This window comes from Chiroxiphia lanceolata, chromosome 5, assembly GCF_009829145.1.
Source record: "Chiroxiphia lanceolata isolate bChiLan1 chromosome 5, bChiLan1.pri, whole genome shotgun sequence".
Taxonomy (NCBI): Eukaryota; Metazoa; Chordata; class Aves; order Passeriformes; family Pipridae; genus Chiroxiphia; species Chiroxiphia lanceolata.
In genome coordinates, this window is record NC_045641.1 from 68,460,734 (window position 1) to 68,512,592 (window position 51,859).

Here is a 51,859-nt window from a genome sequence, read left to right on the forward strand (position 1 = left end):
GTAAGTTTTTCATACAGGAGCCTACTAAGTCTGAAACCATGGCCTTAGTTTCAGCACAATTACAAGCTGTATTTGAGTCACTTGCTTGACCTCATGGTCTTCCATGAGACCACTGTGACTGAAACCACATTATTTGCATAAATTAGTATCTCCTTGCTTAAATTATTTACAAAATTCATCTTGGCCAAAATATCTTTGTGATGGCATTTTTCCTTCTCCTGTTTTCCTACCCTTCTCTTCTAGAAAAGCTCATTTCTATTGGAAGGCTTGTTTATTTTGATATAAAATTTAGTTTCTTTCATATTGACATGAGTAACATTTGCTGATGGATTATTTTTATCTTTATTTTTACCAATTCCTACAGATTTATAACCAGGCTTTCCAAGAACAGCAAAACATGGATCAAGGCCATCTGACTTTTCATTAATCTCTTCAGGTACTATTGCAATGACAAGCTTAGAGAGTCTGTCAGCATAAAAGGAAACTTCTAACTCTCACTTGCCTTCACTTAGTGGCCTCATCATTTGTGTCCTTTGGATCCTTTGGATCTGGACTGTTTTTTGGCTTCAAGTGAAAATCTGGTGGCATCCACACTAATATGCTCACCACAGACACTGAATCCTCCTGATGATACATGGCACTGTTGGAAACTCTGCCCCTCAGCAGATGGTTGTCTTGAATTTCCATCACCCATATGCTTTTCAGTGCTGAATGAACACCTCTCAGGGTGTTTTTGAAACCAGCTCAGGCTTTGAAATGGATCATATTCCCGAATCAGTCTCAGGAATAAAACAAAATGGAAATGCATAATTATTCTTTACACACATTTTTGTCCCTTGGCACAAAGTCTCTTTCCACGTCCAGAAATTCTGTGTGAGTACCAGGTGAAATTCTGCTTGGTCCTGGTGATCAGTGTGATACTGATCTCAGCAGTTTGCTGTCAGTGATAACAACCAGCCCCAGCAGTGGCATAAATTATGGGAATACTAATATGGATAAAGATTAGGTTGTTTTGCCATCATACCACCAAAGCTTGTCTTATTTTTTTCTGTTTAGGGCTACTGTTGCCTCATAAGTGATGGTTAGTGGTACCTGACAGCCTCTATTTCAGCCTCATTTCTGTGGACAGTTCTAATTTCAGCATAGTTAAAACCATGAATCACTCCTCCCCTGGGTTTGTGTTTCTTACAGTCAGTGTACAGTCACCCATCTACTCCAGCAGCACACAATGCTCTACAGCCAGCTCCACCTTTCCACACAATGGAGGCGACACACATTTCCAAAGGAAAGAGTGCAGGAGAAGCCTAGAGCAGCTAGGGGATTTATGATCAGGCATCTTGGAATATTTTTCAGCTTCTGAACCTGTATGGAGATTTGAAACATCTAGTCCTTTTGCCTAGAACTGCACCCTGAGTCAGCATCTGCAGCAAGATGGAATGAAAAAATTCTGTACATGTCACCATAAACAGCACAGAGAATACTGGGAAAAATGTGAGGACACAACATGTCATCTGTCCTCTCCTTCTTCCACTTCAGCAGACAGCACTAATCCTGGTGTCAGAACTCCTGGGGCTCATCTCCTCTGAATATCTAAAAATGGCATTAGCATAAGAAGGGTTTGGATCTGGAGAATATCTTTTACCCTTAGTACTGACATAAGCATAGGTTTGTGGTGGACTTCCAAACTGCAGACATAGCTGCAGGTGTGCTCCTCAAGACAGGCATGAGCTTATTGATGTCTTTGTAGCTCAGTCAGCTAACAGCAGAACAGCAGGGACTGGGTTTAGCCTCCTAGGATTGGGAATAAGCCATTTTACCAGTGGCACGCTCATCCCCTGAATAGAGTGACCTCTTTTCCTCTACCTCCCTCAGAATAACTCCACCACCTTTTCTGTCATTTGTGAAAGCTATATATATATATATATTTAAAATCAGAATACCAGGGATTATCATAAAAGTTCAGCAGAAAAAACATTATTTATTCATGGTCTCTTATTCTTCTACCTCTTCTTCCTCGCACCTGTACTTTCTTCTTCAATTGCTACTTAGCAATGGGGTTTTCCAGTTATCCTGTATATAGTTTCTCTCTAAAGCCATTACAAGCAATCCCCAACAGAGATTTTTGCCAATTTTTCCTGGTCAATCTTTGTATCAGTATTTGGAAATAAAACAAAACCCAAACATTTGGTTAAACTCAGGGTATGTGGCTGCATGAATTTGAAGAGAGAGAAAATTAGTAGACTGTCAAAGAATAATCAGTCAAAATTTTGGACATGTGACTGCTACACAGAGAATGCAGCCTGAACTATACAAGCTTCTAGAAATAGTCCCCCTTGACATCTTTATTCTCATATACAGGAAATGCACCTTTTTAGGTCCTCTAAGAAACCTGAGCAGCCTGAAAGTGCTAGTCTAGTCTTACCCAGGTCTAGCTTTAACTCAGAAGTACTTGGTTTGGATTTACACACTAAATCTTAGCTCAAATGCTTCTGGCATGTGGCAAGGGTAACGTTACTAAGCACCAAGGAACATGGGCTGAGAAATGATGTGATGGTTTACTTCAGCTGATAAGAAAACATGTATCTATCAGATGAGGAATTCTAAGTCTCGGTTCTCTGCCTATGCTTGCCTAATTTACAGCACAAGAAACTAAGGAATTTTGCTTTCCCTTATTTAGACAACAAAGTCCTTACTGCAAAGCTGCAGTAACCACTGTAAAATAAAAGCGACAATCCTACACTGAAGAGGTGGCAGTTCTAAAATTAGGCAGGGAGAGGAAACAAAAGTTGTGTTGCACATGTACAAACATTTGGTATTTGGTAGCAGAGGGTGTTTTGTTTCTTAGCAAATAACGAGATAAAAGTGTAACTTGCTTAAAAATGTGTAACCGCTCAATTCTCTTTCTTGGGTGTTTTTTCTCAGACTCTTTTCAGTACTAGCCATGTAGTTCAAGACTCAGCAATTCAATACATTACACAACAACTGCCAAAGAATGAATTGGATATTACTCCTACTTTGGGAGAAACTCTTAAGGCCATTCAGCAGGTGAAAACTGGCAAGGCAGCTGGGGTTGATAGAATTCCACCTGAAATCTGGAAGCGTGGGGGCCAAGCACTCCTTGATAAATTTCACGAGTTCGTGGTGCGCTGTCGGGAACAAGGTGTACTACCATTGGACCTTCATGACGCAGTCATCATCACCTTGTATAAGAAGAAAGGAGATAAATCAGACTGTTCAAATTACTGAGGTATTACTCTGCTCTCCATTGCTGGCAAAATCCTGGCAAGAATACTTTTGAACAGACTAATACCTGCTATAGCAGAAGGAATTCTACCTGAAAGCCAATGTGGTTTCAGAGCCAACAGGAGCACCACAGACATGGTATTTGTTCTCAGACAACTGCAAGAGAACTGTAGGGAACAGAACCAAGGACTCTATGTAACCTTTGTTGATCTCACCAAGGCTTTCGATACTGTGAGCAGAAAAGGCCTGTGGCAGCTTTTGGAGCATTTAGGATGTCCCCTCAAGTTCCTTAAAATGATCATCTCACTCCATGAGGGTCAGCGCGGCCAAGTCAGATATGGCGATGCACTTTCTGAGCCCTTTCTAATAACCAATGGTGTGAAACAAGGCTGTGTTCTTGCACCAACCCTATTCACAATCTTTTTCAGCACGATGCTCCAAAGGGTCACTGCAGACCTCGAGTATCAGGACGATATCTACATTTGATATCGTACTGATGGAAGTCTGTTCAACCTAAGGCAACTGAAGGCCCACACCAAGACCTTAAACCATCTTGTCCGGGAGCTGCTTTATGCTGATGACGCCGCCCTCGTCGCCCACACAGAAGCAGCCCTGCAGCGTTTAACATCCTGCTTTGCTGAGGCTGCTGAGCTCTTTGGGCTGGAAGTCACCTTAAAGAAGACAGAAGTCTTCTATCAACCTGCACCTCAGGAAGTCTTCCATCATCCCCATATCACCATTGGCCAATCAGAGCTCAAATCAGTCCAGCAGTTTAATTACATGGGAAGCATCATCTCCTCGGATGGTAAGATTGACAGAGATAGACAACAGGTTAGCAAAGGCATATAGTGCTTTTGGAAAACTCCATAAAAGAGTTTGGCAAAATAAACACCTGAAGAAAAGTACAAAGATCAGTGTTTACAGAGCTATTGTGCTGCCCACTCTTTTATATGGATCTGAATCATGGGTCATCTACCGCCACCACCTGCGTCTCCTAGAACGCTTCCATCAACGCTGCCCCCGTACAATCCTAAACATCCACTGGTCACATTATGTGACCAATACATCTGTTCTAGAACAGGCAGCAGTCACAAGCATTGAGGCCATGTTGCTGAGAACACAGCTGCGATGGGCAGGGCACGTCTCCAGGATGAAGGACCAACCACTGGCTCCCTAAGATCTTGCTTTATGGTGAACTTGCCAGCGGCTGTCGCAAGAGAGGAGCCCCAAAGAGGAGATACAAGGACTCCCTGAAACAACATCTCAGCCTTGGCCACATTGATCTTCATCACTGGTCTACTCTGGCCTCCAATCGGGAGGTCTGGAGACACACCATCTATAACGCTGCTGCTTCCTTTGAGAACGCACGCAGGGTCACTCTGGAGGAGAAAAGACAACGCAGAAAGAACCGTGTCTTGCCAATACCATCCAAGGAGTCTTTCTGCTGTGCCTTTTGCAACCAGACCTGTCTATGTTGCACTGGCCTCTTTAGCCACCAGTGCGCTTGTAGCAAATGTGGGTAGAGCCCTTCCCAAATCTTTGTTTGCGAAGCCCAGACACGATGATGATGATACACACACAATTAAGAGAAACACATTTCCAGCCACCCTATTCTGTTCTGTCTTACCTCCAAGAAGGTAAGGATCTGCTTCACAGAGCTCTCTGGCTCTGCAGCCAGTCAATAGTATCATATATCAATGAGTAAAAAAAAAATCAAAAATCCAAGGAAGACATGGATATGAAAAGAAGTACATAAAACTGGTATTAAACGTTAACCTCTCCAAGTGTGAAATACCTAAGAGCACCTAATCAGAGAGTATTGGATGCTGACCCTGGGTCAGATGAGCTAAGTAGGATCCAGGGCAGTGCAAGTATCGACTGCCCCTTAGTTTACATCCAAGATTACTGGAAGGACAAATGATGTAGGTGCTCACTCTTTTCCCTGGGGCCAAAAATTAGCCACAAATTCCCACTGGTGTTGTAACAGTGCTGTTGGCACCCCCTGTTCCCTCTGCTCCTTGCTCTGAGGTCCAACAGATGTGGTTGTTTTGAGCCCTCACCTTCCTCTTCCTGTGACACTTCTGCCCCAGAGGTCCCACAGGTGGGTGTAACATCAATTTCAGCTGAGGATGAATTTAACCCACTACAGCTTTTAGTTTATCAAAGAAAAACCTTTAATTGTCAGCACTAAAATATTTTGTTTATGCAGGTCTTAATGTGAGATAGTCAACTCTGTTTTTCTCAAAGTTATTTTACGTTGGTATACTAAGAGTAAGACAATTTGGGGGAAGGCTGGGATAACTTAGGATGCCACTCTTACAAGGGTAAAGAAAACAATAACTGTATTGCACTACTAAGAAACAGTTAATAAGCTCAGGTATTATAGAAGTTATAATATTTTGTAATCAGATGAAGCTGAATGATTGAGATATTGACCTAAAAATAGGCTACCTGTAAGAAATACAGTTAACCAATAACAATAATATCAATACTTTAATATAGTGCTTTTCATTAGCATCTCTCTAAGTGTTTCACAAAGTAGGTATCATTATTCCACTTAAAATGTGACATAACTTCTACATGTCATGGAGCAGAGCAGCAGCAAAATTGGTTTCCTGAGTGCTAATCCTGAAGCTTGGTCCAGTTGCAGTGCTGTGATCCCCTTCTGCCATCTACAGCATAGAGCTCTCATCTAAGCCAAATTCACAAGTAGAATCCCAGGAAACAACCCACTGCACAAAGGTCTCTGCAGCATGTGCCTGTCCTTGTACTCAGAAATGGTTTTTACTCTGATTCAAAGTGTGCTTTGATGGTGGCATGAGGAGGGAACACCTCGGGGAAATTCCGTAACATCTGACAAATCCAACCCTGCTCACAGAGCTTGCATGAAATGGATGTGCGATAACATGAAGCAGATGCAGCACAGCATGTACAGAGCAGAGGTTCTTCCTGCCTTCCTCCCTGAGCCCCTCCTGACTGCTGGGCTAAGCCACCCAAACACCTGGGCAGAGAAGCTCAGAAGAAAAGGGAAGAAGGGGTTTTCAGGGCAAAGAGAGCATCTGCTGTCTGTTCTTCACACACCTCCCAAAAAAGACACACCTGGGACAAGGGAGAAGTCTCAGAAGTGAAACAGAGGTTTCTGAAACCACTGAGACATACCAAAGTATTAAAAAAATGGTGAAATCAGAAAGCAAATGGGGTCTCCAGGCATTAACTCATATCCTTATTTATCTCTGACATGCACTGGATAATCTGAAGAATCAACTGGACTCTGCACTGCTGGGCCCAGGGAGCTTTCAAAGGATGGTTTTCTAAGTAGGCAGACCCTTTGGTCTCCTGATTATCTTGCTCCAGCCAGAAAGCAGAGTGACATCAGTATTTCCACAAGGAGCCCAAGGGTGCAGAGTTGTGTGGAAGCTGAGGGATGCCATTCATAGCTGCCAGCCCTTAAAGCCAGCATTTGCTGTTCCCAGTGTGGGAGAGCTGAGAGATGCCAGAAACACCCAGCATGGGACTCTAATAAATCCTCACACATTTCAGGTGATCAGTAGCCCTGAGGCTGCTTTTAGATGTTGGGGTCTAAGTTCCCTGGGATTCAAACACAGTGAGATAGTCCTTAATCAGCATTATGATGTTCCAAATTGTTGTAAAAATCAAATTCAGCTCCCTCTAAATTGCACATTTAACCTAGTTAACTTGTAATTGGAGCTGTAACAAGTTGGATATTTCCATTATCTTACCACTTTTTTAATGATTACATCACCATGAGACATAAGTACATCTGGTCAACCAGCACTGTCGAAACAGGAAAATATTCTTTTACAAATGGAAAGTGGACACCACAAAGCTCTGCTTTATCTCTCCTAAAATCAGGAGTGGCAAGCCAGGAACAGAAGACACATCTTCTGATTTATAGTCCTTTGCCTTAGCATTAATTCATCTTTTTTCCTTTAGTCCAAGCTTAAAATTTGTTATTAAGTCACTTCCCATGGACATTTATGTTACGGCACAGAACAACTAAGGGTTAAGTCTCCACAGCAAAAGGCTCTGACTTTGATCAAGAACAAGATATTTGTGTGAGATGCAGAAAGTGGACAGACATTTCCATGTAGCTGTGTTACACACCTGACATGAGCCTAGGGACCAAGTTCTGATTGGCAAATTCCCACTGCTTCCCATGAGGACCCAGTACATTTGCAGTTGTGAGCATCAGCTGTTTTTGTACCATATCTAAGGATATCTGGCTTTCCTGAAGGTGTTGAGGCAGGCTGGGCTGCTCAGAAAAGCTGTAGTGAGACTGTCAGGCACAATGAAGGTTGACAGAGCAGTGGTGGGTAGGAAGTTTGGGGATAGGAGATGGAGGGTGCTTGCTACTGTGGTTCCTGGCTACCACTAAAACGAGATGAACATGGTTAATTCTTTGTGCACCTGGACTACCAGTCAAAGAAAAAAGTGTGAAGGAAATTGGGGTTGTTCAGCCTGGAGAAGAGAAGGCTTCGGGGTGACCTAATGGTGGCCTTCCAGGACCTGAAGGGAGCCCATAAGCAAGATGAGAAGAGGCTATTTCCAAGGGCCTGGAGTGACAGGACAAGGGGCAATGGCTTCAAACTGACAGAGAGGAGGTTTAGATTGGATATTAGGAAGAAATTCTTCTTGTGAGGCTGGTGAGGCCCTGGAACAGGTTGCCCAGAGAAGCTTTGGCTGCCCCATCCCTGGAAGTGTTGAAGGCCAGATTGGATGGGGCTCTGAGCAACCTGGAATAGTGGAAGGTGTTCCTGCCCATGGCAGGGGCTTAGAATGAGATGATCATTAAGGTCCTACCCAACCCAAATCATTCTATGATTCTACAGACAGAGTTCACAGAGCATCCAAAGTTTTGCCCCAGACCCCAAATCACCTCTCTGTGCCACAGTTCTGGCAGGGCTGCTATTTGGATTTGCATCAGAACAGTAGTTGAAGTAAAACTGAGTATTTTGGAATCTGTCGAAATTGTCAGAAATATTCCCTGTCTCTTCTGCATTTTCCTGTGATGTTCTAAAAACTTTTTCATGAGCACCAGCTACAGTGGTGTAAGCCAGGTTGCAAAAGAACGGCCGTTTTTATTCCATGCAGACCAAAAAGCAGTGGGAAGTCAGGAAAAAAACAAGGTTACAATAGTGCCAGTGGCAGATTCAGAGTGCCCAATATGGTCATGACGTGACATTCACAGCAGCATTTGCTTAGGGCAAAGAGCCTCAGTGAAATGTCGAAGACTGAAGGTGATAGAGGGAAACAGGAATTTTAGTGGTTGCATGTCTGTAATCAGAAGATTTTTAAGGATCATTTAAGGCTAATCTGATGAGGCCAGGTAATTCAAGGCATAAGTAATGAGTTGGTAAAAATGTTTTTAATTGGTCCAGTTCAGCAGTGGCCAAAGTTTCAATTGTTGGACTTGTCTCATTTCCCACAAGACAGGTATGAGGTGCAAGGACCTGCAAAACAGCACATCCCATAAGAGAGATTAATCTATATTTCAGCTTAATATAGGCGAAGGGATGTTCCTGTGGGTGGACAGTGACAATATGACACCTCAACATGAGGCCAGGTGTGCCCAGGTGGGCAAGAAGGCCAGTGCCATCCTTGCTTAGATCAGTAATAGTGTGGTAGCAGGACCAGGGAAGTGATTATCCCTTTGTACTTGGCACGGGTGAGGCCACACCTTGAATACTGTGTCCAGTTCTGGGCCCCTCAGTTAAGGAAGGTCATTGAGATGTGATATATAAATAATTGTGATTCGTGAAACAAATGGGTGATTACATCAAAATAAAACAAACGGATTGTAAAACTTAATTACACCCCATAAAGAAAACAGACCCTTACAAGGTCAAGAGGCCCTAAACCTCCCTACTACCCCAAAAATAAAATATGTTTTTTTAGGCGCCTGTTCGTCCAATTATGACTGGTTGTAGAGATAACCCTTTTAGCTTTAGCTGTAAGAAAACCCATATATTAAATACTTAGGAAAAACCTGTAGAATGTATATGTATATGATATAATTAATATGCATGAAGTAGCTAAGATAAATACTAAATGTACCCTGTAGTAGGGGTGTGCAGATTTGGGAAACTGGTCCCATTTCTGTCACCCAGCAGGCTGCTTGCTTTTACCATATAACAAACTATTATTCAAAAACTTATAGAAACTCAAGACTTCATTTATCACAAGGAGACCTCATTAATGTGTATAAATATCTGCAGGGAGGGGACAGAGGATGGACCAGGCTCTGCTCAGGGGTGCCCAGCAATGGCACAAGAGGCCACGGGCAGGAACTGATGCCCAGGAAGTTCCACCTGGACACGAGGAAGAACTTCTTTGCTGTGCAGTGACCAAGCACTGAAAGGATTGCCCAGAGAGGGTGTGGAGTCTCCCTCACTGGGGATATTCCAGAAGCATCTGGATGCAATCCTGTGTCATGTGCTCTGGGATGACCCTGCTGGAGCAGGGAGGTGGAACCAGCTGACCCACTGTGGTCCCTTCCAACTTGAGCCATTCTGTGATTTTGTGAGGAACTGGAGCGTGTCCAGAGAAGGGCAACAGAGCTGGGGAAGAGTCTGGAGAGTCAGTCCTAAGAGGAGCAGCTGAGGGAGCTGGGGGGGGGGGGGGGGGGGGGGGGGCTCCTGGAGAAAAGGAGGGTCGGGGGGACCTTATTGCTCTCTACAACTATCTGAAAGGAGGGTGTAGCCAGGTGGGGGTCGGGCTCTGCTCCTAGGCAACAAGTGATAGGACAAGGGCACATAGTCCCTTAAGCTGTGCTAGAGGAGGTTCAGGTTGGACATCAGGGGCAATTTCTTCCCAGAAAGGGAGGTCAGGCATTGGAAGGGGCTGCCCACGGAGGCGGTGGAGTCACCGTCCCTGGAGGTGTTCAGGGAACACCTGGACGCGGCACTCAGTGCCATGGTCCGGTTGTCACGGCGCTGTTCGCTCGCAGGTTGCTCTCGGTGACGCCACAGCTCTGTCCCAGCCCAATTAATTCCGTAATTCACGGTCCCCCCTGTCCCGGGTCCCCCCTCTCCCCGGTCCCCGCCCAGCGCAGCCGCGGTGAGGCCGCGGCCCCGCGCATGCGCCGCCTGGCCCGGGGAAGGCACAAGATGGCGGCCGCGACTCGCTGCGCCCGCGGGCTGTGGCTGCCAAGGGCAGGTGAGTGTCAGCGCCGGGCACTGCTCCCGCCGGGAAACGGGCTGTCCTGGGGCCTCCGGCCGAGCCAGGGGGGTGCCCACGATGTCCTTCTAGGCGTCGGGGAGTGCTCAGCCTGCGGAGAAGCGCTGGGTGAGGGAGCTCGCAGGGCAGCGGCTGGAGAGCCAGCTGGCCAAAATGACATTTTCTAGGGCAGAAGTGATCGGGTTTCTGCCTCCCTTCTGCTCAGGGAAGTGGGATTTGGAGCCCGAAGGGCTGCCAGGAGTGGGCTCAGGCTGTAGCCGTGGTTGTCGCGCTGGGACTGTCACTGCTCTTTTTTTTTTTTGCATTCCTTTTGCCGTTTCTTAGGTGACTTTGACCTTTTTGGCGTCATTCATAGTAACGTTCGACTAGCAATATTATATTTAAAGCTTGTGTTTGGGCCTTTACGGCCAGAAGAGAGAGTCGGTTTTTGTTTAGGGTGATTCCGCGCACGCTCCTGTGTTGGGTGAGGTGGGAGGTGACTGACAGGTTTTGCTTGGTTGGTAAAAGTAAGGAAGGAATTTAAGAAACTTTTAATGGGAGCCGTGGTTTTTTACTGTGTGTTTATACTTAAGTGGCTGTCAAACTGCCTTTCAGGACAAAATCGGAGATGTAGGATCTTCTTCTGGTTTGTAAGGTATGGAGAGGATAGGGATAGACAAACTTTTGGGTGGAGAAAAGGATGATTCGAGTTTACTGTGGATATTTGAGGTTTAATTCACAGAATCACAGCATGGTTTGGGTTGGAAGGGACCTTAAAGATCATCTTGTTCCAACCCCCTGCCCATGGGCAGGACACCTTTCACTATCCCAGGTTGCTCAGAGCCCCATCCAACCTGGCCTTGAACACTTCCAGGGATGGGGCAGCCACAGCTTCTCTGGGCAACAGAATTTGTAGTGAATATAGTAGTGGTTGGGCATATAGCCATAGATGGTGATAATTTCTGGCACATCTTGCAGGCAGATTTATGGAACAAGAAAAGATGTTCATCACTAAATTCCTTATAGTGCAAGGCAAGCAACAATAGGTGTATACACAAAGGTGGGAGAACACAAAACAGTAATTATTTCTTAATATACCAGTGATAGCATTATGAAGAGCCTGTCACTCAATAATTTTGCAGAAATAGCAGCAAAAAAAGCCAACAAAGTAGTTGAAAGACACGCATTTGTATTTATTTTTAACCTTTCACATCATTCTTACGGGTTGATCTGTTTAATAATACTGTTTTTTCAACAGGTGCTCACAGGAGACTGAAATCTTGTTACATTTGGGTTTTGTGTTGTAAGACCTGAAATGTTTTCCTGTCTAAAAGTAACAGAAGTAGTTTTAATATTATGAGTATCAGTATTGTGTGGTTTTTTTAGTAAACTTTTAGAAAGAAAAGTGCATACAAAGAAAGCATTGGGGAGTGTGACTTGTCAAGCTTTCTCTTCACCACTTCAGCGTATCACCTAGCTTTTTTTTTTTTTTTTTTAAATACTTGAAGGAATCCTGCTGATTATAAAGAAACCAGGCATTTTTCTGTGAGTGTGCATTTCCTAAAAAATAAATTAAATTACAAGCCCCTTGTTACTGGAACACCACAAGGTAACAAGATCCCTCAGTGGGATCCTTTATACTTGTACCAAGCTTGGGTAAGGACACTGGGAGTGTCTTCCTTTTTTTTCCAAGTCTCAAGGTCTCTGTTTCAGTAGTGGAAAGGCCCTCTATATCTGCTCCTTAAAGACAGAATCCGTGCCCAGTTTATGCTTGGGCCTATTTTGTAGTAAAGGTGCTTTTTAGGAAGTCATATATCTACTTTAAGTAGGTGTAAGACAAAATATCTTATTTTGTCCTGTTTCTGTCAACCAGTTATGAAGCATAGTTTCTAGGCATAGTATACCAATTTGAAAAGTACAAGTGTATGTGTTATTGGTTTATTTACTGTCAAACTGTCTTTCAGGACAAAGTTGGAGATGTATGTTTTTCCAGTTTGTGGGGTATGAAGAGAATAGAGATAGACAAACTTTTGGGTAGAGAAAAAAACCTCCTTCAGGCACTGAGATCTTGCTGGATTTTCTGATTTGAATTCTGTCAGCTGATGGAACAATATAATTTATATCTAAACATTCCCTATTCTTTTGATCTTCTTAACATCAGGGCTACAATGTCAGTGCCACTGTGTAACTGGTAATACCCGGTCGCATATAACCTAATTCAGTGTACAAGTAGCATTTGTGTTGTTTTTCCCTAATGCATCTGTTGTTCTGATATCAAATACTCATTTTCATTATGATTTTTGCTACTTAGATTTACACAGGGAACATTAAACTTGCTTATTCTTGTCCAGAAAACGCTTATGTCCATGACTTGATAAAGGTTGGGAAGTGATTTACTGGGTTTCTGTTGTATCCCCAAGGTGGTTTTCCAGTGGCAGCTCTTACAGTCAGATGTCTGCCTTGTGTTTGTGCAGCTTGTATTTCATCTGTCCCTTTCTTTTTATGAGCATGGACATGCAGTAGCACTAAACACTTCAAATTTCAAAAATCTTCTTTGTTTTGGCAAATTTGGTTGGAGGGGACATTCCTTCCTTCCAAACTCTCTACTTGTCAGTTTATCATCAAACCATAGACTGGTTTGGGTTGGCAGGGACCTTAAAGATCGTCTAATTCCAACCCCTTCATGGATCTGTAATGAGAAAAATAGCATAAGCTATAAGTTAGCAGTGTCAGATGCCAGTTAATGTCCCACACTCCTGTTCTGTGTTGCAGGGCCTGGAATTTCTGTCCTGGCTGGAGCCCCCTCCGTGCTGCAGCAGCACCGCCAAGTCCATCACGCCGTGATCCCTCATGGAAGGAGCGGACGATCCTCTGTCAGTGGCATCGTGGCCACTGTCTTTGGGGCCACAGGTTTCCTGGGAAGATATGTTGTCAACCGTTTAGGTGATGTACTGGGAGTGCTAATTAAAAAAAAAAATACATAAAAGCTGTTTAAGGAAACTGATTTTTTCCTTCAGGTTGCAGGGTGATCTAGAAACCTCTGGCATTTCGGGTCTTACAGGTTGTAGTGTTTGGTCTCCTAAAATGCCAGGACGTGGCAATTAGTAAAACTTGTTTTATGGTTTTAATTGATTAAATAGTTTTAATCCAGGAAATTTCGGAGCTTTTAAAGATTAGGGTCATTAAAATAAGTCATACTCCTTCAAGTATTGCTTTTCAGCCTGTAGACTGAAAATCTGAGGATACAGCACATATTTGATTCTTCTGGTTTTAGCCTTATTAGGATATTTCACTAAAATATTTGCAGGAATTTGGTTAGAATTCTTTAAAATTGCCCTTTTGTATTTTAAGTTTCAGAAGATAGCCTTTGCTTTTTTTTTTTTTTTCCCTCCCTTCTCCCTTTCATGCAACTTAAAAAAATGTAAATATCCTTATGCGTGATACACTTTTGGGTATTTTACTATGTTTATGGGACACACCGTTGTTTTTTGTTGTTGTTTTTTTAGCAAGCTTCTGTATTTTGTCTTAGAAGCCTAAATACTCAAAAAATCAAAAAATCTTGTTTAAGAATTCCAAATATCCAGGTTCAAAGACTCGCTTCTATTCTACTTTTAGCTTTGCAACAAGTATCCAAGATACCTGTATCTGATGTTGTTCTTTAATGCCGGGGGGAAAAAAAAGGAGCTTTGTTTATTTAGAAGTTCATCTACTCAAAGTGATGTGTTTGCTTGAGATAAATGAAACTTTTGGGGTTTTTTTGGGCTCTTAGGTCGCATTGGCTCTCAGGTGATCATCCCCTATCGCTGCGATCAGTATGACCTCATGTACCTGCGGCCCATGGGGGACCTGGGGCAGCTCCTCTTCTTTGTAAGTCCCTTGCTCTGGCTTTGGATCTGTCTTTAGATCAAACACAACTCGTTGCCATACAAAGCAATCTGTTAAATCATTCTCACAGACACAGCTCCAAATGGGAATGGTGTGGAAGAGCTTTCTCTGACGGTGCCTGTTTACACATTATCTCACCTTTCTCCCTGTTTGATGCTCTGCTTACAGGAGTGGGACTGTAGGGACAAAGACTCCATCCGAAGGGCTGTGGAACACAGCAATGTGGTCATTAATCTTGTTGGAAAGGAGTGGGAAACAAGGTAATTTGCCTTTTTTTTTTTTCCTATATTGATAGGTTTGCACCAGGTGTTGGATGTTGTAGGCACGTTTTTACGTGGCTAGCATGTGTGTGCAGTGATGCTTTCACTGTTCTTGGCTTCTACAAAAAGACAAAGCCAAAACTGTGCTTATAAAATTTCTTCTGTTTCTTTAAATGATTACCTAGAGCCCTGGTTATGATGCACTCTGGAAAAGGGCATTCTTTCTATCATTTTCCAGCTTCTGTCAGGAAGATCAATGTGCTGCTTTCCCACACCTGACAGATATTCCCTGAGTGCCTTCCTACAAATGACACAGGCTCACCAGTTTCTTATATTTACAGTATATTTATATGACATTTATATTTATATTTGCATTATATTGATATTTACATTATTACAGAAGTGAGATTTTGTCCTTTCACTTGGGCGTAGTGATGAGTTGTAGCCTACTAGACTAAGCTCTGATCAAGCTTTTCCTACTCTCTGGAAATGTTAATATACAGGAATAGCTAATGGAGACTCCCTAGGATTATGATTATTGACATCATTCCTTGATAGAATTTTGGCACAGACAATATTAGCTACAGAAGCATTTTTTTAATGATAATTTCTAAGAATAGTTCCTTTTTGAAATCCATTAAAAAATTCCCATTTTTTTTTAAGTTAAGAATACTTGTAATAGCCTCATTTTTTTTGTATGCATGCAATTTTGTCCACTTTATTTAAAGCCTTGTGCAGAACTGCCAGACAAAAACCTAATTGTGTGATTTGCCTTTATGAGGTACGTGATTTTGCTGTCCTGGTAAACAAATGCAGATATCAGTTTCATCTGGGTTTACAAACCTAATGCCTCTGTTGCTCTTTTTTTTTATCAACAGCCATTTGATGTTCAAATTGTAAAATCAGTAGGTAAATTGTATTAATAGATCAGAAGTAGTAGTCTCAAATGGTATAATTATTTTTCCTGGAATAGAGATCAAATACTTATTCCTGTCAAAACAGAAGAAATTTCTTTAATGTGGGAGTGAGGGGGGAAAAAAACAAAGTCTGTACAGTTTGTACAAGGACAGTGTAATCTCTGTTTGTCTCTGATATGTATTTCATGGCTACTTCCCCACTCAAAATTTTGGGATTTGTGTAAAAAGTATGATTTGCGTAAAGGAGGGTTTCTTTTTTACTGAAGGGAAGTGTGAGGACAACATCACAAAGTTTTATTCTAGTTGGAAACCCCTCAAACCTCAGGCTGTCCTCTGGACAGTTTCAACATATTCAAACAGACAAGTCTTGGTACAAGTTAAAGACTTTTGGACATTACACATCTTACCACTGCTTTGCACAAATATTTTTATCACATATTTTATTCCTGTTGGTGTCAGTGGTGGTGCTGAAACCGTGAGATAAAATTCTGTGGTCTGTTAAACACAAGGTCAGACTAACCATTGTAGTCATCCCAAAGTCTCTGAAAAACTTGGGCAGGAAGGAAAAAAAAAAGATTAGATTTAGAGATCAGTCAAAATAAGGAAAGCCTGCCATGGAATACTTTCCTCCCTGCCTTGTATTCATGTACAGACTCATCTGTGTGTGCCATGTTGTTTGAAACTCCATAGTTACAGGAGGGATGTTGTTTGTTCTTGTGTGTTTCTAAATCTATTTTTGTGAGTAGAACAGAAGTGATGGTTCCCAGGATCAGATTAGTTATTGAAGGGTCAAAAATAACTTCTTATTTTGAAGAGTTTCTTTGGAGTCCAGTGGGATCTGAAGAGCTGTGGGAGTAGATAAGGACAGAGAGAGAGAGTTAGGATAAGATGTTCGTTACCCAAAGCAAATGGACGAGATTGAAGGGTGCTTACAAGGATAATATAAAGACGTGAGAGACCAGTTCTCTTTCTGGAAGTCTTGGGATAGTTGCAAAGAATTGCCAGCCTATAGTGTCAGTTCTGCTTGGAGACAGAGCTTCTGTGTTGTTCTTGATCAGATGCCCAACTAGTTTACAGTTTAACCCCCTTATATAGGCCCCTTGTTAGGGCTCCTCTGAAATGGCTCTAAATGCTCTGACAATTTGATTTTTTTTTTTCCATTTGCATGAGCACCTCTGCAATTTTTGGTTTGTTTCTGTCCACTTCCCCAATGCCAGGCATCTGCCCTGACTTGCACTGCTCAGAATTCTTGAGCTCCTTTGTAAGGTAAATAAGTTCATCAAATCAAGTCAAATTTTGAACAGGTTTTGTAAATACACAGCTTTGCTCAGAGCTCAAGATGCAGCAGGGCTTCTCTTAATAAAAATAACCTGTTTTCCCTTGGGCAGAGTTTTCTATTTGTTGCTGACAAGTGAGCAAGAGGATTTTTCTTGCTGATTTAACATGTGAAAAACAGAGAATCTGTAATTCACTTGCCTCTGATTTTTATTATATGAAGAGTCCCTCATGAAAGGAAACTTAATCTGTAAGAAAGAGCATCAAGACAGGTTTTTGAAATACATTCAAGTAATACTTAGTGATTGCTTTTCTCCCTGGTTGGCAGGCAGCCAGGGTTGGTTGCTCTTAAAGTAAAATTTGGGTTTTGCCTTGTTTTAGAAACTTCAAATTTGAAGATGAATTTGTAAATATTCCTCAAACTATCGCACAGATAAGTAGGGAAGCTGGTGTGGAAACGCTCATTCACATTTCTCACCTGAATGCCAACCTGAAGAGTCCTTCCAAGTACCTCAGGAGCAAAGTAAGTCTGGAATCCTTTTGAATATATTTTCTGAGAGCCTACTTTTTTAAAAATTATTTATTTTATTTTGTTTGTTTCCCCAACTGGGTCTGTTTGAAGGAAATCAGAGTGTGAATTTACTGTGGAATGTTTTCTGCAGCTGAGACATTTTTGAGGTACTTTACTTACTGGAGCTTGAAATCTTCCTTAGTACTCCATGTGCTCTGAAGGGAAATAGATGTTGTATTCCTGAAAACTCTTGCCTTTCTTTTACCCTTGAATATCTTTGCACCTAAAGTCACTGTCATTAAGAAAGAAGAACTGAGTCAACAGTTTGAGATCTAATATCAGCCCTAAGATCTAAGGCTGGAATGACCTAGTAAGTAGTTGATGCCAAAATGAATGTTGCAAAAACAGATGAGTATCTGGTATGAGTCCTTGGAATGGGATTGTTACCTGCTCTTGTACAAAAAAAAAAAAATCTGGATTTGGTATCCTATAGTTTTTTTCCTTATTAGGAGCTATAATTTTGTATTACTGATTTTTTTTTTTTCTTTTTTAATACAGCTATTCTCAATTTTTCAGCTATTTTTGTTTTGTTTGGTCTCACTGTAGTTTGCATTATCTTTAGTATGAACCTATTTATTTATTTAGGCTTCTTTTTGAACTTGTCCCTTTAAATTTGTGTCACTTCACTAGTGAGACTGCATTTTATCTCAAGCAGAAGAAATGATCTGTGGGATTTTTTTGGGGCTTTTGGAGTGTAACATCTCAAAGATCAAATGGCTTAGATACAGATAGTTTTTGTCCTTCTGATGGTGTCATTTCTTTCAGTTCTATGGTCAGACATCCACTTCTGGTTTGTTCAGAGTGGATCTAATGAATGTGTTCACTTTAATTGAATGCCAGGCTGTTGGAGAGAAGGTAGTGAGGGAAGAATTTCCAGATGCCATCATTTTGAAGCCCTCAGAGATGTTTGGGAGAGAAGACCGATTTCTCAATCATTATGCAAGTATGTGCTCTTGAAGTAATAAACCCATGTGTGATCTGTATAACTGTCTGTAGAGAACAGAGGAAAAGGGGAATTGCTTCTGAAAAGCAGGTGTGTTTTTATCAGAAATATACTTTGTTACTGAATGTGAATAGTGGGAAAAACAGAAACATCGTGAATTATCTCTTGGCTGAATTCTTTCTGAGTCTAGTTCGACTTTGCTCTTTGATTTTATTTTTTTTTAATTATTTTATTTTGAGGGAAGGTGTGTACTGTTGTTTGGTTTTGGTTTGGGGTTTTTTTTTTTTAAATTTAGATTATTCTCAGCTCATCTGAACCCTCAAAGTAGTTTATACCCTGAAAGGAGTTTGTCAAGTTGGTAATGCTCAAATATGAAAATCAACCTGAGTCGTTCTGGGCTCAGAAGCAACAATAATATCTGATGTATGAGCAACAAATTGCTGCACAGGATAAAGTGAAACCTGTTTTTCTGTCTTTCGAAGTTGAAATATCTCTGAACCACTCTGAACAGTAAATACAGCCTTCCCCTCCTTGTTTATAAGAAAACTGTGTGTGGAAAACAATGCTACTGGAATTGGATGGGAATTCTTTCCAATTCTGGTTGTTTTTTTTTTTTAAAGTTAAGTCAGTTTTCAGAAGAGTTCCACACTCAGTATGTTGTAAAGTGTCTTGGTTGTTTGCTTCCTGAAAGGATTCACAGATTTTCTCCCTCTTTCTGGCAGACATGCGCTGGTTTGGTGGGGTGCCTCTCATTGCTCTGGGCAAAAAAACAGTGAAACAACCAGTATACGTAAGTTTTCAATAAAACAAACAATCCCAAATCCTCTCTGGGTGGATTGGGTACATGTAAATAATTTTTGAAACACTAGTATGTGCATATATTCTTGTTTTCTGTTGGTAACGGTGTGAATTTGTTCCTCACAGGTGGTTGATGTAGCAAAGGCAATTATTAATGCAATTAAGAATCCTGATGCAAAAGGAAAAACATATGCCTTGGCTGGGTAGGTCACTTTTCTGATTCTAATTAACTGAAGTACTTCTTTTTGGTGTCATTTTTTGGCATGCTGCACAGTACATTTAATTTCTCCATCCATGCACACAGTTTGAGCTGCAATAAATTCCACCTCCTTTTTGGGAGGAAAAATGACTCGAGCTGTTCCTGTGAGTACTCTGAAAATCCCAGTTTGGGCCCCATTGCATTTCATGTTCTGTGTGTGCACACAGAGGAATAGGCATCTTGGGAAGCATGCTGGACAACATAGATTTGGAGAAATTTCTGGTAAAGCTGTGTGGAAAACACCTGGAATTGGAATAGTTAGAGGCAGTGGTTCTCCTGTTAAAGGCAGGGGGTTTACAGGTTGCCCAGAGAAGCTGTGGATGCCCCTTCCTTGGAAGTGTCCAGGGCCAGGTTGGATGAGGCTCTGAGCAACCTGGGCTGGTGGAAGGTGTCCCTGCCCATGGCAGGGGGTTGAAACGAGATGATCTTTAAGGTCCCTTCTAACCCAAACCATTCTGTGAGTCTATGATCTCTTGGAATATTTTGTGTACAGAAGCTCCAAGTCATTGGAGTCATGGGTCATTGGGAATAAACTGTGGCAAATGGAAGGTAATGGGTCCATGTTTGATCCTATAACACAGCACTGGAACTGGTCTCATTCCAACATGTGGTAAAAGGAACATCAGATTCATTGATAAAGAAAACAGTTGCTAATTAAGATACAAATGATGCTGAACAGCTTTCTTTTTTTTTGTATTGCATGCACATCTCTGTCTCCCCCTCCTACCTACCAAAAATGTGCATCATATCTGGATTTTGCAAAGATACTAGGATTTTATCTGAGGTTAGATTGGGTTTTCCGTGCTCATTTTGTGAGACTTGCGGTGATGAATCTTTATTCCCACGATCCAGAGATTATTGTCAGTTTGGCTCTTACTCATGTCGTGCCAGTTTGTTCTGTGCTTTAACTGAGCTGCTGAGGAAGTTGTTATCCTGGCAGGTGCCCTGGAACAGGCAGCAAGTGGGTCTTCAACTCCCTTTGGAGTATGGTGAGGGTCTTCTGCTCAAAAACTAGTGAAGTGAGAGAAAGAAGCTAACAGTAGCCTGAAAGAACTAACAACAGCAATAATAATCAAGTAACTTGAGGTTGCTTTAGAAGCACAGGGGTGATGGGAGGTGTCACACTGAAAAGCCAGTGCAAACAAATGCTGGACAGCCATTCAGACCCCCTTTTTATAGATGTGTAGCTGTCAGATGGACACAACTAATGCAAACCCACAACATGTGATGAAATTAACCCTTTGAGGGACTGTTTTACCCCCTTGAACATATGTCAATACAAATCCAAAGCCACCTGCTGCAAAAGGAAGGACAGACATCTGGTTTTAGGTTCAGCTCTGCCTCAGCAGAAGCAACTGTTCCAGCTGTGGGAGAAACTGAGAGTTGTGCACTACATAAAACACTGTTTGCATCCAGATGGAAGGGGCTGAAATTTAAATGTGTTCTTGCAGTTTCATGGTCTAACTTTTTGGCAGTTTATAGAAGACCAGGAGTTCAGTGCCCAGGTTTCAGAGGCAGGAATCCAAGGAAGGATGCCAGGCTGTGGTTTCAGGAACATAACAATGCCTGAAAAGACTTTGAATGAGTGCTGGTCTAAACTGACATTCCAAATTAGTGTTGGAAAACCAAAGGAACTGTGCAGCATAACCCTTGACTAAAGGTGCATGATGCACCTCTTTACATTTTTGGAGAGGAATTACCAGTTTGTGTTTCAAATACTAATTTTGGAAAAGAGCAGAGTATTTCTGTGGGTGTGTGGGATTTTTTTGGTATTATATGGTGGAATGGAGTTTTAACTGTGACAGCTCATGGTGTCTTTGCTGTTTCTGAATGACTGAAGGTTTTTATGGTTTACCTGTTCCTCTCTTTCCTCCATGGAATTAATTTTACTTCATTCACTTTTTAAAGGTGTCTTGAATACTGATACTCTCTAGAGCTTTGCTCTCTGCTAAAATAGGGGTTCATGTGCTGACAACTCAATGGGAGACTATTCCTGGGGAAGTTGTATTGTTAATGTTTGATAATTTGTCAAGAAAAAATCCTTTAGTGTAACTTCATAAGTGCAGATATCTCTCAGGTTCTGTAATCCAGCAATCTGGATGAAATTCATAAGGAAAATTGAGTGTAGAATTCTTTGAATTCTCCCGGATATGCTGCCCTACCTTGAAGTATATCCATTAGAATATTTAATTTCCTTTTGCAAGCTAAAGTAGTAGTAATTTGGGATTCTTTTTCCCAATTTATCAACAGATTTTGATTGTGGTTATTTTTCTGAAGAACGTGTCAATTGAAGGCTGAGTTTTCCTGCAACCTCAGGCCTTGATATCTTGTGTGATCTTGGGCCTGTCAGAGTGGAATACCAGCAAATTGCCTTGAAAGCCAAGGGATACCTGATGGCTCAGTTCGGAGGCATCTATAAAAATCGAGTATAAAATGCCAAGTCAAAGTCTGAACAAGAAAGGAATGGGAATTCCCAGTGGTATATGTTTCTCTCAAACTACTGCAGGTGTGCAGGAGACTGGCTGCTTCCTTCTCTCCATACTGAGAGAGAGAGAGAATGAGGTTTTTTTGGGAAAATTTATCTTGGCTTCTTCCTCGTGCTTTTGGAGAGAACAGTATATTCTTAGTCGTGCAAAGGCAAGTGAATCAATCTCCCTGCAGCCATTTGCTACCAAAGATGGGATGTGTTGTTAATAAACCATCCTTAATTTTCTGTTTGCCTTCTGGCTTCCTTCTATTACAGACTGCAAAATTATCCCAGCACTGGAAGTCCTGCGTTCAGAATTTGAGTCAGCACGGAGGGAGCACGTTAAAGGTGTGCTTTCAAAGCACCCAGAATCTGCTTTATCCAGTATGATTGGGGTGGACTGGCCTTGGCTAGCAGCCAGATTCCCCACAGTGCCTTTCTGCTGCTTCCTCATCTCTCTACTTTTCCCCAGCTCCTTCCACAGGCTGGAGTCCTCCAGGAGAAACCTGCTCCACCGTGGGCTCCCCGCGAGCCACAGGGTGGACAAATCATTTGGATTGAAAAAAACAGGCCCTTGGGGCTGGAAGGCTTTAAAATGTTTTTGTCGCCTGGTGCCAATATTTAAGTATATTGAGGTACACCTGACTTACTTGTAATGTTTGTTGCTTCTTCCCTCAGCCCTCACCGGTACCTCCTGTACGACATGGTCGAGTACATCTACGCAACTTCCTATCGAGCCTTCATTCCCTACCCGCTCCCACGTCCTCTCTACCAGTAAGTGGGACCCTAATAAGGCTGAGGGAGCTGGGGCTGTTCAGCCTCCAGAGGAGACACTGAGAGGGGACCTCATCCATGTGTGTCAGTGTCTGCAGGGAGGGGGCACAGGATGGACCAGGCTCTGCTCGGGGGTGCCCAGCAATGGGACAAGAGGCCACGGGCAGGAACTGATGCCCAGGAAGTTCCAGCTGGACATGAGGAAGAACTTCTTTGCTGTGCAGTGACCGAGCACTGAACAGATTGCCCAGAGAGGGTGTGGAGTCTCCCTCACTGGGGATATTCCAGAAACATCTGGATGCAATCCTGTGTCATGTGCTCTGGGATGACCCTGTTTGAGCTGGTGACCCACTGTGGCCCCTTCCAACCTTACACATCCTGTCATTCTATGATTCAGTAAGAAACTGGGGCTCTGGGAGGCAACACAGAAGCATAAATACCTGTTGCATTGGTTATTTACTCTGGCCAGTTGTTATTTAACATGGATGACAGAAACTGGCTTTTGTATTGATTTGGGCCAGTGTTAGAGGTAGGTTCATACTGAGATCTTGGCCTGGCAATTTGAGCAGTGTGGTTGTGAGCAAGCATTTCTTTGTCTATGATATGAGGACAGTAACATCTTTAAAAGATGGTAATAAATTGGGAGATAAAAAGGGAAAGGTGTAGCATCACTTCAGCTGACTACAGTGGGCTGTTTGCATGCCCTGAGCTGTTTCTGCAGCTGTATGTGCACTGAGTATATTACTGGTGCATGGAAAAGTGCAGTGTAAATCTGAGCCTGGGCCTGATCCTTAAGGAATAATCACATCCTTTCGAAGAGCACCTCAATAATAAATGCCATTTCAGAAGCAGTGCTCAGCATGGTTGAGATGTGTTCATGTTTGGGGTGGTTGTCCTCCTTACTCTAAGTACAATGCCAATTAATAAGCTAAAGCAGTCACCAGTGTTGGAGCCCTCCTGCCAATCTGCCAGTAGGACTCACCACTGGGTCCATGGAACTGCTGGTGGACAATAGAACATCTTAAACTGTGGTGACTGTTTCTGTGTTGCATGTAAGAGGCATCAGGTTAACATGGCTCAGCTGACACAGAGCAGCTTGTTAAAAAGGTGCTTATTAGTTTATTCACATCTGCTGCAGTCCATATTGCACTTCTTTATTTATGGGCTAAACTAAGTGGTATTTCATATTTTTGAGAAAAGACTGAGTCTAAAAGGCAGATAAGCCTGGTTCTGTTTATGTGCAATAACTTAGTAAATCCTAGTCTGCCAGGTGGGCACTTCAGTAAGAAGTTGGTCTTGAGACACTGAGCAAGAGCTGTAGCCTTATTTTCTTTGCCAGATTTTCTTTGTTTCAAGGGAAACTTCATATCTGAAAAGTGCAAATCCTCATCCTTTTTATAGATTGCTCCGGATTCCATCATCTTGTTTCTAGGGCTGATAACTCATTTAGTTGTCAGCAAGTGTGTTTTTTCATGGAGGCATTGAAGGAAACTTGGTGACTAATTGGATTACTGCCCACACCACTGGGGAGCAGAGTTTGGATGAAAGGCCAGGGGCAGGACTTGAATGCCTCTGATGTGTGGGGAATTGGATGTGGGGGTTTACTTTCCCCACCCACTAACACTCATTTTTACTTCTAGATATTTACTTCTCCATTCCCTTTCACAGTAAAATAATAGAATACTCGCTAATTCAGTAGCAAACAGTTAAAGTTACCAGAAACACAACTAAGAACTTGGTGGCTGGTGCTTTGATGAATTCACAGCTTGCAAGAACAGCTACAGAACAAGCTCTTGCTCACTGTTATGTGTGAAATATTTTTACCAGTTCATTTTCTTCTGTGCATGTGAATAATGACTGTACTTCTGCAATACTCTTTCTGTTTACAGTTTTGTTGCAAGATTCTTTGAGATGAATCCATTTGAACCGTGGACAACACGGGACAAAGTGGACAGGGTAAGTGTGTGGGGCAACCCCCAGATCCTTCTTGGGAAATGTTTCATTGTGTATTTGTGACTTGCACTTGTAGGTTTGAATTCAAGGAGTGCTGAAATGTTTGTACATCAGGTGGTGTAGCATTTCAGTCAGTTCAGTGGCCAGAATTTGGGTATAAAGAATTGCTCTCAGACTGTGTGGATGGTACAAAAATGGATATTTAAAAAAATGTCTTAAGTGTAAAAAGTGCTCAAGGCTGCCTGTTTCACTGTGTCCCTGCCCCCTTCCCCAAAAACACATGCTATTGAAAATAGCAAAGCCAAAGGAGAGATACTCCCCACTCTCTTAGGTCCATTTATGTACCTCTAGATGCATTAAAGTCATTTATATAATCCAGATAATGGTGCTTTTAACAACTGAAGTTGAACTGACAACTCTGGATACAGCCCAAATTCTCACTTAACATTAGAGTGTATTTCTCATGAAAATGTTGCAGCTTCATGTTTATTCCTGTCTTCTCAGTTTGTTTCACTGGGGGTGGAGAAGTAACTTGGAGAAAAACAACTGCAAGCAGGGAAAAAGTAGGATTTAGCAAGTATTAATGTCAAAACTTGGCGTATGTGTAGGCTAGCAAAGATAATCATGTACAGTCCCTAAGCTTGCTGCTCTCTGAGGGGGGAGGGACTCTCCCAGCTATTTTTCAGAGTTGGAGTTTCAAGGCCTTTTGTTGTAACACAGTATCAATAGCCTATTTTGAACAGATTATCCCCAAATTAATTTGAGACAGGATACTACTATGAATCTGGGAGAACTGAGTCCTGTACTTAGAGCTGCTCACTGAACAGCTCTAAGCAATTAATTTCTGTGTTCACATTTCTCCATCTGTAAAATAAACTGGTTTCCTGTTCTGGTTGAAAATCATTGTGAAAAACTGTAGAATAAAGGAAGGGAGGATTTGTCCCATGCTGAAGAGAATTGGTGTTGTAATGCTATTGGCTTTATTGGCCCAGGGTATAGATGTTAAGAGGGGAGTTTCTCCATGTCACTTCTGTGTCTGATTGTTCCTCTTTCCCAACTTTTCATCCTTAAATAGTCTATACAATATTACACAGGGTTGACCTGAAGACCTTTCAAGGCACAACAGCATAAGAGGAATCTACATGTGCTAAGATTTAGGTGTTGCAAATGTGGTAATGAAATTAAATATGTCCCTCTTCTAAACCATGAACAGGGGACTCTGTTCTAAACCATGAGCAGAGCAAAACAACCTACCAGAGGTGACAATTCAACACACATATTCTTGACAAAGAAGAATGTACATCATTTGAGTTCAAGAGTGAACTTCCCTTGCAAGTTTGGCTTAATTTTGTGCTTGCAAGGCAGTAACCTCCCTGATAATATATGGGGAGAAAAGGAGGACGCTTTCTGCATGTCTCACTGCTGCTCAGTCCTGAAGCCAAACCTGAAGCCTGAAGAGCTTTTTGCTGGTTGCAGAACACCTGTATCTCATGTTGAGGTCACTGGTACTCAATACCTTGTGTAATTAAGCCATAGTTCTGTGGGGCCACATTGAATCTTCTCCTCTTCTCGAGGAAAAGTAGTGAGAAAAAACCAGTATGTGAATGATTGCTTTGGGTGTGATGCTGTTGATTTCATCAAGTGAATTATCTTTTTTTTCTTTTTCTCCCTATCCTCCCCATTCTTGTTAAAGTTTCACACAACAGACATGAAACATCCTGACCTTCCTGGTTTTGAAGACCTGGGTATTCAACCAACACCTCTGGAGCAAAAAGCCATCGAAGTCCTGCGCCGTCACCGCGGATTCCGCTGGTTGGATGCTGAGCTGGAGGAAGCAAAGCCAAAGACATATCCCATGTGACACCTGGCAAGAAGGATACTTCACACTTCTTAAACTGCCTTTGTATGACCCAATTTATTTGGAGAACTGTGTACATACTGAGTAAAATATATTAATCATGTAAGCTGTATTTCATGAGTGTTGCCTTCTCGGTTGTGGGGGACTGTTATTGCAGTGCAGATTTTCTCTTTAAAAGGTCATCAAAGCAAATTGTAGCTTAGCTGCTGAGCATTACAGCATTTTGAAGGCTGGGATTAGAAGGAATGTGTCTTAACATTAGTCGATTTCTCCCTTGGCTCTCAAACATATCACTGAGCTTTAGCAGTTAGCTCAAGTGATGTGAAGAATGTTACAGTTCAGGACTGGGTTGCCTAAAATACATCCTTGCCAATAGGGATTGCTGGCACTGCCACCTATTCAGATTATAAGGTCTCAGATAGAGCCCTGGTTTTAAGTTCTTGACTCTTCTGCACCCTGAGCACAGCTCTTAAAGAAAATGCCAGCCTCCTTTCAGGCAGTTGTAGAGAGCGATAAGGTCTCCCCTGAGCCTCCTTTTCTCCAGATTAAACACCCCCAGCTCCCTCAGCTGATTGCTGAAGATCAGAATCTCTCACTCCGTGTTGTTGCCAAACTACTGTGAAACTCATGGGTGCAAAGTGTTTCTTAAATTTCAACAGCTTCCGCATTTTGTTCTTCCACATCAAACCTGCTGCTGCTAATGTTTACTCTGTTAGAAAGAGATGGACTCTTGTGATAGTGAGAGGTTTTTGATCCTGCTTTCTAAGGAAGTATTCAATTTGGTTCTTGTGGAATGTTTATTTTTCTTTTGATAACATAAGTTTAGTGGCTTTAAAATAAATCTGGGAGTTCAAAAGCTAGGACAAACTGGAAGCGAAGTGCATGTTGTTAATAATTTAATCCTTAACTTCTGTTATTTTTCTGACTGCAAGGTTTTCTCTATCAGACCCTAACCGTAAATGAGTAATCTCATTAGCACTCGTCTAATAAGTGTGGCCCTAATCTTGATTCATTGCATGTTGTTCTCATCCTGCTGTGAAAACGTGTTCCTGAACTCCTTCACAAGTGCTCGTGGAGTACAGAGAGACACAATTATCACGTAGCCCCGCATGGCTGACAAGCAGTTTCCATTTTCAGATGGCAAAGTGCTGTAGTAAGAGCTGCCAAAGGCAATGCTGTGATGTGAGGTGCCAATTCTGGGAATGCACCATCGTGCAGGAATTTGTTTATTTTTTCCCCCCCCTCAATCAAAGCACAGCTTTTCCAGTACCTTCAGCTGCACTACAGAGCTCTCCTACAGGATCTTAATTCAGACAACTATTAGTGAATGGGCAAGTGATGAATATCCAGGAGAAGTTTGCTTTAAGCAGCCTGCTCCACATCAGACAGCAATATGGGTAAAGGGGAGTATCACATCACAATACTTCATCTTACAATACTTTGTCTTACATATCACTTTTGCTTCCTACCTTGTAGGAACCACACTGTGATTTCTCCTTAGTTACCCTTCCAAAGCACTTTCTCTAGAGGTCTTGATTTTTTAAAAATTTTTTTTTAAAGTAATTTATTTTGTAATACAGCCCAGAGTACAAAATCACTGTAATTCATAGAATCACCAGGGTTGGAAAACACCTCCCAGATCATCGAGTCCAACCGGTGACCTTGTCAACCTGACCAGAGCACTGAGTGCCATGTCCAGTTGTTCCTTGAACACCTCCAGGGATGGGGACTCCACTACTTCCCTGGGCAGACCCTTCCAATGTCTAATCACTCTTTCAGTGAAGAAATTCTTCCTGATGTCCAACCTGAACCTCCCCTTGTGCAGCTTGAGGCCATTTCTTTTTGTCCTGTCCCTTGTTCCCTGGGAGAAGAACCTGACCCCCCCTGGCTCCACCCTGCTGTGAGGGAGTTGAAGAGACTGAGAAGGTCCCCCCTGAGCCTCCTTTTCTCCAGGCTGAGCCCCCCCAGCTCTCTCAGCCACTTCTGGTGCTCCAGACCCTTCCCTGACTCCGTTGCCCTTCTCTGGACATGCTCAAGCCCCTCAATGTCCTTCTTGCAGGGAGTGGCCCAGAACTGGACACAAGACTCAAGGTGTGGCCTCACCGGTTCATGTGGGAAATATTGACGGTCTTTATCCTTTCCTGGGATGGTAACTGCTACTATAATTTTTCATTGTGGAAGGAGGAAGGTATGGAGGAACGAGAAGGAGAAGGCAAATGCAGAAAACCCAGTTTGCCTTTTGAGATCCCCTTGCAATTAGAACTGAAGAATATTTGCATTTTAGGAAATAGGGTGGGAACAGTGTCTTCATCTAAGGGTGGAGAGAAGGGTTTGGACCTTATGTTTCCTCAAAGACTGGTTATGTATACTAAACAGTTCGGACTGTGGTTTGGACTTACTGCTAATTATGTGCATATTTCTGCTGAAAATAGGATAGCACTTAATTTCCACTGTTGATAGTGTATCACTGCGATTGGAACAAGTGACTTGGGTAGAATTAAACCTTCCTATCTACTACCTTATTCTTAGATCTCAATTTGTTTTTCTTGGATCACTTCAGAAGCCTTCAGGGTTTCTTCAGTTGTTTAGAGGGCAGATTTTAACGACTGAGAAGAGCCTTCACACTGGCAATAATTACACTGTAGTTACCTCTCCCTGCTGTTATTTCTTCTTCCTTTCCCTCTGTCCTAAGAGAGACACATGGATAGGATTATGTGAAATGAGGAGCTCAGAGGAGTGTTACATTTAAGGTAATCCAAATTATGAGTAATTCATGATGGTGTTATTGCAGAGTTATGGAAGCAGAAGGTGGAGGATGCTGGCAAAACAGCACAGGAAAGCTGGTGGCAGAGCTGAGAACAGAGGGTGCTGCTCCATGGCTTCTTTCTCTCCTTCTAGCAAGGAGTTATAGCCTGGGGTTCACTCAGCCTGGACACCATTCCTTCCTGGGAAACCTTGCAAATGTAACATCATCTGAGTATGTGAAAAAATAGAAAATGCAAATTGCCTTTCTCTCTGTCATTAGGGGACCTCAGGGATGTTGTTGTTGAGATTCTGATTCAGAGCAGGTATAGCAGCAACATGTGGACGTTGGTTTGCCCCTCATCGTTGCAGTCTTGACTTGCATCAAATTGGCCAGTAGTCGGAGCTGCTGCTCAGCAAATACTTCTCCAGCTTTTCCACCTCTTCTGTAACTTCCTTGGCCGACATTCATCCTCTGGGCTGATACAGCTGGTTAAAAAGGCATTAAATATTTTCCTTCAACGTTTTCTGCTTTGTGTGGGACTATATATATATATATATACACACACACACACACACACACACATACATACACATCCAGAGAGAAGTGGTCAAGGCTCAATGTCCTGATAGACATTAGTGACAAGTGGTGTTCCTCAGGTGTTCCTCAGGGATCCATATTGGGACCCAGCACAGGAAGGACATGGACCTGTTGGAGTGAGTCCAGAGGAGGGACACCAAGGTGATCAGAGGGATGGAGCAGCTCTGCTGTGAGGAAAGGCTGAAAGAACTGGGGTTCTTCTGGAGAAGGCTCTATGGAGACCTTGGAGCCTCTTCCAGTACCTGAAGGAGGCTTACAAGAAATCCAGAGAGGGACTTTTTACAAGGGCCTGGAGTGATAGGACAAGTGGGAATGGCTTAAAACTGACAGAGAGGAGGGTTAGATTGGATATTAGGGAGAAATTCTTCCTTGTGAGGGTGGTGAGGCCCAGGCACAGGTTGCTCAGAGAAGCTGTGGTTGCCCCATCCCTGGAAGTGTTGAAGGCCGGGTTGGATGGGGCTCTGAGCAACCTGGGCTAGTGGAAGGTGTCCCTTGCCATGGCAGGGGGGTTGGAATTGGATGGCCTTTAAGGTCCCTTCCAACCCAAAGCATTCCATGATTCTATCTATGATTTTGGCAACAGAAGGTGCCTGTTCCTTGCTTTAAAACTATTGAGTTCACAACCTCCTCTGCTTGGAGGAGATGAATCAACTGGTATGTGAGATTAAAACTTATGCTCTGGCCTTTCTACAAGTGGATAAACGGGAGGTTTTGTTCTCTGTGAAGCTGCCCACTGCCTTTGGCCAACAGGATGGGGACTTACTAGGGGAAGGGAGAAAAATAGGAGCACATACACATTCTTTAGATATCATTTTCTTCGGAAGTTCACCTCTAACTAATACTGTTGCCAGTTAAAATGAAGCTGGTGCTGCCACTGCATTTGGTGGGGTTCTGAAGGCTGAGGGCATCCTTGGCAAAGCAGAGGTTTGTGTTCCAAGGAAGTGTTAAATACAGCAGTAACTTGGCATAGTGACAGATAGAGTGAAAATGAAAACAAAAGGTGTTTGCTTCTTTCCAGTTTTACCATGATGATCCTTACCTGTTTCTCACATGTGCTTTATAGCTTTGAGTTGGGTTAGGATAGGAAAGAAGTGTTTAGCTCTCAGTTTGTGATAAACTGCAGGTCACCAGTTCCTTTGCCAAGCTTGATTTCCCTCACTAGCCACTCCAGTTTTCCCACACAAGGTCCCTTGGACCTGTGATCTCCAGTTGCTGGCACTTAGACCTCCAAGCACACAAATGCACATGGAATAGAGAGTCCCTCACTCAGGAATACTCCTAGAAATGGAATTTAAAAAGAACACAGGAGGGATCAGGTGTGGGGCATGGGAAGATAAGCACACTGACCAACCACTCATTACTCTGTTTGTTACTACCCCCAGACCACCTTATTCCCTTCTCTTACCTGCCTTTAGAATTTTCCCAGCCTGCACTTCAGTGGATTTATAAATCTTTAACAAAGGAAGAATAACCTCTCACATCCTTGTGTTTTCTTGAATAGATATTAAAGAAACAAAATAAAATATAATGACACAGTACAAGTTAAACAACAATCCACTTCCCCATTAATTAATCTTTACTGTAAATATTTGGATTTTTTCATCTAAAAAATGCTAAAAACTGGTTCATGTCTATTTGAAATTCCTCACTTAACTTACCCTTTTAGAATCACAGACTCATTGGAAAACAACTCCAAGATCGAATCCAAACTTTGACCAATCTCCACCTTGTCAACTAAACCACAGCTGTAAGTGCCACATCCAGTCACTTTTTGAACACCTCCAGGGGTGGAGACTCCACCACCTCTATGGGCAGCTTCTTCCAATGCCTGACAACCCTTTCAGTGAAGAAATTCTTCCAACCTGAAAAGAGGAAAATTAAGAAATTAATTAAGAAGAACACCTTGCTTTCCTCCTTGGTTTTGCATTTCATCAAGCTTGTCTTTACTGCCTGAGCAACAGGAACCCACATTGGGAGGAAGAATTAGAAGAGGAGAAAAAAGGTTTTTATTCTTTAGTGTCTGGTGGAATGGGGAGAAGAGCCAGTCTGGAGACAGGAGGTATTTAAGGGAGTATTATCAATCTCTTTCAGGACAACTAAATCAGGGAAGAGACAGAATCATTTAAACTGTCACTGAGGGATTTTTTTTAGTCCTGACCAAACCTTGTGGTGAACTGTGATAATCAATAATAAGATTATAAAAAAACCCAACTACTTTCATTCACTTTTTTTTCCTGACTTTTCTAATATCAGGAGATAAATTTATATTTACCTTTCCATTTTCCTCCCTCTTTGTGAAACTACAGCCCTGTTGAAACATCAGGTGTACTTGTTATCAGCAGCGTACAGTGCCCTACTTGCATCAAGTGCAGTCCAGTCAGGATCAGTAGGCAACCTTTAACCAAATTACTATTTGAATTTTACCTATCTTGTGTCAAAAGCAAGAGCAGAAAAACTGTAGTTTTCAGAAAGTTAGATGATTTACTATTGCTTTCACCTGTTTGTAACTATTCCTGTCCATATCATGCCTCAATTTTTCCACTCTTGCACAAGATAAAAGCATCTGCCTTTTTTCTCTGGTTTGATTTGGTATTCCTGGGCTTTGTTCACCCTATTTAAGCTGCTGTATCCCTCTTTTCCTGAACATGTTTTCCAGTGCAGTGTGTTTTGCATTTATTTTTCTGGTATATAACCTATGATTGACGGGGTTTTTTAAATATTCAGCAGCCCGGGAGCCTTTTTTCTGTTGTGCTGAGATCCAGGTGAGGTGAGAACACCCACCAGCTTGACAACTAATTGCCAGCACTGAGAGGGCTAAAGGGCAGAGCTGCTCATAGTCTGAAACCCTCAGTAGACTGTGCAAGACCAAAGAGATGGAGAGTCCATCAACCCCACAGGGTAGGTCAGGATCACATCCCACTCTTCGTGCCTGGAATTTTGAGCACTGGGGCTTTTCATGGAGCTTTGTGCTTGAGACCAAGCACTAACAGCACTTCAGTTGTTCATTCAGCTCCACTCCCTGCAGCAAATGTAACTTCAGCATTTGTTTTGTACTTCCTCAACACCAGTAAATTCTGCCTTCTCAGATATGGTGATTACCAGTTATGTTTGTAATCCCAGATTAGATTTCAAACTGGGTTTTCTCTGATTTTTTTTTGGAGGGGGGGAGACTTGCTGTTACTTCAGGGTGTGTTTTTTCCATCTGTTCACTGTGAATTTACTTGGAGTCCCTGGTTCTCCCAGAATCCTCTCCCAGACAAGGCAAAATTGTACCTAACAGTGTGTGCTCGCCTGCAAAATTCCCCAGAAATGTGCCATCTGTTTCAAACTGCCTGAAGCAGCAATGATAATGGCAGCAGCTTTGAAGAAAAACCACACTTACTTGAGCCCTGCTATGGTGGACCCACAGAGCTCTGGATTCAGTGACAGGATAGCTCTTTGCTTCTAATGCCATGTGTATTCTTGTTACAGTGGTTCAAAGGAGATTTGCAAATGTAGGTCAGTTCTGTGTGGATTATTTAACAGGAATTCTCACTGGAATTGCTATTTATGCAAGTGTCAGGATTCAAACCTGGGAACTACATGGTGTAATGGCACATATCCTGAAACTACTACTTCTGTGGGAAGAGGAGTTCGATGAAGGGGGAATACTTGTATTACACAGACAATTTGCCATATTTTAAGGAAAAGAGATGTCGTGTTAGAGCTCTCCACTGACAGCCACATCCAAAAAAGACTGAGACAAGTATTTACAAACGTATGATACAAGGGAACTCCATGTGAGCAAAACCACAGCACTGCCCAGATTTGCTTGTGCGCCTCGTTTATACTTTGAATTTCTGTGTGTCTGTGTGCAGGTGCCATTAGTGGGGATGAACCGAGCCTGGATTCTTCTTCACCCCTATTGGAAATGGTCCCTGATGTGTTCAGCTCAGTCTGCATCAGTTCCATGTTTCTGAGACTGAAGTAACAGCACACTGTGCTGCAATCTGCTGCCTTATTATACACTTAATTAGATTCACAGTGTGTTACCTATGCCACACTGTGACAGGGCTTGTTGCTCTTTAGGGAGAGGAAAAAAATGCTTCTGGTTAAAACTCAGAAAAGCATCATAACAGTTGATTTTCTCCCTGAAGGTTTGAATTCCTTGTAGAAGAACCTGCAGAACAGATTAAAGCTCAAGTAATTGCTGTTTATTAAATGTCAGTGGTGAACACCCTCCTATTAAAAGAGGCCTTTGGGCTTGCAGGGAAAAAAGCCCTGGAAACAACATGATGATGGCAAACACACTTATTGCTGTGGGATAAACAGAGAGGAAATTCCAGTGTGTGAATTCTGGGGTAGCTGTTGGATTGCAAGAGCTTGTACCACGCTGTGAGGTTGTCATAGAATGGCCAGGGTTGGAAGGGATCTTTATGATCATCTAGTTCGACCCCCCTGCCATGGGCAGGGACACCTTCCACTAGCCCAGGTTGCTCAGAGCTCCATCCAACCTGGCCTTGAACCCTTCCAGGGATGGGGCAGCCACAGCTTCTCTGGGCAACCTGTGCCAGGGCCTCACCACCCTCCCAGGGAAGAATTCCTTCCTAATATCCAATCTAACCCTCCTCTCTCAGTTTGAAGCTACTGCCCCTTGTCCTGTCACTCCAGGCCCTTGGAAATAGTTTCTCTCAACTTTCTTGTAGACTCCCTTCAGGTCCTGGAAGGCCACAATTAGGCTGATAACTCCTATCTTGTGGGATGAATTGCCTCACACAAGCTAAACATGCTGTTACTTGCTGTTCTACAACATACCTCACTTCAAAGTATCTTATTTATGCACCTTAAATTTACCTTACAGCTCTCTGTGATAGGTACTGCTTGTGTGTGTAAAAAAACGTGTAATAGACTTAATTTAACATTATTCATTTAAAATAATGGCATGTTTTGAAATTGGGGTATTGACTCCTGAAGCTAGAATTATTTTCACTGGTGCTCGTTGGATGGTCTTTAAGTGAAACAGAAGGCAAGGCTCTCTAGAACAACGAATGAGATGTGCCTTTGTGGCAGCTACAGGTAGAAGTGCCACAAAGGAAAAGATGCCAATCCAACCTTCATAGCTTGCCTTTGCCTTCCACTGTGTCCAGCATCCTGTCCTTCAGGCAGCAGCAGACAATGTCCTACCAGTTCCACTGTTCTTCTACTTAATGCTCCAACCAGGGCAGTTGATTCTACTCCAAGATTCATAAAACAACCTCCACCTTCTATTCTTTTTTTATTCTTTATACTGCCCCTCTGCCCCACTCTGGGGAGACCTTTCCTACAGTGCTGCCTCCAGCTCTGGGGGCACAGCACAGCAAGGACAGGGACCTGTTGGAGTGAGTCCAGAGGAGGGATGCCAAGGTGATCAGAGGGATGGAGCAGCTCTGCTGTGAGGAAAGGCTGAGAGAATTGAGATTGTTCAGCCTGGAGAAGAGAAGGCTTTGGGGTGATCTAATTGTGGCCTTCCAGGACCTGAAGGGAGTCTACAAGAAAAATACAGAGACTGTTTCCAAGGGTCTGGAGTGACAGGACAAGAAGTGGGTTCAAACTGACAGAGGGTAGATTTAGATTGGATATTAGGGAGAACTTCTTCCTTGTGAGGGTGGGGAGGCCCTGGCACAGGTTTCCCAGAGAAGCTGTGGCTGCCCCATCCCTGGAAGTGTTCAAGGCCAGGTTGGATGGGGCTTGGAGCAACCTGGGATAGTGGAAGGTGTCCCTGTTCATGGCAGGGAGTTGGAACAAGATGATCTTTAAGGTCCCTTCCAACCCAAACTATTCTATGATTTTGTCATTTGACCCTTCATAGAGCAACCCTTCCATCCTTCCCTGTGAAATGAGACGAATAACTGGGTATAACATTTTTCTTCCTCGTACTGTTCTTCGGCTTCCTTTCTAGAGAGAAACCTTTGATGTGTCTGACTGCTTGAAGCCTCCACAGATTGGCTGTTTCCCAAAGCCTGACACTGCAATAAGCAGTATTTCAAGGACTGTATCAGACTGTCCAGAGTTCTAAACACACCAGAAACATAAGCTAATGTTTCCCTCCCTAAGGGAAGAATCCTTCACATCATCTTGCTGGCGCAAATATGGCAGAGTGCGTTTGTACAGACCCTGCTACGATACTGTGAAGTTGATTATTGTGCATTTCACTGAGGAACATCAACTTTTAGGAGTCTAAATACAGATTGTCCATCTGTACCGGGCATTGATGAGGCCATACCTCAAGTCCTGTGTCCAGTTCTGGGCCCCTCACTGCCAGAAAGGTCTCTTCTATTCAAGTGTTCTCAAAAATCCACCATTTCTTCACTAGATTGCTGGTCATCTCTCTCTCCCTCTGTTATCACTCTTTCATTAAAGCTCTTCTCATGACGTTGGACAACCTGTTGGAAAAGATACTTTTCCCCCACTTGATCACATGAATCTTGTCCCCTTCCAAGCTGTCATTGATCTTCAGGGAGGGTCCCATTGTCATAGGAGCCAAAACCAACTGTACAGACAGTTCTGACCTGCAGGACCCATCTACTCCTCCTCAAGCCCCTCCATCCCACTGACAGGAACAAGGGGAGCCCCACCTGGGTCCCATGCCCTTGATCATTGCCCTCTGAGCCATGTGGCCATGCTTGATGTGCTTCAGATCTCCCTCAGCAGTGTCATGTGGAAGAGCAAGGGGGTTAATAATGGCTGAGGACTGGACAAGCCTTGCCAGCTTCTCTACAACCAGCAGGGTTTTAATTTCTCCTAGGAAACTCCTGAACATTGTTCCTTCTCAGTCCCTTGGGTTAAGTTCATGCGAAGAGTCTTTGGGTTGTCTAGTCCAAGAAATAATTATTCAAGTTCACAGGAAACCTGCTTCTGGAAAAAAATGTCCTATTCTATTCGTGCTACCTCTCTGATGTTCCACACTTGTACAGGTATGAGTGGAACCAAGGTATGAGACTGAGAAAGAGAGATCACACAGCAGACTGAGGAGAAGGGACTCAAAGCTACTTTCTTGGACTTCATGAGGAGGAAAAACTGCAACAAACAGCTGAAGGTTGGTTAGGGAGCGTTCAGGAGCCCAGAACACTGCGCTACCCAGCAGCCTGAAAAGGCTTCTCCTGGACTAAAGTTAAAGGGAGGGGCTTAAAGGACTGATAGAAATGTTATATATATATATATATATATATATATATATATATAGTTACCTTTAGTTTGTATAGTATTTATTTGTGTAAATAAATGTATATACTTCCCCCTTCCCCTATAGAAGCCTCTGGCCTGAAAGTTTCTCTCCGGTGTTAGGATAAAATGTGGGAAGGGGTAGGGGAGCCTGGAAATTGAATTTTGGATTTCTAATGCCACAACGGGTAATATAATATCAACGCTGTGCTGCCCTGGGGTGTGTCTCTCTGTAGGGACTACTCTGTGTGCACACAATGTGTCAGTGGGGACTGGGGGTAGTGTAAAATACTTCTTGCCTTTCATGTTCGAAGTGCTGTACTACATGGAATGCTGACTAAATGTCACACACATGTTAAATATTTGCACATTAGGGAGAACCATGTTAATCTGCACTGTAGATTAAATAAAGACTTTACCTGCTTCCTGCTATGTTTTCAATCAAAAGGGAGCAGTTCTGGCAAAGGGCCTGGCTTAGCTTTTTTAACTCTGGTGAGTTCATCGCCTCAAGAAGATTAGCAGAAACAGGAAAGATTCAGTGAACTTTGGTAAATATAATTCAGAAAAGCCTGTGGAAGAGCTTCCTGCCTCTGGGCTGTAGTAGTTTCCAACAATACTGTTCAGGGTGATTTCTCACACATGCACAGGCCATGCAGCCTGTAGGCCTGTGGTCACCTCCTCCAGTCTCATGGTCCTCCTTTTCTCCCTGTGACTTTTGACATCTTTCCCTGTTCCAAAAAGCTTTACAGCAGGAGAAGACCAAAAGAGGGAAGCTCCAAAAGGCCAAGCCCATAAATGTGAAGAAAGAGATAAAAAGAAGTACATGGGAAAAACTGAGACCAGGTGGACAGAGAGAGATGGCAGCAGTTTTACCAGGGTCCAACTGAAGGTTGTTCACCTCTCCTGCTAATCTCTGTCCACGTCTAGATTGCAGAGTGCTGTTTGCAGTCTTAGGAGTGTATGGAAAAAGCACATCAGATTATGCTTGAGATTTATTGTTGCGGGTTGTCTTGGTTTCTTTTTCTGTTTTCAGGTGTTTTAGTTGGTTATTTGCTCTTTGGCAGCCTGAACCTTTCTCAGCTACAGTCACAGAAAAATGTACACGTGGCCCATACTATTAACAATAATGAAAAAGCTAGATCTTTACTTTGACTCATTCTCCTTTAATAAGTGAAGTTACAAAAAGATTTGCCACTAAGAAACGGTGATGATGTGCTGAGCATAATTTTGGGGTAGTTAAAGCATTCATTCTCCACTTCTCTCTTCCCTCCTGTCCCCATCCACCACCTTTTTTTTAAATTCCAGTGCAGTGTCTATGAGCAGGAGTGTGAGTAGAAATACCAGACCCCTATGACTCCTTAAATCATCACGTTTGTGCTCCAAGTCTTGCAAGTTGCCTCATAAATCCTGCAATTGAAGAACTGGTCAAAAACAGTTCTGCCTCCTGCTGCTGGAAGGCTGTTCCAGAACTTCATAGTTCTGATAGTTAGTAACTTCTCCCAAATTTTCAGCCTACATCCTTCCTTGGGGAGTGTGAACAAACAAGACCATGTGTTCTTCTGCCAGCATTGTCTTTTGGCTTAGAAGTTTCTCTGCTTTGTGGTTTTTTCCCTCCTGGGAAACTAAAGAAGCAATTGTATCCCCTTTTCAACTTCATTTTCTTAAGGCAAAATAAAGTAAGTAATTGTCTTTAGCTTCTTTTCATTAAAAGAATTTTCTGAACTGCCTTCATAGCCTTGTCCTATTGATCTCTTGCAATCATCCTGTAATCAAGCAGTATGAGTCCTCATCTCCATTCTTTTTTTAGTCTCTGAATACATAATAGAGAGGAGAAATTCCTATTGATCTCTGAATATATACTCTTTTACTCACTTTATTTCACCTAATTTCTCTGATTCTAGTCCTTTAGTTCACCCAATTTTTTCATTGATTTTCCAATTTTTCTGGAGAAGCCTGTTTAACAAATTAATGATATGGTTCTTCATTGTCAGAGCCAGATAAGCAGTGTTCTAGAAGTGATAGTTTCTGGTTTCAACTCCAGGTATTTTTGGCAGTGAGGATAAAAAACAAAGCAAACCACAAAGCAAACAGATGTCCTTGTACTCTCCACTTGAAAAAACAATGCTTTATGCAAGACACGGTCAGTAAAAAAAAAAAAGAAAAGGTACATAAATGCTTAAAGAATAAAAAGGGCAGAAAAAGTTTCTCTTCATCTGAAGTGGGAATATTGGGTGGTCATCAGCTTTGAAAATAAGGTTATGATGGCAGGGAGGCTAAGGAATATAGAAATTAATATCTACCTGAACCAGTTTTGGAGTATAAAATGTATTTTGGAATTTTTTTCTGCTGGGTTGAATGAAATTCCTATTGAGTTCACAAGCAAGGACATTCCAATTTATTGCCACTAGGGCTCTGAAACCTGAGGAGGAATTATTGATTTTTGCAGAATTACTTTTTAATCCATGCAAATGGTTGTGCCTGCAGAATTACTGTGTGTCAGCCCTGTGCCAGGGTGGAGTTTCTTGAGAGGTGGAAGGCTGACCTTTCTCTGTAGAAGAAATAGCAAGAAGAAAGCTGCCTGTCCAAGGAATGACGCTTTAATGGAAAAATTGCTTTGAAAATACAGTATCCAGTGGCATATTGCTTTCAGAAAACTCCTGCAAAAATATAGGAACAAGTTGCCCTCACTTCTATCCAGTCCCAGGTCTTGGAGTCCTCTGGTTTCTGCAGCCCATGGCTCCAAGGCAAACTCTGTGGCTCACCTCAAGAGGAAAGGCAAAGGGTTTCCTGATTCCTTGGGCTCCTGCTGTGGAGAAAGTAGGCTTTGGATGAGAAAAATCTGTGCTTGAGCATGTGAGGCACTTCAGAGCTGGGTGAGGCTCAAGACTCTGAAAAGGTGCTGCCCTCAGACCATTGATATTGAAATATCAATGATGGATAATGATCTGCAGGCTGTACGAGGGTGTGAAGCTTTCTCTTCACATCTTTAACCTGAGCAACAGGGAGGCAACAGATGTCGCTAAGAAGTGGGTCTGGTCTGTGTATAGGACCTTTAGTTCCCTTCAGAGGGCAATGACCCCTCTCTTTTTCTTTATGGAAGCAGCTTTGATGCAGGGCATAGACTGATAATCTCAGCAACACCTCCACCCTTCATGGACCATCATTCAATTCCTCTTGCAGAGCCTCAGTCTTATTGTACAAAGGCACCTGGGTAGGTGGGGCAGTCACAAAGGAGATGCACCTGTGAGGGACTCACACCATTGTCTCCTATCCCTTAAATCACCCTGTTCAGTCAGATAGAGAGAGGATAGGGAATTCTTCATGTTATGGGTCTTGTTTGTTAGGGGCTGTCCCAGGACTCTTGCAGTCCAGTTTTAACATGTAAATACTTGCATAAATGTGCAAAGCCTTTTCTCTTAAGAGTATTACCAGAGCTTTTTAAAAAATGTATCAACTCTGACAATGTTTCTCATTGGGCACTCGAAATGCAGTAATGCAGGATATTTCTCTGAAGGGCCAAGAACAGCTGATGGAATTCTATTCGGTTCAAAAGGGATGTTAAGAGGGAGTAAATGAAGGAAACTACATGTGGATATTCACCTTCCTTTTATGGACTGAGATTAAGCAGTTTTGATTTTTCTGGGATTTTTAACATTTATCTGCAAATCCTAGCTTGCTGTCTTCAGGCAGAAACTGGTATATTTTAGACATCTACAGCAGGAGAGGGTCATAAGGTAGACTAGAAATTAGAGAAGATATTATTAATTTTAGATTTCTGTATTGATATGCAGCTGTGCATAGCTCCAGTCTAAATTCCTACTTGTGTGAGAAGTAAAAAGCTCTGAGCCTGCAATGCCAGGTCTGTAATGGTGACTCCTGCATCTCCTCTGATGTGATATAAGGGAAAAATGTTTTCATCATGAGAGTGGTTCAGCACTGGCAAAGCTCTAAGAGGTAGTGAAATCTCCATCCTTGAGGAGTTTCAAAACCAGAGTTTTTTCATAGAACCATATCATAGAATGGTTTGGGATAGAAGGGACCTAAAAGATCATCCAGTTTCAACCCCCTGCCATGAGCAGGGACACCTTCCACTAGCCCAGGTTGCTCAGAGCCCCATCCAACCTGGCCTTGGACACTTCCAGGGATGGGGCAGCCACAGCTTCTCTGGGCAACCTGTGCCAGGGCCTCCCCACCCTCACAGGGGAGAATTTCTCCCTAATATCCAATCTAAATCTACTCTCCGAGTTTGAGTTTATGGCCTAGGGAATTCTAGATGTCCTCCAGAGGTCTCTCCTCATCTTAATTCTCACAGTTGGTACTACATGATTTTGTTGTAGAGCCACTGCCTCTTGCTCAGGCCTCTCCCTGGGCACTGTGGTGATCCGCCCCACAGTGTGGCCTTATAGGAAGGAAAGGTACACCACCCTGTTTAGTTTCTTCCTTTGAAAAAGCTTAATTTGCATCAAACCACTGTGATGTATTGAGTGGTGGTGTGGTCACTGTGATTGCTGGGAAATTGGGGAGTTGGGTACCACACAATTGCATCTCCATCTGTATGTGGATGGCAATCACCCAGAGCTGTTTGCAGTCTAAACAGAGCCTGGAGATAGTTCTAGACCACAATTTAGACAGCTTTAGGATCTGACTTTGGGATGGAGGGAGCTGAGATTCACCCAGGAAACAGAGTTCCTGTGCCTGTTGTGCCACCCCAAAGCCAGGACAGCCACTGCCTTCTGCCTGGGCTCTCCAGCACCTTCCAAGGAAAAACAGATCTGCTGCAGAGGAGGAGTCATCCTTTTAATTAATTAATCCTTTTAATTGAAGAGATTTTTCTTTTCCTGTGGCTGTTTGTGTTCCTGTTTAATCACTATAAAACATCCTGGGACTCCCTGCCTCATCTGCTGCTTGTCTTCAGATTTGTGAGCTGTGGATCTGAAGTGCTCTGTGTTGGATAGTTTCCTTACCCATGAGGTTTAAGGCACGTGGCTGGATTTGCTGACAAATCTCCTTAGTTTTCAGCACTATGCCTTACTGTAGATACTCAAGAGATATGCTTGGTCAAGAAATTCTAGGTGAGCTTCAGAATTTATTGATGGTAGAGTTACTTTTCTTGTTTTCTTTTTCCATGCAGAAGTGCCATTTCCCCCCCCCCCCCCCCCCAATTTCCCATGAAGTTTTATGGGTTTTATTTGTCTGGTTTTTTTCTTCGTTAAACTTTTCCAAATCTCATTTGGACAACTTTAAAGTGGGGCTACCTCTCCTTCCCCTCCTTAAACAACATTTTTAATGAAAAACTAAGCCTACTACTGATTTAATTTAATAAAAAGTAAATCATCCAAGTGATATCCCTGTGCTTCAGGAGCTATTCCTACAGCTTTGAAATCAATGTCTACCTCTCTATGGGGATTACACCCTATCTTTTTGTGGGACAAGATATTCCCAAAGCCTTAGGTCTTTTCAGGTTGAGAAATGCAACTCCCACTTGTTCCTTGGAAGTACTTTTTGAAATTATAGAGGGAAGCTGCATAACTCATCAGAAAAGAGTTCTGTTGTCTAAATAGTTGAACTGCATCTCCTCCCCCCTCCCACTTCTGTCTGTATTCACCACTGACTAAAGCTAGGAACATGCAGTGAGACAGACAGACAGGGATTGAGCCCCGAATGTGTCTCCTTACTTTTTGTAAGTGTTAACAGGGCACTTACACAAGCTCACAGCAGGCTTAAAATGTGGCCATCCAGCAGGAAAACCCTTTGCTGAATTTCTTAAACACAGATCAAAATGCAGGCTCTGTGTGCTGCTTCTCTTGCTCACCAGCCGCTTGTGGAACCGCTACAAACCTTACGTTTTCCCACGGAACACATGGGCAAACACCCCATGACACACATCAGGAGCCACTTGAGGGTTGGAATCTTTCACATCTTATTTCCTATACGTGCATTCAAGGACGAATTGTGGAAGAATTCTCCCTGTTAATAACTACTGAGGTTTTGGTTTTTTTGTTTTTCTTCAGAAGGGAAACTTTTAGGCTTTCTCTCCTCTGTGGAATCTTGCTGTATCAGAGATTTATGTCTTCCTGTTGCATTTTGTTGAAATTAGGCAGTGGTGGAACTGCTAGAGAGACAAGGGCAGCTGTTTGGGCAGAGAGCAATCAGGTGGCACTTGGGCAAATCACAGATCTTGGACATTTTTAGCACAGGTCTCGCTCTGGGGCCGTGTTTTATGACCTGTTTGGAGATGTGCAGGCATGAGAGCTGCCAGGAAAAAAAGCTGGTGAGGATTTCTCAGGCTGGTTTTGTTCCGACGCTGTTCAGTGTCTTACAGGAGCCCCTTGTATCCCATGTGGGAGCACCAGTGCTCCTGGGGAATTGTTTTCATCCCACAGATATGAGAAGCTGTTGGAGCTTGGCTGCAAGTGGTTGGTGCCTCAAGATTCTCAGACAAATGGTAACTTTGCATTCACTCCTAGTAATTTTGGGGAATTGGTCTAAAAATGTCAACATAGGCTCAGTTATTTTAAAATCCAGTTTATACTAACATAAACCATGCCAGTTTGAAGGTTGGACCTGCCTTCTCCCAGAGATCTACTATTTAGAGTGAACTTGAACAATCTGTGGCTTATTGGATCATCTTTGCTTTCCTCTTGCTGTGTAACTTCCAGGATTGCCACATTCCACTTACCAAATCACTCAAAGGGCCTCTCAGTGGAGTATGTTACCTTGTGCACAGGGCCATGACCCTCTCTGTGGATAGTTTTTGAAAACTTTGGAAGCCATTATATGGGAAAAAAAAAAATCGCAGTATCACAGAATGACATGGGTTAGAAGGGACACAAAGATCATCTCGTTCCAACCCCCTGCCATGGGCAGGGACACCTTCCACTAGCCCAGGTTGCTCAGAGCCCCATCCAACCTGGCCTTGGACACTTCCAGGGATGGGGCAGCCACAGCTTCTCTGGGCAACCTGTGCCAGGGCCTCACCACCCTCAGGGAAGTATTTCTCCCTAATATCTGATCTAAACCTCTTTCAGTCTGGAGACATTCCCACTTGTCCTATCACTACATGCCCTTGTAAATAGTCTCTCTCCTTAGCAGATTATTATCAAAATAGTAAAAAGCTGAGGAATAGATACTTGGGTAATAGATAACATGTCTGAAATGTATTTCTTCCCCAACCCCAGTAATAAATTCAGCTCCATATGATGGTGTTCAAATGAGGGTATGAGATGTAAACACGCACTTGTACACGTTCCCTTCTTTTAGGTGGGAACGGCGCCATCCATTTGTGGAATAAAATTTCATAATAGGTTTCTTAGGGCAAATCTTTGGCCTTTCTGCCTTGGTTAGGAAAGTTCATTTAAGTTTGGCAGCTGGCACGTAAATGTTGGTCTAACCTCAGGATCAAACTTTTATTTTTAATACAGTTGATGGGAGCAGAGCTGGTTGTGTACTTCTCATCAGCAGACAAGTTTCAAAACAAGAGCCTGACAATCCTCAGCTGTGTGGGATTTAAATCTGAATGACTGGGTTGGGCAGGAAAAATCTTTGTCAGTGTTTGTACAGCGGTGGAGCACAATATAGCTTGGATGTTGCCTTTGGGCCATGTTTTAATATGGATTTGAAGTATCTACTCACTTTATTTTTGCAGATGTCATAGAATAGTACATCTAGTCCAACATGTCTAATGGTGGTGGGTAAGACACTTCATCTGGTCCTGCTTTTAGAAACTTATTCATGTGACTGCATGGAGGGGGAGAAGTACATCCTGCATGTGAGGATGGGACTTCATGCCCCCATTAGTCCCCCTCACGTGAGACCTGCTCCAAGGCACAAGCTTATTCCCTTCACTCCTATTCAGCCTGCCCCTGGCAGAGGGACAATGTCCAGGACAATGTCAGCCATGCCCTCTGTAGTTAAATATAATCATCACATTAAAAAAATGAGAGCCCAGCCATCCATGTGAAAATCAGGATATAAATGCAGATTTTTCTTTTGCAGTAATGCTACTAAATCATGTCTTCTCATCCTGAGAACTCAGTGTTTGTACATGAAATTGGAGAGAAGATGATATTTACTTTACCTGATCCCTTTGGTTCCATACTTAAAAAGTGAAGAGCTTTGATCTGAAGTTAATGAAAAAGAAGCATAATCTGTTTTATACAGATGTAGCCAAGAGAATTTTCAAAGAGTGCTTTATACTTTTTTTTTTCATTGAGGGCTAGTTAGGGAAGTTAGCAAAAAAAGACCTCTGTTTTTTAAGCTGACACACACAGTAATTTTTCTGTGTGGCTCTTTAACAGGAGGAGGTATCAGTCCTTTGACTCGCCAGAGTTTACTCTTGTCCATGCAGATGTCATTCCCTGTCTTGCTTTTGGAAAATTCACGTGTTGGAGAAAAGGACTTTTAGCATTAGGATGGTGAGTGGAGCAGCTGGAGGATTTGAGAAGGTCCATTCTGTGTGACTTTTCTATGACCAATGAGTTACCAGAGTCATGTTGAGGGGCTTTTGGGAAATCACAGAAGTGTTGTCTGGAGGGCACCTCTGGAATCCCAGCCTGTCCTCCTGCAAGGGCAAACTGCCAGCCAACACCAGGGCACATCAGTCCTGGCTTTGCCTCTCTAAATCTTCAAGACTTCTGGAGATGAAGTTTCTGTGACACAGGAGCCCTTGAAAATGATACCCTGCCATTTGTGTTAACTAATCATCCCACAAAAGGTAGGGAGAAGCAGCTCTGCAGGAATCCATGGCTAAAGAAGAGACTGGGTCTACAACTGCAGAAATAAAGATTAATTGCTTTGTTGCTTTTAAAATGAATTGGAGTATTATACTTTAATAGTTTAAGCCAGATCTCTATTTAGCACCTACACTTCTAGAAAAGATTAAAAGGCTTTTGTTCCACTGATCCTTAGGATAATGAGGCCTCAAACTGGAGATCAGGACATGCAATATGGGTTAGGGGAGTTAATTATGTAGAAACTGAGGGGTTCAGAATTTTTCCTGACTTTTGAAAGCCTTAAATCCCAACTGTTTTTCCCAAAAATGTGGATTTGCATAGAATCATAGAGTTATAGAGGGGCTTGGGTTGGAAGGGACCTGAAAGATCATCTTATTCCAACCCTCTGCAATGGGCAGGGACACCTTCCACTATCCCAGGTTGCTCAGAGTCCCATCCAACCTGGCCTTGGACACTCCAGGGATGGGGCAGCCACAGCTTCTCTGGGCAACCTGTGCCAGGACCTCCCCACCCTCACAGGGAAGAATTTCTCCCTGATATCCAATCTAAACCTACTTAGTTTTAAGTCATCGCCCCTTGTCTTGTCACTCCAGGCCCTTGGAAACAGTCTCTTTTCCACCATGGATGCACAGTTTCAAGAAAAAATTTTCATGGCCTTGGTCTCCCATTTTGTTCTCTGTCTTTCCAGGTGATGGTTCTGGGAAGCCTTGGAAGACAGGGAGCCACATACTGTTCTTAATTAGTTTCCATATGTTTGTAACCTGTACCTGTGCTTTGTTATATTGCTGTGCCTTTTTTCCCTGCCCTTGGGTCCAGTAAGAACATCTCTTGCTTCAAATTAGAACAATTATCTCTTGTTCTGTAGCTGAGCACGTAAGACCCTTGCTCTTTGTTCCTGATAAAAGCCTGTCAGGAACTGGAAGGTGGATTTAAACATATCTCCAAAGCTTTGTCTTAAGTATAATCAAGCTCCATTGCCTCAGCTTCTCCTCACAGGACAAGTTCTCTTGCCCCTGGACCATTTTGGTGCCCCTCCACTGAACTCTTTCCAGTTTATCAACATCTTTCTTGCCCTGAAGGATCCAAACCTGGAAAAATTTTGAAGTAAATAATGATTTTCATTTATCTACTCACCATCCTCTTTATAATCCAGCTGTTAGCCTTCACCATGGTCAAGGGGCACTGCTGATCTCTGCTTAGTCGATTGGACACTAGTTCCTCTGGCTCATTTTCAAAGCCAAACAACCCTTAGCAGGTAATTTGGTTCAGTTCAGGTGCAAGAATTTTTTCAAGATTACATTAATTTACTTCTAAAAATTCCCTCTTATGCTTTAAGAGGATTTTTTTATGCTTCATTCCGAAGGATGAGTAATCATGGCTAAAACATTTTGACTGGCTTTTTTTCAGGCCTGCGTTCAAATACATGAGCAGAGCACCTGTTTCATGTTTCCTTGACGTCCTCTCTGGGCCATGTCTGTGATTTTGTGTTTCTCCCATGACACACAGGAGTCCTATTCTGTTCCCACGGAGAAAACATGGAGTTTTTGCCTTGGACTTAAATGAAGGAAAAAAAAAATGGTTTCTTTCAGTTTTTGTCTTACTCCTACTGCTTGTGTCATTAATTAGGCAAACCAGCAAGAAACTGCTTCTTAGAAATGAATATATGTGCATTTCCAGGTAGAAAAAAGGACTGGATAATGCTGTATGTGTCTTATCATGGTAAGTGTTAAAAAGGGCAAGTATTTCATGTTAATGATGAGTTTTCCTGCCAACGCAGCTGAACACATTACGTGTAAAGCTCAGACTTCCACCCTGCCACGCCACTACAAAAGAATGTTCGTTCCCTTCTCAGACTTGGTCAAGAAAATTACTTCAGGAATAGAAATGAATTATATAAGGCTGTACCCTGGCCATCTGACAATCTTACATCTTCCCAGTAGGCACAGTACTAACTTTATCCCAGCACAGGGCTCAGGCTTATATGAGTCATCTGATAACCTCCTCATTGTGCATTGACCTCAACCTTGGACCAAAATAAACATAAATTAAATTACAAACCTATACTTGGTGCTCTCACACTCCCTTCAGTGTCTCTGAAGCTCTGAGAAGTGTGGCAGACTTGGAGGCTTCGCTTTCCTCCCATCCGCCTGTTGTGAAATGGGAGCCGAGTGCCAGAATATATTGTGTATGTCCTTTAAAGAGCCTGATCCTGTTTTCAGTGGGTTCAGCACTTATTCTGCCCTGCTCCCTGCAGGTGAATTACTTCTGACTGATGCTGAGCAAGCAGGTGTTCTCTGTGATGTTAGAAAAACACTGCTTCTTTCTCTGAAGGCAAGACCTCGCTTCTAATATATAATTTCTTTCCCTGGTCACACTAAAGGATGGGAAAGATTTCTGTAGTTTCATAATTTTGCCATTCTCCCTTCCTGAAAGACAGATGCAAGTTGGGCATCTCCAGGAGGAGAAAAGGGCATCTGGGATGCCCATCTTGGGGGCTTATTTTAGAGCATCGGACTGAAGCAAAGGTAACCTCAGCTCTGCTTGGGGTCCTCTGGCACTTCTCTTGTGCCTTTTCTCCATCTACAAAATGGAGCCCATCTCTAAGGTTGGCCTGTCCCAAGGCTGTGTGCTTTTTAGGGAAACATCTAGGGTTCAGGAGTTTGTCTGGAGAAGATTCCAATAGGGATAACTTATGGAGAATACTGAGCATCCCTGCACCAAAACTAAGAGTGCTCATCTTCTAAAGCCTTGATTTGAAGCTCACTGAGCTGTTTTCTGAGTAAATTATAGAAAAAATTTACCTCTGTGATAAACTGAGAAAATGATTCGGGCTAATTAAGAGAAAACAGTGTAAGGTCAATATGACCTGGAGAGAGAAAAGAAAAACAAATCGTAAAACTTAATTGGGCCCCTATAAAGAGATAAAACAAGTTTCCTTCCTTTTACCTTGTGTAGGATTTATAGTGAGAGAATTTTGTTTAGTTAGCTAGATAATAGTACCTTTCTTGGAATTTATAACTTTGTATAGATAACCAGCATACATCTACTGAATGTCTGATTTGGCAGTATATTATGGATGTTTATAGATAACATACTTGTTAAGAAAAACAACTGTTAAATGTCTGACTTAACAATGTGTAATGTTTATGCTTATGTATAATGAATATTCATGAAGCAGCTGGAAATAAATGTAGAACAACTGTCTTCTTTGGGTGTGACAGGTGTTGGGAGTTGTTGAACCCCTTCCCTGATCACCCAGCGCTGAATTTGCTTTTATCATATAATAAATTCTGATTGGAAATTGCCCGATTGGGTTTCTATTTCTCACACCTCAGTCTCTGGAGCCATCCGATCCTGATTTCTCTTGAAATAAATATTTGAAACTTTGCAGTGATGTAAATTCATGTTATTCTACAGTCTGTCTCTGAACTGTTTGCCTTAAAATAAGCCCCCTTCCCTGTTCTTCCTGTGCATCAGTCATTTGTTCTCCGCTGTCTGGAATCACTAAATCAAGAAAATAACCCATGAAGAGAGAATAGTGACTGCAATACTTTCTAAGGTGCAGTTCCAGATGCATTGTGCAAAAGCTTGCTAAATGATTCAAGAATATTTTCATGCATAAAATTGCAAAGACATGTATTTGTAGAACCAGTCAATAATTCTATAAATAAGCAGAGCCTTGCAACCAAACATGTGCCATGTAAACATGCCCAGATACACTTAAAGATTTGTACAAAGCCTGCACTTATTTGGCTTAATAACTACCCACGTGTCTGGGCAGAGTAAAGGGGACTCTGACAGCAATTCTAAAGATGAGTCAAAAAGTTTGGGTGGAAGGCATTACTGAAACATGGAATTATTATGTCTAAGGTGACCCTTAAAAATAGGGACTTACACACAGTTCCAGAAAACTTTCAGCACTGAGTCTGACATGACTGAATATAATACAGAAAAGACAGTTCTGTTCTTAGAGCCTACTCACTTAATTTGTACCCAAACTACCCTGGAATAAAAGGATTCTTTCATCTGAACCACTTGAGCTTAATACACCTTTTGTTTTATATGAAGCCTGAGGTATTCACCTCCTGTCACTTTGCTGGTGAAGTGTTTTACTTCCTTTATAACTTGATAAGATGATCTTTGTACTCAGCACAACGTTTCCTTTAAAGTCAGTTTGGGAACATTTATGCACCATTTTTCTTAAAAAAAATTATTCAGAATTAATTATTCAGAAGAGCATTAACTTTGAATGTCCAAAGTCAGGCACCTGACAGTGGTCCTGACTAGTGGTAAGAAGCTATTTGGAAAGTCAGGCTTCCTTTTTTCAACACATACCAAAAATACACAAACACAGCAGTTCCTTGTGGAAATGGAATAATGAATTCATGCTCATCATTATTAAGTCCAAGCTTCTCTGGAAACATCATTCTTTGTGTCTGGGATAAGAATTTGAACTTGAGAACAAGTGTAGTGCCTCTGTAATAAGAATAGAAGGAAAAAAAAGTAAGACTCTTTTGGTTTTTCATTTGGATTTTATTGTTGTTGTTTGGGGTTTTTTTTGTTTTGTTCTGGTTTCCCCCCCCCCCCCCCCCATGGAAATAGTGGTATATTTCCTAAGAAATCATAGAATCAAAGAATGGTTTGGTTGGAAGGGATCTTAGATTATCTCATCTCAAACCCCCTGCCATGGGTAGGGACACCTTCCACTAGCCCAGGTTGCTCAGAGCCCCATCCAACCTGGCCTTCAACACTTCCAGGGATGGGGCAGCCACAGCTTCTCTGGGCAACCTGTGCCAGGGCCTCCCCACCCTCACAGGGAAGAAGTTCTCCCTAATATCCATCTAACCCTACTCTCTGTCAGTTTGAAGCCATTCCCCTTGTCCTGTCACTCCAGGCCCTTGGAAATAGTCTCTCTCCATCTTTCTTGTGGGCTCCCTTCAGGCACTGGAAGGCCACAGTTAGATCCCCCCAAAGCCTTCTCTTCTCCAGGCTGAACAATCCAAACTCTCTCAGCCTTTCCTCACAGCAGAGCTGCTCCATCCCTCTGATCATCTTAGTGGCCCAGATTCAAATCAATGAGATGTTTCAGTAACATGTAGTGCTTGGAACTCATTATGGAATTCCCTAGTGTGGTTCAGCTTTTGCAGGTAATGGTAATCACTTGGGAACAGCAGAGAAAGAAATGCATTTTATTATCTCTAATTTTTGTTCCTCACCCAATTATCATAACTGTGATATTGGTCTGTGCCTCTGATTTTATGGGCAGTACATCCACTGCAATGATTTTGGGGCACACAAATGCTGGCCCTCAGAAATGTTTAGGTTTTTGGTAACCTTGCCATGAATTTTACCTGTTGTACTACCTTCAAAAGAGCAGCTGTTGTGGCTGGGCTCTGGAGAAAGCCCCCTGCCAGGTTTTAAATAACTATCAAGTTTATATTTTCAATTTAAACCTATGTCTGTTAAAAGGTCCTAGTTCATTCATTTTCCCTTCTGATCTAGGATCAAATCCTGCATACAGTTGCCATTTGGGAACTGAGAAGTCAACCCCAGTGTCCTGTGGGTCCCTTGGACCTCAGTTATCCTGATGTAATCCCGATGACTGCCAGCAAATTTCTGCATGTATGTCCAGGGATAATCAATAACACTTTGGGTTCAGAAACAGTGATTCTTTCCTAGAGTTTCCTTCACTTTTTTTTCTGTGAATTAAAAATCGGGGATCAGACAAACCTTCTTTCAAACATTGAAAACAATAATCCTTCTTTATTTGCGAAGATTTGGGAATTACATTTTAACCAGGGTTGACTGACAATCCTCTGTGGGGACAGTTTTCTGATGGAAATGCATGTAATCAGACACCAAGATTTTACAGGAAAACAGCTTTTTACTTTTCCCTTTCTCCCCCTGGATGACTAGAGGAGGAATCCTTGCTTACCTGTTCACAAGGTTCCAGCTTCAGAGAAACAGTAAAACTCAGAAGCAATTCTCAAGTGGGGATGAAAAGCAACCACCCTTCTACCTGTCCCACTCAGCAGCATCCTTGGAAGCCAAGCACTGGGAAAGGGGAGAAGCAGAAAACCACAGGAGTCTGCTGCTCAGACTTTTGGTTCCTACACAGAACTACTGTTGAATTCCCTTCCTCCTTAGAAGCAGACAGGGAAAATGCAGAAATAAATGCACAGATAAGGCACCAAACCCCTTAATGACAAGCATCCAGAGTTTGCAC

General features: G+C 42.5%; 1 protein-coding gene across 1 annotated transcript; it reads left to right on the top strand.

The window, feature by feature from the left end:
* The first annotated feature begins 10,300 nt into the window (after nucleotides 1-10,300).
* On the top strand, nucleotides 10,301-26,491 carry NDUFA9 (NADH:ubiquinone oxidoreductase subunit A9). Its single transcript, XM_032688585.1, has 11 exons — nucleotides 10,301-10,419; nucleotides 13,192-13,362; nucleotides 14,189-14,286; nucleotides 14,473-14,564; nucleotides 17,138-17,279; nucleotides 18,168-18,270; nucleotides 18,993-19,060; nucleotides 19,195-19,271; nucleotides 22,473-22,568; nucleotides 24,458-24,524; nucleotides 26,215-26,491. Exons 1-11 carry the CDS (start codon nucleotides 10,341-10,343, stop codon nucleotides 26,380-26,382), a joined length of 1,161 nt encoding a protein of 386 aa, XP_032544476.1. The 5' UTR covers nucleotides 10,301-10,340; the 3' UTR covers nucleotides 26,383-26,491.
* Nucleotides 26,492-51,859: the final 25,368 nt, after the last annotated feature.

Bases quoted from the DNA above. Each gene is read 5' to 3' on its own strand.
- NDUFA9 (XM_032688585.1), top strand. From the start codon at position 10,341: ATGCGCCGCCTGGCCCGGGGAAGGCACAAGATGGCGGCCGCGACTCGC. The intron at 18,271-18,992 runs GTATGTGCTCTT...TCTTTCTGGCAG, and splicing joins ATTTCTCAATCATTATGCAA to ACATGCGCTGGTTTGGTGGG. The intron at 22,569-24,457 runs GTAAGTGGGACC...TTCTGTTTACAG, and splicing joins CTCCCACGTCCTCTCTACCA to TTTTGTTGCAAGATTCTTTG.